Here is a 72,089-nt window from a genome sequence, read left to right as displayed (position 1 = left end):
ACAGCGTCAAAAGTATACATACAGGCTCAAATATATTAATAATAATGAATAATAAATAATATTACTCATGAATATGAATACTTATGATGTAATCAATTTTTATTATTTATATATCAGCAAGTTTCTGGCATAATTCTAGTTGGATACTTGACCACTCGACCTTACAGAATTGGTAGTTAATTTAAATTAACTGGTTTGTTGACAGTAAACCAGCTTTTAAGGATAGTCCACAAGTTTTCATTAAGGCTTTGGTCAATTTTCATCAGGGTATACCAGAAGTTTAATTTGCCATTTCTAAAAAACTGCAGGTTCCACTGATATTAGTTTAAGTTGTTTAGATGCATCACCATTTGTAAAGAGAAAGACTAAACTGTCATACTTAGATTAGAAGTAAAGGTAAGGTTTTAAAACCTTTAAAAAAGTATGGTGGTGGTAGCATCATGCACTGGGGCTGTTTTGCTGGAAGCAATACCTGGACATTATACAAAGTGGATGTAATAATGAAGAAGAGGGAAGGAATTCTACCAATTCTGCCAAGAACAAAAGCTTTTAAAATAAATTGAAACTTGTTTGGCCAATTCTTGTTCTTTTAAGTCATTAAGACTGATGAATGTATGTCAACTTTTGGCCACAGCTGTATATTTTACACCCTTATAGGTAAATTACAATGGGATGATACAGATATTTATACTGAAGATAAACAAAACCTAACACATTGTTTTTGTGGCAAACACATAACACATTTTAGTAATGATCCTTTTGATTTCATTATTACAAAAATTGTGACCAAGAACAACAAGCCAACAAGGTCGTCAGGGACAGAAATTAGAAGTAGGATTTGTAACTTCATTAAGTAAAGCAAGTAAATTATTTTATAAATGTTATTTCTATTGCACCTTTCAAGATAAACATCTACAAGTGCTTCAGAACAAAATACCAGAGTGTTAAAAAGCATTGACCAAATGCAATTCCAAAAAGATAAGTTTTTAGTTGTTTTTTCTGAAAGAGATCGTCCACAGATCTCAAGCTCAGAGGGAGAAACTTCCAGAATCTGGGGGACACTGTTGCAAAATCGCTGTCTCCTTAATTGTTCAGCCTTGTACGATGCTCGGCCAGTAGCTCACAGATCTGCTGGGGAGGCATGGATGTAAAAGTGCACTGATGTAAGCTGGGGCTTGTCCATGAAGAGCTCAAAGTCAAAACCGGAATATTCAACAGAGAGCCATTGCGGTTGGGTCAGCAATGGTGTGACATGTGAGTACTTGGAAGACTTCTGTACAACCTAAAGATGTTCTAAGAAGTTTTTGCTTTGACAAGTGAACAATGAATTACAGTAATCCAAACATGATCAAATAAATACATAAATGCAATTAATGAATCTCAATCTTCAGTTCAGAATGTGACATACTACATTTTACTATATTTCTAAAGCGATAAGAAAAAAGCAAGCCAAAGATTTGACATGAACATTCAAAGCTGAGTCAAAAGTTATCACAAGGTTCCTGATAGAAGATTTGGCAAATGGGGCAAGGGGACCATTTCCATTACCTTTGGCACAGATCTGTCAGGGTCACAAGCAACTATCTCTATTAAACAGGCCTTCAAAGTGGCAGTAATTAAACCACTACTTATCCATTACGTGATCCAGCTGTTAGGTAATTATAGGTCAATCTCTATGTTATGTCCTGGTCTAGCGGTTAGCATGAAAAAAGGCCAAAATAACAAACAAAACTAGCTATTCCAAAAAGGGAGGTGCTACCTAAACCCTGTTTGAAACAAAAACCAAACAACAGACAAGCGCTACCCTTAACTCCCTAATTGAATAAATAAGAGATTTGGTACAGAGAACAGTAAGGTAGTTCATCCCTTCTGCCTCATTGCTTATTTACAAGTGAAAGAGTATTTACGACACTGCATGCAAAACTTAACGGTTCTCTGAAATCACGTGGGAAATATGTCACTGATGGTTTGGAGCCCAAGGACAGGTCTGCTGCTGCTGTCAGTTGTTGCCAGGTGACAACTGCTGGAGAGGGTTTTTAACATGGTCACTTGATGACGGAAACCAATCTGCAGTTCCAATCAGAAAGAGGACCTGCAGAGATACTTAAAGGCACAGAACACACCCATTGCACAAAATCCAGACTCTGTGATTCAAAATATGGCCCGGGCCGTAACACCACCCCCTTCCCAACACCAAACATCTCCCTTGTAGATGTTTGATACTTAGTGAGATGGAAAACCACGAGAGAGTCGATCCGCTAGCACATTTTCTGATCCTTTCTTGTGGAATATTTCCATATTGAAAACCCGTACCAGGAGTGACCATCTCATGACCATCTCATGACCCTCTGGTTTGAGGCTCATGAGAGGTGCTAAGAAGGGGGTTGTGATCAGTGTAGACAATGATAGGTTATGAACTAGAACCAACATACAATTTAAAATGTTGTAACGCAAGCAAAAGGGAAAGAGTTTCTTTTTCGATAGTACTGTACTTTTTTGGTGACTGTTACATTTCTTTGAAAAGTAACTGATTGGGTGATCAACGCCCTGTTTGTCTTCCTGCAACAGCACTGCACCTGCACTGCTGGCACTGGCATCCACTTCTAATGTGAAAGGACATGTGAAATCAATTCAATTAAATTCAATTTTATTTATACAGTGCTAAATCAGAACAACAGTTGCCTCAAGGCGCTTTATATTATAAAGTAGACCCTACTAGTGATGTGTCAGTCGCGAGCGAAATGGCTCTTAGAGCCGGATCTTTGACGTGAACAATGCGAGCCGGCTCCTTATCGCGAGCTGTGGGTTTGTTTGTTTTTTGGGGGAGGGGCGGTAGTTACACTCACAGTAGCACAGGAACAGAGCGGGAGGAAGAGAGAGAGAAAGAAAGCCAGGGACAACAACGTCACATTAGAAAGGTATCGTAATCATCCACAACTATTTTCAGTTGCGGATGATAAAGGATTCAGAAGGTTTATTCATGCAGGCCCATATGACAGAGAATATGCATCTTCTTTTTGTTTTCATATTATAATTTATATTTAATTGTGTTGTGGTTTGCAGTGTTTTGTGTTGTTTCACTTTAAATTTGTTTAAAAGGAAAAAGCTGAAAATTTAAATAGTTAAAAGTTGAAATGTGAATAGTTGGTTATGCATCATGGGAATCCCCCGGCAGCCTACGCCTATTGCAGCATAACTAAGGGAGGATTCAGGGTCACCTGGTCCAGCCAGAACTATATGCTTTAGCAAAAAGGAAAGTTTTAAGCATAATCTTAAAATATAGATAGTGTCTGTCTCCCGAATCCAAACTGGAAGCTGGTTCCACAGAAGAGGGGCCTGAAAACTGAAGGCCCTCCCACCCATTCTACGTTTAAATAGTCTAGGAACAACAAGTAGGCCTGCAGTGTGAGAGCGAAGTGCTCTAATAGGGTGATATGGTATGATAAGGTCATTAAGATAAGATGGGCCTGATTATTTAAGACCTTGTATGTCAGGAGCAGGATTTTGAATTTAAAAGGGTATTTAACAGGGATTTAACAGGGAAGCCAATACAGGAGAAATATGCTCCCTCTTTCTAGTCCTTGCTGCAGCATTTTGAATTAATTGAAGGCTTTCCAGGGAGTTTTTAGGACATCCTGATTATAATGAATTGCAGTAGTCCAGCCTAGAAGTAATAAATGCATGAACTAGTTTTTCAGCGTTATTCTGAGACAGGATATTTCTAATTTTAGAGATGTTGCACAAATGGAAGAAAGCAGTCCTACATATTTATTTAATATGTGCATGGAAGGACATATCCTGGTCAAAAATGATCCAGGTCTTTATGTCTTAAAGACATTCCTGCAATTTTAACTAATTGCTGGCTTCATGGATAGATAAAGTTGGGTGTCATCTGCATAGCAGTGAAAACGTATGTTATGCTTATCAGGAGTGGCAAGGACTGGTGTGCTGCAGAGGAGAGTTTTAGCAGACTGAAAATGCATTCTGGCATGTAGTTGACCACACAAAGGGCTGCAACACACTAACCTTCAGCCTTCATTAGTGAAATAGCATCAGTGAAAGTTATGAATGATTTTCTTTTGGCCTCTAACAGTGGACTCATCTCTGATCTTACCTGCTAGACCTCAATACTGTTGACCATAATATTTCGTTATAAAGATTTATGTATTGAAAGTACTGCACTGCAGTGGTTTGACCTGTATCTACATGCTATATTTTAATTTGTATGTAAATGGAGAGTTGGCCTCACACGCTAAGGTAAATTATGGAGTTCCACAGGGTTCCGTGCTAGGACCAATTCTGTTTACATTATGCATACTTCCTTTAGGCAGTATCATTAGAAGCCATAGCATACATTTTCAACGCTATGCAGATGATACCCATCTTCTTCATCTATCAATGAAACCAGATAACACTTATCAGTTAGTTAAACTGCAAAATGTCTTAAAGATATGAAGATTACAATTAGCTTTCTGCTTCTAACTTCAGTTAAAAATGAGGTTATTGTTCTTGGCCCTAAAATTCTTAGAAATATGGTATCTGACCAGATACCTACTCTGGATGGCATTACCTTGGCCTCTAGTATCACTGTGAGGAACCTTGGAGTAATTTTTGACCAGAATTTGTCCTTTAATGTGCATATTTCTTCTATTTGTGCAATTTCTCTAAAATTAGGAAAATCCTGTCTCAGAGTAATGCAGAAAAACTAGTGTATGCATTTATTACTTCTAGACTTTACTACTGTAAATCGTTATTTTCAGTGGGTCCTAAAAACTCCCTGAAAATCAGTCACTATAGTCACTAGGGCTTTTAAAAGTAGAATGGGAAGCAGATCCTTCAGCTTTCAAGCCCCTCTTCTGTAGAACCAGTTGCCAGTTTGGATTCGGGAGACAGATACCCTCTCTACTTTTAAGACTAGGCTGAAAACTTTCCTTATTGACAAAGCATATAGTTAGAGCTGGATCAGATGACCCTGAATCATCCCTTAGTTATGCTGCAATACGCTGAGGCTACTGGGGGCTTCCCATGTTGCATGAGTGCTTCACTCAGCTTTTTTCACTCATCATGTGTTTATACACCACTCTGCACGTAATCAATATTATAAAGCTCTGGCTCTCTTCCACAAACTGTCTCTGTCCTGTCTTCCTCTTCTCACCCCCAACCAGTTGGCAGATGGCTGACCCTCAGTCAGCCTGGTTCTGCTGGAGGTCTGAGGAGGTTTCTTCCCGTTCAAGTGCTGGCTCATACTTGGGTCATCTGATTGTTGAGGTTTTCTCTGTATTACCGTAAGAGCTCTACCTTACAATAAAGCATCTTGAGGCAACTGTTGCTGTTATTTGGCACTAGGTAAACTGAATCAAACTAAAAGTTCAGTATTTGGTCGGTGCTTGACTTGCATTTACAGTGCTTCATATTTCCCATAATACTGTTTAGCTTGAGTTGTTTAGCTCAAGACTACCAAGGTACTACCAAGGAAGGCCCTTGGTAGTACCTTGTACTGAAATTGGATCTGTTAGCACTGCAGTCATCACCCAGTTTGTTACGTCAAACGCTGTTCTCCATCTGTTGCAGCTGGCCACCATTACTCTGATCTTGAGTTGTCCACTCTGGCCTAATACTAATTACAGAGGTCTGCAGAGCATCTTGGGGAATAAAAAAAGCAAACAACTTCTAAAATGTACAGAGAGCTGCTAATTTGAGAAATTCTGCTCTAGAAAATAAGACCACAGTTTGTCTTCTGTTGGAGTGAAAATGAATACCCTGCGGTGTTGTTTTATATGTTTGTAGGTTTGACACACAGAGCTGCCATTATATGATCCTGGCCACACAGCACAGCCTGCTTTTACAATAGCAACCCCTCGTTTAATCATCTATTACAAAAGCTTTCCCTACCACTGTTTTGAAAGTTACAAGCTGTCATGCCAGCTAGTACCCATACTGTGCTTTACGAGCTACCTACTATTAAAGCTGAGTCACTTTACTTAGGCATTATTTTAAGACTGCATCAGCAAGTTAGTATTTACCTGTAAATAATCATGTGACGTGTTTGTATGTTAAACTAAGCATCTATATTTTCTTCCAGGTATCTTTCACTTGACAAAAATACATCACCTAACCAAAGATAACAAATAGTTGAAACAGAAAGATGATTAAAAAGAGAAAGAGAAGGGATGATAGAGATTATGCACAGGTATTGAATTGAGTTTTGTAAATAACTGCTACCTACAGCCAGGTATTTAGCTCTAAGGTGTATCAACACAGGGCTGTTTTGAGCTAGATGCTAACATCAGGGTGTCTCTCTATAATAATGATAATAATAATACTTGTGATATGTTGTCAACATCTCAGTTGAGCACAGTTTAAAGCAGACCTCACCTGAAAACTTTAAGGTATGGAAGGCAAGAGGGAGATTGTAGGTCTTTGAAAGGAAAGAGTGTCTTCTGTACCCTTTTATTTAATCTAATAAATGAATGGCTCATCAGAGCATCAGAGAGGAGAAGAAAGTTTTTTTTAATTACTTTAAATGTGGCACTGTTGTGTGTTAGACGAGCTTGTCCAAGTGTTTTAGAAACTACCCATCTACCCGCATTTTCCCACATAGCCATCTCTGGTGTTTACAGTGGATGGTCTAAGGCTACGTCCACACTAATGCGTTTTCGTTTGAAAACGCATCGGTTTCTCAACGTTTTGGCCTTCCATCCACACTGAGATGCGGTTTTCCCCAAGGAAAAAGGCAGCATTTTGAAAACGCTCTCGAAAGCACATGCATTTCAAAACGGAGCTGTCCCGCCGCAGTGTGGACATTCGCAAATGCAGACTTTCGAAAACAATGACGCATGTTGGTCATATGATGCAGTCATGTGACCACTTAAACCAAGATAGCGGACCTTATCGTACCACATCACCATCACATTTGTTTGCTCACAATTTTGGTAGCCCTATCTCCCAGTCGATGCTTTGGAAACCTTGTACTCGTTGGTGGCTTGGAGCAACAAATCCACCTCATTATCAGTCCAGTTGAAAAATTTGGTGCTTTGTCTTGCCATTTAGCAACACGTTTCAAAGAGCCAGAATATAACTAAACGGCAGAGGGAAATGACGCAGGTCGAGTCGTCTTGCGTTTCACACATGCGCAGAACTGCAATGTCAGCGTTTTCGGTCGTTTTATGGGGACACACAACTCTTTGAAAACGACTGAAAACGCTAGTGTGGATGTAGCCTAAGAAAGAGAAAACGTTTAGTGAGTGTCAGTTCTCACTAGATGTCAGATGCCTAGCTTATGTCAGAGGTCAGAAGAGAATGACCAGACTGCTTCATGCTGATAGGACGGTAATAGTAGCTCAAATAACTTGTTACAGCCAAGGTAAATTACCTTACCTTCGTGGAACCTTGAATTCTACTTTGACATTTTGTTAAAGAAAAGATTCAAATAAAATTAAAGACAGCAGAATTACATTGAGCCACTGTGCAGAAGACAATACCAGGTGAAATTCATTTAAGCTAAGAACAAAAAACTGAGGATACAACATGAAACATGAATGTGTGGGTCCATCCTGCCTTGTATAAACAGAGAGTTGGGGAATGGCTGCAATCACAGCATTGTAAGATGGTGACAGATGTACCCTTAGGCCCCCTCCTTGATTCAGAGATGGTCTTTCCCTTTTCACATAAATGGCCTCCTTGACTCCGCGCTCAAACCAGCCCTCCTCCCTGCCCAGGATGTGCACATCCTCGTCACAGAAAGAGTGTCCACTGGCCTAAAGGTGTGAATAGACTGCGGAGTCCTGGCCTGACGAGTTAGCTCTTCTGTGTTGTGTCATCTGCTTAGCCAAATGTTGTTTAGTTTCCCCGATGTATAAATCATGGCAATCCTTGTGGCAATTAACAGTGTAAACTACATTACTCTGTTTGTGTCGGGGGACCTGATCCTTGGGGTGGACCAATTTTTGGCGCAATGTGTTTTGGGGTTTAAAAGCCACAGAGACGCAGTGTTGAGAAAACATGCATCTCAACTGTTCCGATACTCCTGAAACATACGGGATCACTTCGGATTTTTGATTTGGCAGCAGTTGTCCTTCTCTCCTGGATCAGCTGGAACCTTCTTTAGGTGCCTTCCCAGATTTGACAAATGTCTAGCTGGGATAACCACATTTACTCAGGGCCTTCTTAATGTGATGTTCTTCTGCTTTCCTGGTCGTTGTATCTGTGAGGATGGTGCTCGCTCTGCGTTGTAGCATCCTTATGACACTCAGTTTGTGCTCCAGTGGATGATGAGAGTCAAACCTTAAATACTGACCCATATGCGTCGGGGAAACCAAACAACCTCTGGCAAAGTGAAAGAGCTAACTCGTCAGGCCAGGACTCTGCAGTTTGATCCCACCTACAGGCCAGTGGACACTCTTTCAATGATGAGGATGTACACATCCTGGACAAGGAGGAACGCTGGTTTATCTGACAGACAAAAGCGGGATATTGGGAGAGCTTCACGGAGGCAGGTTCTTCTGAAACGGCAGAGACACTGTCACCGAAATAAGCTTAAGGCGGGGTGTGTGTGAGATGATAGCAGAGATTGTCTTACTTGGTTTGCGGATGAGAGCAGCAACGGAGGGGTGGGAAAGTGGGAGTTGGTGGGTTTGCAGGTGAGAGGTGTGGTGATTGGTGGCAGAGTTCTGGAGCGCAGGCAGGTGAGTTCCATTCTTTCTTCAGCAGGAATGGAGAGTGTGAAGTCCGAACGTGAAGGCCAATTTACCGCCGTAGATTGGTGAAGAAAGACGGTCTGCACTGTTCCTCAACGCTGCTGCCCTTGATTAACAGAGATGGGTTGCAGGTGAAGACAGGCTGGCACAGAGTCCAAGAGCACCACCTAGAAATGTCAGTGATCTGGTCGACACCCACAGGCATGACACAATTTGCATATTAATTGTCATGAAACTGACCTCACAGCCCATTGTTTACCAGTGGTGCTAGTTTCAGTCATTATGCAAATGTTCCGTTTACAAGGTTGGGGAAACCTGCAGTTATCTTAGACTGAAAAAGTCACTTGGTTGAGAGACAAAACTATTCCGAAAACGTTACGTCCAGATTAAAAGAATATGCAAATCCCTTAATGACCACAGGGTAAATCTTCTAATGACTGCTTCCAGCAGAATAATGCATTGTGTCTAAAAGCTTAAATAATCACAGACTGGTTTCTTTAACATGACAGCGAGTTTAGTGTGCTCAAACGATCACCATGGTCACCAGATCTTAATCAAATAGAGCACCTTTGGCATATGAGGGACCAGGAGATTTGCAACATGAATGTGCAGCTGACAAATCTGCAGCAACTGTGTGATTCTTTCAAGTTAATATGGAGCAAAATCTCTGAGGAATTTTTCCAGCACCTTGTTGAATCTATGCCACCATGAATTAGAGCAATTTTGAAGACATCAGGGGGTCACCCATTGCCTAATACAACGGCTGGTGAATGTACATTGCAACTGGCTAAAAACACAAGACTGCAGAGAATAAGGAGTAGGTCTTAAACAATAATTTTACCCACAGACCGCTGTGTTAATGAAGACAGTTTCCCATTTTCATGCCAGTGAAAATGCACGCAGCCCTTTGCAACCAAAAAAATAATTAACAGCTACTTACAGTGTCTACATCCCACAGAAATCTAGCTTATGTGTGATGCATTACCGCTAATTAAAATGACTACCTGTGAGAACCTCTGCCAACCATTACAGCAGCACCCCTGACTTATAAAGTGCTCCCCAGCACTTCTACCACCCGTTGCTTAACATTGTCAGGAGGGGCACGGCTGGCCCACACACCGATTCACAATGAGTCTGTTCTCCTGGCTGGATCACACTGCCTTCCCAGCACTGAGCCATTGTGTCATTCCATTCCTTTTATTTATGTTTCCTATTGCTTTTTAAACGTGGAAATAAATAATTTCTGACCAGAGATGGATAGTTCAGCTGTGTTTAGAGGCATCACTGGAGCGTTGCTGATTATGGCTTCTAAAGCTGCATTTAAACAGGTAAAAAAGATCTCATTTTGAACAGTTTATTGCACAGTTAGATAATGTTACAAAATGTATTAACAAAATAAATGGACAAAGAAGCCTATTCCTAATTTCCTCATCATTTCTTCCTGCACATTACTTCTGGAGTAATGTGCAGGAAAAAAATGTCTAAGCTATCCTTAAACTTGAAACTTATACAGTAAATCATTTGAAAATACAGAGAAATTTCATAAGCATCTCATATTACACATGTGCACAGCACTTTGTTTTTCCCCAGCGTCCGCTGTACTCTGTCTGGGGTTTAGGGAGATGACAGCGTGGATGGTAAAACAATAAGATAAGACTCATTTGCCACAACTGGAATGCACTGATAAACCACAAACTGTCTCTGACGCCATAAAATGAAATGTCTGACCCACTGTATGTTACGATGGGTTTTCCCTTGAGCACTTAGTCAGAATGGTCATGTAATGTTTAGGGAAATACCCAGAATAGTGGCCTGTAATTTGAGCCATTAATAATAATCCAAACCTGGAGAAAGAAGGGAAACAGCTGTTTGACTCTATGAAGGTCTTAAAAACATAAACAGTTGATGAGCTACGTGTTGAAGGCTTAGTAAAATTGTGTGATAGTGTACGGATCAGATCCACTCAACAGGGTTGACTTCAAAATATCCAATGTAGGATGCAATAAAAGAGCAGTGGGGCACATGGTTTTAATTCTGTTTGAGCAACAGTTTTCAACTGAAAAAAGGAGTTTATTAGCTGTGGTCACTTCTTAGACCTTTAATAATGTCAGTTTATTCTAGATTAAGTCAACAAAAGCAAAAGAGTTTTTATGTGCACGGTTTACCAAGGCAGACCGCATGCAAAATACCCGGTCTCTGATTGTGAAGTGGCTCAATTCAGCTGTCTTTCACTTCATTTGAACCTTTTCTTCTTTAAAATGTCAAAATGGAAAAGGTTTATAAATTATATGAGTTATCTTTAAAATAAAAAAATGCTATATAGCTATAGACAGTGTTCAATTTATGTATTAGATTTTTTTTTAGATTAAACTTTGAAATGCAAGACGCAGTGCTGTAAGATAACAGTACCTCCATTCAGTTCAAACATGTGTTTTTGATTATCTTTAGTATTAAGCATGTGACCAGTAATTTGAACCAGATGTCCTAAAATAAATAAATAACTATTTTTTAAGTTGCCTGTGTGCAAGTCTGGAAACAAACACGCTGGCAGTATCGTTTCGACTAAAAAAAGATACATTGCAGCTATTACAGCTGTCAAATTACACAGTGTTCATAACCCAGCTCAAAACTCAGACGATTATTCACCTTGAAGACATTTCTCAATAAAACAAAAGTATGGAGCTTGTCTTAACTGACACAGCACGATAGACTGCTTTATACCCATAATCTGCACTTACAACAAAATAATATTTTGGAACTCAAACAGAGAGAAAAAGCTCAGAGGGATGTATGTAATGAGATGCTATTAACAAAAAGATTTGAGCTCTTTTATGAACGACTGTGAATTACTTCTTTGTTCTCCCTTCACAGAAATCCATTTTAAAAGTACAAATGCAATACCACAAAAGTTGGGAGGTGGTGTAAAATGTAAAAATAGAATGCAGTCATTTTCAAAACTCATAAGCCCACATCTTATTTCCACTACAAACATATTAAATATTTAAACCTAAGAAAGTGCAACATTTAAAATTCAATTTTAAGGAAAAAAATCACAGCTGGAGGAACATCTAGCAAGTTCTTAGATTAACTGTGAACAAGTCAGTAATGTGACCGAGTGTAAAATGAGCAGCTTATAGAGGCAGACTTTCACAGAAAATGGGCAGAGGTTCGCCAGTCTGCAAAATAGTGATCCAATACATTCCAAAGGTTTATCTCATCATCAAAGATTCAGAGAATCTGGGGAAATCTGTGCACATATACGGGTGCCCATGAATTTTGGCCCTCATGCATCATTAAAAACAAACATAAATCTGTCATGGAAATCGCAACAAGGGCTCAGGAGCACTTCCAGAAATGTCTGTCTGTGAACACAGTTTACTGTGCCATCCACAAATGCAGGTTAAAGCTCTACCATACAGAGAAGAAGCCACATATGAAAATTATCCCGAAATGTTGCTGTCCTCTCTGCTCCAAAACTCATTCAAAATTGACTGAAGTCGAAAACTGGTCTGTGAACAGATGAATCAAAATTTGAAATTACTTTTTGAAAACATGGATGCTGCTGCCGCTGCATCAAAAAAGAAGCATCCTGCTTGTTATTCACACAGTGCTGAAAGGTGTACATAGATGTTAGAGCGACATGTGCTCTCGTCAATGATGACGGCCTTGGAAGGCCTTGCATATTTGCGGTAGACAACGATTGAACCAACAAACTGCATCTATTACAACAGCATGGTTTCATAGTAGAAGAGTACTGGTGCTGAACTGGCTTCCTTGCTGAGCAGACCTTTCAACAACTGAAGACATTAGGCTCATCAAGAAAAAAGAGAAGAAAGAAGACCCAGGATTAATAAAGGAGCCAGAATCCTATGTCAGACAAGAATAGCACAATATTCCCAGCAGTCCAGCAGCTGGTCTCCTCATTTCCCAGATATGTAAAGACTGTTAAGAGGGGAAGATACACTGTGGCAAATATGGCCGTCCTAACTTTTTTCAATTCAGTTTTATTGATATAGTGCCAATTCACAACAATAATTGCCTCATGACACTTTATATTGTAAAGTCTCGCCTGTCATATCGCCTTCTGCTGCAGCAGTGCCCCGCCCACTGGAGAATCAAGCGTGATGCGCCCAAGAAGACTTGGATCAATCAAACTGAAGACGATCTTAAACAACGACGTCTAACCTTCGAGCAAGCAAAGGTCAAGGCCAGAGATTGCAAGGCCTGGAAGTGCACCGTTGACCAAGACACAGTGTGGATGAGAGCCAGAGGTTAACAATAACAACATAGACAGTTTAATGATGGTGTCGCTATTTTGTTACTATTTCAATAAAAGGAAAGAGTGAAAAGACACGAGCGAAGAAGAAACTTTTTTTCCGTTTTTTTCCATTTAACTATTCGATTTGCTTTTTATGCTCTTTGGTGATTAAATACAGATTCATGACATCTGACAATCACTGCATCACAGCTTTTTTTGAATGGGTGTTGTAATTTTGATTTAAAGTTGATAGGCTCATGCAGAAATTATATTCAGAATATGGTTTGGTCTCGGGTTTTGGACATAGTTTTGAGTTTGTGGATCTTGGATTTAATTTTCCTTAATACATAAATGATATTGTTACAGTTGTTCATCACTCCCCTTCGTATCCCGAGTTCTTTATTTCGGTTAGCATGCTTGTCATTACTATTTCACTCTGTTGTCTCTGTTCAGTCTTTCGTTGCCGTCTGAGTCTTCTGTTTGTGCCTCTCTGTCAAGTTTGTAGCTGAGAGTCTGTTGTCTTTGTTTGGTTTCTTCCTGTATCAGTTTGTTAGTTATCTCTCCTTGTGTGTTCTTCATTAACTTCCCCATGTTTCATTATGAGATTCAGTTCATCTGTGTGCAGTTCCTAAGGTGCCTCCTTTCTTTTCTCTCATTCTCACTTGGATATTTATTCCCTCAGCTTGTTTCAGTTCCTTGTCGTGTCGTCCTATTCCTGTACTGTTCCCGTTACTGTTTACTGTGGTGACTGTTTTCTGTGGTTCCCACAGTCCCGTCATTTCGGAGCTCCCAGTGTTCCCCTAGCATTCGTGTTGCTGTCACACATCACACAAACTGGAAATCAAATATATGAAAACCTTGTTTTCATTTCTTTTATCATTACTTCCCATTTTCTTCTATACCTCTCATTACGCAAGAATCACACTGGTTATTTCCCACTGTAGACTTATTTTTATTGTGTTTGGTTTAAAACTCTGGTATGTATAGTATTGAAATAACTACACCATCATGAAACTGTGTATTTTTACAGTTGTGTGTATAAATTACATGTGATATTTAACTAATGTAAAAAAAAGAATTAAGCTGCTTAAGCTAAAAGTTGCTTGTACAATTGGAGCTATTCAGAGCTGCTCAGTACAAGAGAGCTGCCTATGTTGGGTTGAGTGTTTAGTGGGAAACAACAGCAATCAGAAACACAACCGACAAAAATAAAACTGTCAGAGAAAATCACATACATCTCTTTTTGTGTGTACTTCCCAATTGCCGTGTGAATGTGCTTACAGGTCCTCCTCTTCTATTAAAAGAACGGCACAGCGTTTCCTTTTTTCTCTTCATGTGGTCGTGATGAAGATTCCAAGAAAGCCGAGCAGCCTCACAGTTTGCCTGCGGGAAGACCATCAGCTCTGCTGCTGTGGTCAGAAAGGGAGACCTTCCTGAAAAGAAAACCTTCCACGGATGGATTGGATGAAGCTTAATGAAATCCTCCTTAAGTTAAACAAATATGGCCCTCTGTGTGGACGACCCAAAAGACCCCAGAACATGAATATTTACTCACTCCCCTGTCTTCACCTATCTCTTATTCCTAATTTGTCACTGCTGAGTCGAGGTCGTAACATGGGATTCATTTTTCTTATATTTGCTGCACTTTCTTTGCCTTTTTCCCTCTCTTATTTTCGTGGCACTCTTCCATCACTGCACCTCTCGATTTCCTAAACAGTTTCCTCCGTGCCATTTCCAGTCAGTCAAACCCCAGGTCAGACAAGAATAGTTTTCAGCGCCTTTTTACTGGCAGTGAACCCATCAGTGGATATAGTTCGCACTCCTTAATGGCTGGCTTTTAAACAGATATAAAAAGAATGAAAGCATGTGTCTGTCAGACTCTGTCTCTTTGCGCATTTCAGTACAATCTAGTAGTGTTTTCAGTGTACACAACCACGACTCATCACTGTCATCTAAATACGTTTAAATATATTAATAAATTAGTAATAAATAGACTTTTTTTACCATCTATGGTTGAGTTGAAACTGTAAGCCAAACGCAGAGCATTAAAAACATGTAAATCCTGACCAAAAATTAAATTAAATTTAACAAAGGCTTCATCTTTTGCGGGGGATTTTTGTGCGTATGTGAAACTATTTTACTCACCAACTGCTCAGAGTTTACAGTCATTGCTGATTGGTGTACATTTCAAGTAACTACATGATTCACACAAGTTTCAGAGGTTTATGAGTGAGTATAAAAGTTAAAGTGTCAAAAGAAAACAAAAGACAGAGAAAGATCTTGTTTTCCAGATGTTAAAATATCCCTTGTGTTTAGTGCATAACTGTAGATGAGTAGAGGTTCAAAGGATTAGTCAAGGCGTTCATGGCTTATTTCAATTTTTTTTCACAAATGTGAGATAAGCCTTTGTTACTTTTGGTCAGCAGTGGTTTTAACCTTAGAGCGCTCCCATGGATGTCATTTTTGCCCAGCTGAAAAGTGAACTCTGACCTTAACAGAGGCAAGTGAGGCCTGCAGTTCTTTACATGCTGTTCTGGGTTCTTTTGTGACCTCCTGGTTGAGTTGTTGGTGCGCTCTTTTGGTATTTGGTTGGTCTCCCACTGCTGGAAAGATTCACCACTGTTCCAAGTTTTCTTCATTTCTGAATAATGTCTCTCACAGTGGTTTGCTGGAGTCTCAAAGCCTTAGAAATGAATCTGTAACCCTTTCAACACTGAGAGATGTCATTAACTTTGTTTCTCAGATGTTCTTGAGTTTGATGGCCGGGCATTTACATCGCACCAGGATGTATTGTTTTGTCAAACTGAACTCAGGTTTCCCCCAAACATGTGATTTAACAAGGGGGAGGGAGGGCAAATACTTTTTTATTTATTACGCTAAATGTAACATTTTAAAAGCTTTTTCATGTTTTTTTTTATGTTAACAAATATGTTTTTGTTTACAAAAGATGCACACAGTCATTTATTTGGAGGCCATGTTATTGCTATGACATCATGATAATTGCAGTCATTAGATTTTCCACATAGGTTTTCATTAGGTGTGTGACTCACTCCACTGAAAGTGCGTGCATTGTTATCCTTCTGTTGCAGTGTCTGATACCTTATTTTCCTTTGAATGTGTCGTTTCAGATATGAAGCATAAGCATGCGAAGTGCAACAGCTGCATCACTCATTCTGAATCGCTTCTCCAGATTAAATAAAATCGCTCACATTTTTAAAAACACTTTTAAACCAAAACACACAGTCTTTTGGTTGCTTTACTTGTGGCTTCTGGCAGCTGAAATGAACCAAAAACTCTTATTTCACCAACATAAATTTTAAAAAGTGCTATTTAACTATCTTCACCTCAGTATCCTGCATCCTGTCATCACGGTGATTACGGGAATATCAAGCCTTGGACTGGGTTGAGTATGGAATAATGTCATATTCTTATGTTTATTCAGGAAGACATGCAAATGGATGTAGGAATAACCTTGACTTTATTTTTAAAAACAGTATTTTACAAGAGGTGAAAATTATAACAGAACAAAAATAAGGGCCAACAGCCAATATGTTTGAACTCAAGATGATGTCTGTTCCACACACTGACAAACACCAGACACTATAGCAGAACATTCTGGAAATTTTCTTTATCGCACTTTACACACACGGGACACACGCCCATCCACGCGCTGCCAACAGAATGCAGACAGACAGGCAGACAGGCCATTCCTTTGAGCCAAGCTAAGTGCCCGGTGCTGGGAAAGCCTACTGGACTGCATGCCAGTGGCGTCCTGGTGTGAGAGCAGGAAAACACACTGCTGTTTCAGACTCTGCTGGTTTGTTTGTCATCTTTTCCGAGGTAAAGACAGACTGCAGGAGATTACTGCTGTGGAAAATACTTGCAGAGATAATGATGGAAAAATTCAACAATGCAAAAATGTTCAATTTAAATGGAAACTTACATGGAAACACTGTCGTCTTCATTATGTCATATCTGAGTCAAAAATTACTGATAGCAAATCTAAGACAGTGACGAACATTTTTAACATTGCACACATGTAAAAAATGGGTTTTTGGACTCAACTATTCTTAACTTCTTAATTTGTGACAAATTGTTTATTTTTGGGATCAAGTTTTACTTTTCTGATCCTTCCCATCCGAGTACACAGATCTGACCAATCAAAATGCACGTGGTGAAGAGTGTGTTTGTAGCTCAAAAAGCACACAGGTACTCAATATACAGTAATTTTAAATAATACTATTTTACCTTAGACACTGCTCTCTGAAACATTTTCTCTACCTGCTTAGTCCCAACTAGAGCTCAAACTTCCCTACTGACATCCTGAGATATATCCGAAAGCGTACAAAAGCCATGATACATCTTCAGTTCTAGTGATGGGATTTCCGGATCTTTTTAGAGAACCGGCTGTTTCGGTTCGGCTCACTAAAAAGAGCCGGCTGTTTCGGCTCCGAACCGGCTCTTCAGGTTGTTTTGTTGCTTTAATTAATTTATTATTAACAATAATATAAAATTATGCACAAAAGGAATTACTAATATTAAAAAAAAGTGGTTTTATTTATATATGTTTATATATGAACTTCCAAAACAGAGCTACCTAGATCACTTAAATTACACAATTGAAAGCATGAAAGCATATGTGTATTGTTTGTGTATTTATACACAAGCATTCATATATAGTCAAATAATAAAATAAAAAAAAGTTCATTTACCTGTTATTACCACACTTGCTGGCTTGTGTAGCCACTAGGTAACAAAAGTTCAACCCTGTGCCCAGCATCCTGGAGCACTTCTGTTGTCTTTTGTACGTGTTTTGAGTTTTTATGTGCTTCTGAGTTTTTACGTGTTTTGGAGTTTTTACGTGTTTTGGAGTTTGTACGTGCTTCAGGGTTCGTACGTGATTTGAAGTTTGTATGCGCTTTGTCTGTAGGCCACCGTAAATATACTTTTATTTATTCACTTCACATAAAATGTAATATGTAATGTATGTAATGTAATAAATAAATCATATAATACAGAAATCAACTATTCACATTTCAACTTTTAACTATTTAAATTTTCAGCTTTTTCCTTTTACAAATTTAAAGTGAAACAACACAAAACACTGCAAACCACAACACAATTAAATATAAATTATAATATGAAAACAAAAAGAAGATGCATATTCTCTGTCATATGGACCTGCATGAATAAACTTTCTCAATCCTTTATCATCTGCAACTGAAAATAGTTGTGGATGATTACTATACCTTTCTAATGTGACGTTGTTGTCCCTGGCTCTCTTTCTCTCTCTCTCCCTCCTGCTTTGTTCCTGTGCTACTGAGTGTAACTACCGCCCCTACCCCCTCTTCCCAGCGTAAAGCACAAGGCTCGCATGCTGAGTGAAGCGGAAAAAAAGTGCGAGAGAGAGGGTGAGAGAAAGAAAAAAAAACCCCCAAGGCTCGCGATAAGGAGTCGGCTCGCGTTGGTCACGTCAAAGAACCGGCTCTAAGAGCCATTTCGTTCGCGACCGACCCATCACTATTCAGTTCATCAAATTCTCCCTGTTGCTGCTTCTTGTGAGAACTGGATGAACTTTCTTCCTTTTCTTGTTTAGAAATATTAGGACCAGCTCATCATTGCTTCGTATCAAGATAATTTTTTTCACAGTATGGCTTTTGAGGACAAATGTTTTTCACAAAAATGCAACGCTTTCAGTATACACTACATGACAATTTCGGATCTGAAAAATCCGGATAATAATCATAAGATTCAGCAGTTTGTAAAATTTTATAGAAAGGTATCACCTTGTCACTGGCTACTTTAAGGGCCTGATATCCACTTATAGGACATTATGCTACCACTGTCCTATTGAAATTTAAAGCAAATGTCCTCATATTTGGATCTCATTTTTCTCAGAAACAAAAATCAGGTAAAATAAAAAAAAAAATTACGTAATTCTTTATTTTTACATTCATCAGGTCCCAATCATACAGTGGTCCTGAGAGGCCAAATGGACTGCAACTTAAGAAAACAGCAATAAGAAAAACGCTGAAAAAGCACACAAAACACAACGGAAATTGGAAAAATGAAAACAGAAATAGGAAAAAACAGATTTCCAAAAACACAAAGGAAGTGTTTCTGGGGAGACAATAACCCGACGGACCAGTTGCAGGAACCCAAAACGTGGTAGGTGTGTTTTATCATGATTCATATAATACTGATGACGGATTTTAGGCTAATAGTTAGGCTAACACACTTACCTCTCATCTTTTCTCTCTTCACAAAACCAATAGATCCTCCACTTCTTTTAAGTGGAGGCACAATTCTCAGCATATTTTGGTTCCTGCAACTGGTCAGTTGGGTTATTGTCTCCCCAGAAACACTTCCCTTGTGCTTTTGGATTTCTTTTTTCCTATTTCCGTTATCATTTATCCTATGTCTGTTTAGTGTTTTCCTATTTCCGTTGTCGTTTTTCCTATTTCCGTTGTGTTTTGTGTGCTTTTGCAGCGTTTTTCTTATTGCTGGTGTTTTCTTAAGTTGCAGTCCATTTGGCCTCTCAGGGCCACCGTACAATCAGCTCAAATAGCAAAGAGAAATTAAAAATGCATGCCATGAAAGACTTCGGGTCTTAGGAGGTTAAGGTAATAAAAATATTTATGGTTTATAATACCACAAAAGACTACAAAAAATCCTACAGTCACATTTCCGCCCTGAGGAAACTCTGGTTTGGCCGTGGCCACTATTAATAGTTCTTAATGAAACCTCCCGTGTGTTTTATTTTTACCCTTTTATGGAGGTGTGACAGGGGTGAAGCCCAACAAGGTACAGTGTAAGTACAGTAGTTGCACAGTAAGGGCATCTTTACTCTGGGTCTGCGCCACTGTAGATTGTGGCCGATGAGTAAGACCTTCTCTGCCACGAGCTCATTTTAGATGGTAAACATTAGGTACAAGTACACACATTGAGAATTCCTTTCATGAACCAAAATTAGACAAACAAGAAAGCAGGCAGCTGCCTCTTGTCTGTTGACTTTCCCTAGCCATCACTTCTCTTTTGCTGACGGCAAAATAATTAAAAAGCCGTATAATGTGTGCTTTTAATTCAACTGTGAGTGTATTTGAGATTCGTTTTACAGGATCCGGCAGTTTCTCAACAAAGAATCACCTGTAAACTGGTTCATTCATTCTTAAAATTAATGCTGTGCTTTTCTGTATTTCTAGAGTCTACATTCCCACTGGTACATGGTCCATAGTCTAGTTCACAGAAAAGCTCTAATGACCATGAAATGCAGTATCATATTTTACACTGAAAACAATGCAAGTGTTGTTTTCAGTGACATCAACATCAGTCTTCTGTAATTACACGATCTCCTTTCTGTGTATCTGAAGCTCTTGTGTCGGATGAGATCTGGTTCTGAAACACATTGGCAATCAGATAGCCTAATAAAGTGTACTGCCAGAAAGCCCTTATTAGCTTCTCGACCAGTAGTGAGGACATGAAATACTTTTGTATTTTGCTCAGGCCCGTTTACCAGGGAACACAAAGTCAGCCTAACAAAAAAGGAACACGATACCATTTCAAGATTCTGTATAAATTCTGCATTTAGAGAGAAGCCTCTAACAGTGAGGCATATTTAGAACATGGAAATTACGATAAATTATAGTAACTAGTTATGACTCATAGACATGACTCATATGACCTACGTTTTGACCCCTATTGGGAAGTTTTCCTGGTAGCAGTTATGCATGTCAGAGTGTGCCAGCGAACATGGAAGTAACCACTAAATTTTTTTTTAAAAGGTGGTCACATTGTTCTTTGAATCTTGAATAACTATTTGGGCACTGTAACTTGTTTTTGCTTTCAAAACAAGTCTTAATTGTTACCAGCTTTGTTGAGCCATATTTCTAATAAACAGTTAAATGGGATGCGACTAAAAATATCCGCTAAGCTGGCTTTCACAGAGTAGAGTATAGCAGGTGGCTGCGATCTATGGTCTATGATTTGTATATCTTAAATCCAAAAACTGTCACACAAGAGCAGTGGCTACACCACACGAAACTGTCCTTTTTGATGGAAACCCAGGTGGTCATTGGCACATTTAAAAGGATTGCGTTAACCTAACCAAAATATTACTGCTGTATCACTCCTGCCTATAAACACTGGCTACATGCTAGCTAATTAGCGCTCACCTGCGCCCTGATAGTGATGAATTTCATGTCCTTCTCCGCCTCCCAAAAACCACTGACCCAACTAAAATGAAAATACATAGAGTGATCGTATGTTATGCTTTTATCTTGACAGCTATGCAACAAAAACAGATTGTCTAAGAAGTTGGCACAGCTTCAGGTATCTAGTTAGCATGCGCTAGTAGTAACCAGACATATCATTCCACTAACTACAAATGGCCATGAGCCATGACAGACTCGAGAAAGATCTATTAATCTGTCATGCCATCCCACGGTTTCCCTTACTGACTCAAACTAAACCGCAAGCTTCACTGTGGGTGGTGCCCCCATAAAGATTCCTTTGATTTTTTCACATTTGCAAATATTCGTTTCGGAAAGCAAAGACATTGGTTTCCCAATGCTCCAAAGCAGATCAAGAGAATAATGACACCAGATGGCATCATCATTGGTGTCATCGTTGGAATCACGCTATCTTCAGAAGTCTCAGAAGATATGAAAAAAGCAGTAAGCACTCCAGAAAGTAATTTGTAGCGAGCAAAGTGGCGAGCTTCACTATTTTTAATGCTACAATGGGTGCTGTACATGAACCCCAAGCACCCTAAATTTGCAGGTTGTGGTGCTTGTGGTTCTAGGGAGTGTCGAGTGTTGAGGCATGATGGGGTTTTTGCATGCAGAAACTTACATTGTATTGCTTCCTGCTAATATTAGTCAGCTACTGCCAGCTACGTGGAAGTGCTAATTTGGTAATGCTTAGCTAGTAATAAGCAAGGGATGATTTTAGGGTGGTAAAAATATCATCTATGTCTTTGTGAATTGTAGACATACCATATTGGACCATGTAAATGTACCAATTTATAGCATTATCGTGAAATAATAGTGAGTGCATTAATGTGTGTTATGGTATAAATATCACCCACAGTACTGTGTAAAATTAGGAAATAAATAAAAACCAAAATTAGTCCACTAATTCACCTGTTGTAATGTTTGTTTAGAAAAACCTGCATGCATTCGGCTCTTCACCATTATTGAATGAAACCGATTCCTAGTAGAGCTTTAAAAGTGACAGAAAGGCATGCAGCCACCTCCCGAAAATAAGCCTCGTTGCATGCATCACATCTTGACACTACGCAGTTCAGAAGAAGAAGAAAAGAGTTTCCCCTAAATCATTTTCAGAAACCTCACCAGAGAAAACAAGGTAACCACATCAGCTGCCGTGGAAATCCAGGGATCCCTCTAGTGTTATTTCTTCTCCCAAGGTCACATGTGACTCACTGCTTTAACTGGCAAAGCTTCCAACGCTGGGCACAAGTCTGCTGGAACCCTCATCCTTTTTTTCATGCCTGTCTCGCTGTTTTTTTCTGCTACTGCTTTCTTTCATTCGCTTTACAGACACTCAGTGTGTTGCTTGTAAGCCATCGAAAGCCCAGCTACATCAGTCTCACCCTCCCTTCCCCCCTCCCCCTCGACCTTATTTATAATGTGCCCTGACTCACAACCCTGCGCTACCCACATTTTCTGTAGGCATTTCTGCTCCACATTGATGATTTCAGTATCCTGTTGAGGCTTTTGCATCAGTTAGTAAAATAAAGTCTTGTCCACTGTGATTTCCATCTGAGGGGCCCAGGCAGTGAGAGGTATAAAATGTCCTGAAATAAGAACTTTGAGGTGGACCGCATGAAGGCAGAGGGTAGAATATGAGAAGGTCAAGATCCTTAACAGGGCAACGTGCTTCTTCTTTTGTGTCTGTACAACAACAGAGATTAAAGTGATGTGGCCAGGCTTTCCTGAAAACCTTTTGCATTAACATCACCTTAGCCCACTAACTTAGAGCAGAGCTAAGATGACCCAAGTGAAACGAATAGTTTTAGATGTCTGCAGTATGACTAAACACCACCGTTCAATAGATGCTGCAAACCTTATCTAAACCATATCACACCTTCACTAATGAAACTTATTATTATAACGCGTTCATGTTACTATTATTAACCACCAAGAAGGATGTTTTTATAAAAAATAAACATTTTCTTTTCATAATTCAATCAATATTTGCACTAAAAATATTTGAATGTTGTTCACTAACTATGTGTAATGGTCAAAAAGGACATTCAGTGACACAATTCAATAATTCGACTCTATAGACTTGGCAGCACGGTGGCATGGTTGTTGGAAACCACCATCTGTGGAGTTTGCATGTTCTCCCCGTGTCTGTGTGGGTTCTCTCTGGATATTCAAGCTTCCTTCCACAGTCCAACGACATGCACTTAGGGCAGGGGTGGGCAACTCCAGGCCTCGAGGGCTGGTGTCCTGCAGGTTTTAGATATCACCCTGGGTCAACACACCTGAATCAAATGATTAGTTCATTACCAGACCTCTGCAGAACTACGGGGGTGTCCAAATTCATGGGCTGCATCCTCCTGAGGCCCCATTTGTAGACCGATTACGTCACAGCGACGTGCCGAAGGCTGTCCAAATTCGTAGACTCCTCCGAATGCAGCTGATAAATGCGTCCTTCATTTCCCCAAATTTACAGGATGGGGCCAGTGTGTCCTTCGTGGCCCACCATATCCCAGAATTTATAGCATGGCCCAGCCAAACTCCAGTTTCTGGAGTTACTAATTTTTAAAATTACTCTTATTAATCTTTCTGGGTCACAAAATGAACTTTTAACATATTTTCATGTGAGAATGCAGTTGTGTAAACTTTAAATATCTGCTGGGTTTATCAAGATATCACATATTTGCAAAAGTGCTCCGACGTTTTCGGAGACGTCTGTTACCCACTAGCTCGATACGTAGCCGGGAGCTCGAGGGTTACTAGAGCCGCCGAGAACGGCACAACTCCCGGCACATCATTTTCAGATCACCGCAGTCTTTCGCTACTCAGGTTAAACATAATATATAAGTCACTTAGATAATAGTGATGTGCGATACCACTGATTTTCTTTCCGATCCGATACCAAGTAATATTCAGGGTGGTATCGACGATACTGAGCCGATACCGATACTTTGTACAAAAACGTATTTTATTTATTGTATCTCAAATTATAGCGTCATAACGATTACAGGACATCAGATTACTTGTTCTTATCACTTAATAATGCAGAGTTCATCATACAGAAATAAAAAAAACCTGAAGTTATGCGCTATTTGAAGACCTTGCCTGCCTGCCGCACTAAAGGACTCCGTGAGAGACGTCTGTCTCGCCCTAGCAGCACCTGTCCCTGTCCTCCTCTTCAGTTCACCTCAACATACGCTCGTCATATTCTGTGATATGATTTACTCTGAGGTGTTTGACAAGGTTAGTGATGTTGCCACAACCATACATGCCAACCCTCTCGATTTTTCCGGGAGAATACCGGAGCCACCATTCTCCCGAATTTCTCCCGATTGTCCACCCGGACAACAAAATTGAAAAACCATATCGCAGAATTCACAGCACGGCCAAAGCCAATTCCAGTTTCCAACAATGGCGACAGATACTTAGTTTTAATATTACTCTTATTTCTCTTTCTGGGTCGCAAAAAAACTTTTAACATATTTTCAGGAGAGAATGTAGCTGTGTATACTTAAATATCTCAGCCGACCGACACATCGTCTTCAAACCCCCGCGGTCTTTCGCTACTCGGGTTAAACATGATAAACAAGTCACTTTGATAATTTAAAAATGTTATTGTTTGGCTTTTTCAGTGTTTTATTTGTTCGTGAGTAAATCGGTTTGGCTGAGATTAAAGTTATTAGATTAGATTAAATTAAATGTAACTTTATTAATTAAGGGTTCCTCCGGGGTTTTCACACAGCTGAATAAACGTCAAACAGAAAACTGATTAAATAGAAGTGTGAGATGGTCGAGAATTTACGCCAGTGTCCTGTTATATTTTAGATAGCAAGGAGCAGACGGCCGAGTTTATTAAACTCCACCGAGACAGCGGTGACGCAAATCTGAAAGCTAGACTGTCCAATTTCACAGCCGTTTACTTCCGGCCAACCCGACCTTCTGAATCTGCCCACGTAGACCACAAAGGCCAGGTCCTCAGGAGGATTCAGCTCATGAATTCGGACATGACTTACAAGACATGTTGAGGAGGCAATTTAGCCATTTGAATTAGCTATGTTGGATCAAGGACACATCTAAAACCTGCAGGACACCGGCCCTCGAGGCCTGGAGTTGCCCACCCCTGACTTAGGTTGCCTGTAGGTGTGAAAGTTAGTGCAAATGATTGTCTCTTTCTTTTAGCAATCTCTCCAGAGTTTACCCCGCCTCTCACCCCACGGTAGCTAGGATGCGCTAGAGCCCCCCCGTTACCCCGATAAGGATAAGTGGAATAGAATGGATGGATGAAGCTTTGCAGACTTCGTCACAGCAGCGGAAAATTCTATTTAAGGAGGAAAGCGAAAAATGCTCAGAACAACTGAGAGTGAGTGTTGTATTGTGAGGAACATGGTGAAACTAATTTACCAGGGCCCCCATATGATGAAGTGTGGAACTAAATTTACCACGGTTGACTGAATACATAGTTTCACAGACTATTAAAATGGTTTGGACTTATATTGCCCTTGTTCAGCCGTAGCTAGGTTTTAAAAACAGCTTTGAAATGTGTTTCTTATTCAAGGACGTAGACACACAAACACATACACCAATAGCAGTGAGCTGACATGTCAAATTAGGGATCCATTTGTCTTGCATATAGACACTTTGTGGACTCTAATCACAAAGTGGTTCGGCCTCTAATGGCATGGTTGAGCATGCAATTAGTGTGCAAATCTGCACACATATAAAATCAAAATTAAAATCTAATTAAAATCAAAGCTTTTGCTACATCAGCATTTAGGTGTTTTGCAAGTTTACCCTTCAGTTGCTACCATAACAACGTGTTGTGCACTTTTTGCAGGTGGGGTTTTTGCTACAGTTAATTCCAGGGTTTTGATTGTCTTCTGTTTCTGGTTACCTGCAGTTATCCTTTATTTGCATGATTAGGTGAAAAGTTTTCATTGCACATATTAAAAGAGCTCTTTGTAACTTTCAGCCTTCAGGTGACACTGCCGACACAATAACAGTTACAAGTTCCCTTTTTTACTCATTCGTTTATGAAATCTGTTATGGAAATGAGTTGGTCTGAGATGGGTACAGCACTGGGCAGCTCACTCAGACATCCATGGAGTTAGTCAGGTCAGGCACACACAGCATCGTATGCCATGCACCCAGACAGTACTTGCTAAAGAGAAGTTGCCATGGTCCTAAACAATAGTGGTACTGCTGCTGTGAGAAGTGGATCACCTGCCAGAGATTTGATAAAAAGATGATAAAGTTAAGTAATCACCACATCTTTGTTTGTGCTTAACAAGCATCACCTTTAGAGTTACTTGAAACTTTGTGCGTGTTGTACAGATTGTCCTTTGTTATCCGCATACACACTGATTTTTTCCCCCCTTTAAAAAAGTATTTGCACTCTTTCTACATTCATATGCAATATATGCATGCAGAAACACAGACACATAGTGAGACCTAGCCTTGAGTACATTTTGACAGGCTATTAAAAATAACTGTAGTACAACCGTTGACAGGCCAAAACCAGCCAGCAATTTATGGGCATAGGACAAGTCAGCGAATTGCACTTGTGTGACTTAGATGTGTGTGTATGTGTGTCGGTGGAGCGGTCATGCTCCACTTCACCTCTTAACACCCACGTTTACACTGCGAATACACTGCACACCTCAGCGCCAACTAGCACGTCAGAAAGGCTCGCCGTTCAAGCGTTCCTGTGTGTTTGTGCTCGAGAGGTTGGACGTCCAGCTCCTGCTCCACTATTGTTGTGGTGTACCCTTACCTCAGTGCTGAAAGAGTTGCACAGCATGTGTATTTTTGTATCCTTTTCTTAAAGTATGCATTTGAATGTGCGAGTGTGCGTTTGTGTGTGTCGCGTTGGTCGTATTGTGGTGAGCCGTGACCTCACCACTAACATTTCGCTCACATGCCTTGGACGCCAGTCAGTGGGTGTGCCGTGTGTATTTTCTCTGCTTACGTTGAAACCTTGCGCTTCTACGTCACGGCAGCGGGCTGGGACATTTTGTCATCCTTCTGCATGGGGTGGATGCTAAGCGGATACAAAATGACAAATGGAAAACCAGATCTGTTTTGGGACTTTCAGTGGAAGATGGATATCGATTCAGCATCACGGAGATCACAGCGTGGGTGTGTGGCCTTTTGGGTTTACTATGTGCGTGAGTTACACGTAACTCATCATGGATTTTGTCTGAATTATGGGTGCACTTCTGTCTGGTTAAGGACTTCATTTGCTTTTCTTTTTTAAATCTTTAATTCCCTAGTTTGTCATCCAGTGACATCATCCATTCACAATCTTTTTGCAAGAGCTCCCTCTTTGCTTTCTATGTAGAATGAAGTTTAAAGCGGGTAGCTGAAGTTCTTTGTGCTTTTCTGCTCACTCTACACAAGCTGTGATGGTTAACCTTCTGAGAAAAACAATATTTTTGGTGTTTAATTGTCCTTTTCCACAGTGGGATGTTCAAATAAGCGCTACCGCTCTAGCTAAATGATTTTGGCTGGTCCAAATAAACACACGTCAATCATCATGTTTACATTATGTCAAACCAGGAGTCAAAACATTTATTCTGGAAGAGTCTTCTTTATTCACACTGATTAAAGCTATGTGGGGTTTTTTGGTGCTTTTTAGCTTGTCAAATTAGGTGCTTAACCTTTTTTTTTTTTTTTTTTTACATGTAAACACTTCTGCACAACGTGCATATGGAAACATACTTTTGCACCTTTGTTCCAGAATGTAATTATGTCCTGGGCCTAGCTAGGTGTAACCTGGCTGCAGCAGGGTGACCTTTCAATTTACAACATGTGGCATATTTTTGGGGAATATTTGTATCCCTAAGAAACCCAGCAAACTTGGCTTAATTGATGGATGAACCCACCTCATGCAAGATACGTTTGGAAGTTGTTTTCTTTGATGTCACCTACGCCATCCACTGTTTTGGTTAATCGCGACGCAGCTCCGATGGATGCTGCACTTTATTTTTAGGATCGGAGAATGAGGAGGGAAGAAGGCAGTGCCTTGGAAAACGTGGGTGGGCGCATGGTCTCTCTCTCGCTCTCCCTCTCGCTCTCTCCTGTATATAGTAAAGGCTCTTTGATGGAGACTCCATCATACCGCAGTTCGCTTTTACGCAGAGAAGATGAGCTCACGGATAGCCAAATCCAAACCGGCGATGAAACTGATGGTGGTGAGTAGCCAAAGTGTTTGCAGCTCCGCTCCTTGGATATGCTCAGCAGTAGAGCAGCACTTTATTCTGAAGGAATGACTTTTTCATCTCTTCTTTTTCCTTCGTTTTTGTGTGTGTGTGTGTGTGTTTTTTTTTATATATAAAATTACTGATCCTTAGTTGGATTTTGCGATACATAGATTTCAGAAATGCGAATAAATCTGGAGATCTTTGGCATAATTTGAATACAGTGACTTGCATGTATTGTCGTTAAGGGCTAGATAAGGAAAAGCTAAATATTTGCCAACCACATGTTCCCTCTGTGCAGCACGCCTCTGTTCAGGTACTTTGATGATCCCCCATTAATGAGAGGGGCCAGTCTTTAGGCTGTGCGCCACAATCGAAGCGTACCCCTAAATATTGTTCGGTCCTGGTATTTGATGCTGCTATATCGGGCTTTAATAGATGCATTAATATGTGAGCATATAGTTGCTTTTCAGACTCGGCTGCCATTCTCCATATCAGACACAGATGACAATCTAGTTTGTGTATCTGCTGCATGAGTTTGCATATCATTTTATGGTGTGTTGTATCTAGTTTATACTAATAGCAGAAAGTCAGATATATTAGTAGTACGTTTTAGAGCTATGTTAGGATTTTTTTTTTTTAAAGAGCTATTCAAGTAAATTGTCCGGTGTTGTTTATGCTGGGGATTTGTTTGCTTTTGGTAATGAATGGAGCTCGTTTTATTCACTGCTCTGTTCAGCCTCTACATCTTCAAACACGATCTATAGTTTTCTCAGATAAATTAAAGTTGACTCTGGGTAGTATTTCATTGCTTTTAATACTGCATGATTAAAATGAATGAAATGTTATCCTCCAAAAGCAGAGTGGCACGGTGAATTCCCAGCAGATGGTACAGTGTGTCTGACTTTACACCAATTTGCTCCTTTTTTTTTTTATGTTGTTTCCATTGGTGTGTTTTGCATGCCGTCCTGTGTCTGGGCCTTTTCTGGTTTTGCATATGTTCATGTATGCTCAAGATGGGTATCAGTCCAGAAACAGATAAAACTCTGTAGCTCCAAAACACTGATCTAGTATCCTTTTGGCCTTGTGTGAGAGTGCAGGAAAAAGAGAGATTTTTTTTTTTGCCAAGCACGGTCAGTCAGGAAGATGCGTGTTGTTTGTGCGTAATTCAGCGAACACGGCTGTGAAATAGTAGTTTATATGACCATATAATGTGATACTCAGTACAGTTTAGTTCCTCTAACTCAGTGTAGCCTGTCCTAAAATAGGCAAATATTCTGCTCTTTTGTTTATGCATCGTTCAGTTAGTCGGCCAGTACATCAGTCATTTGGTGAGTAAGACGGGCAACTTTCTGGCAACTGTTTACTCAGTCAGTCTTGACTGGCAACATCCAGCCAACATCTCCATCTCCTCTGAATCCACCACATGATATGCTTGTTTGTCTGCCTGTCAGCCAGGCTTGGTTGCAGTCTGTCTGAAAAACAATTCTGTGGTAAATGGAAACTGCAATTTTGGATCTTAAATACACCTCCAGCACCTGTGTGCTGTTCCTGTTGCTCTGCATACTCCTCACACATGTGCTTGTGTTGGCTCCAGAAAAATCTGTTTGGGTCATTGCCCAGCATGATGCCAGTGGAATAGTTCATCCTGTCAACCTGCTTTTATGAAGGCACATGTTTCAATATGTAAACAGTCATTTTCTTTGAAAGGGCAAAAATAATGCACCACTGTCAGAGCAGCAGGTAGTCAGTCAGTTGTTGTTGTCAGTGTGTCAACATGACTGTTAACCAGCATGGTTGGATAATCCTACCTCTAATCCTCATGCATGGACATGCTTTCTCCCCCTTTGTTATTATCCATGATCTACTATCTGTGTTCTCTTTATCTTTACGCCGCCTCCACGTTACGCTCTGCTTGTGGCCGTTGGCATTAGCAACAGCAACTTCCTCAAAACTAGCCGCAGGTTCACATGCAGGCTGAAGAAGCTACAGAAAGCTCACTTGGCCAAACACTGGAGAAAGGGTGAGGAATGGCGGGAAAAGACAGAGTCGGGTAGGAAGGTATCACAGCAACATGTTTTAAACAAACAAGCACAAATGTTTATTCAGAAAGCAACAATTGCCTCTAAAGGTTACTTCCATACACCTAACTTCCCGTTTCCATCAACAGTAGGTATTGATAGCAGAAGTTTGTGTGTGGGAGCCTGGGGTGGCTAGGGAGGGGCGAGTGGGATGGAGCAATTAATGGATACAAAGAGGAGAAAGAGAGCCTGCTGTTTATCTCTTACTACTGTATGACTCATTCTAAAAACAGCATGACTGATATGATGCAAATTTCTGTAGTAAAAGATTACCTGACATTAGATGTGTAACAACACGAGAACAGTTTGATTTATTTGGTTTGGTTTCAGCAAGCAGAGAAATAAAAACAACCACAAACGTTTAAATTAGTAAAACAGTCCAGATAATCACAGTGACGCGTGATCACAGAAGCAGAAGAAGTAAAGCTTCGGCCCCTCAATATGATCACAGCATAAAACTACAGGATCTCCTCTTTGTATCCAAATGTTGTGCTGGTGTAGCAATTCAGAAAAGTGATCAGATTTGGTCTTAAATAGCTCAGTTATTGCAGAGTTTTAACTAAAGAACTATAAAGCACTTTCTCAAATAACAGCTCCATCACTTGGACAGTTTGCATGTTTGTGTGTTTATCCAACGGCCCAAATATTTTCTGTTTAACATTTTTACAATAAAGAGAAAAACCCAGCAAAAATCACAAAGAAAGGCACCTTCAGACTGAGAAAGATTTTTGCACGGCAGCACGTTTTTTGGGTTAGTGCGCCTTGACACAAAATCCACAATAAACATTAGCTCTCGTGCATAAACGACTCAGTAATTTAGGTTAATCTGTAAAATGTTCTAGCAGCCAGTTAGAGATTAGAAGTTTCTCCAGCGTGAGAACATGGTGTGAGCGCACCGAGCAGAGACTGCTTGATGTGGTGTGGCATCGTGTGTCGCATAAGTGAAAAAAGACATTGACCTGCGCACGCACCCACGGAGGCACACATGCACGCGCAGGCACGCGCACACACGCACACACACGCACACACACGCGCACAGGCTGGAATCCCCCCTCAGACCACCTGCGCTCTGCAGTTAACTGAATCCATGTGCCTGGTGGATAAGCTGGTGCAACGTGGTTTGATCCCTTTGTGCCACAGCTCTTCTCCTCATGCCATGAATTTAAAGCTGACCTCAAGCACACCGAGCACGGAGTCTGTTTTTTTGCGCTGCATTTCAGCATAGTCCAAACTCTATCTTTCCACGAGCAACACAAAGTATTGTGTTTCTGTTTCATAATGCAGTTGTGAATTACTAAATTGCATTAAAATTTCCCAAGCTCTTTTTATAAAAACATTTGAATCATTTTATCCTGTAGTTTAACCTTTCGGAACACATCAACACAAATGAAATGCATTCGGTTAGCGATAGGACACTGATATTTTGCCTTTTCGTACTAGCTGACCTGTTTGACCTGACCTCTTCACAAACAAATTCAGTCAGAGGGGACGTAAAAAAGGCCCCAATAAACTGCTTTATGTCAGCGCAATAGATTTGCACATAGTTCCAGTCAAAGTATGTCATCATAGTGATAGATCAGTGACAGATAAACAAAACGAAAAGTGTGTGCCTCTGCTCGCTTAATCTCAGAGCCAGTAAATAGCTCACTGGATTGGGTATCACTTGTGTTGAATGTTGTGGGTAGCTAGCACAAGTGAGACGCTTTTGAGACGCTATTGATCCAATATAACCATGTCTGTCACCACCTTCTACAGCATGGAACCCACTCCCGCTGTTTGTTTTGTCTTTATTAAAGAGAAAACATCTCTTAAAGCAGCACATGTTCTCTGTTAAAGCATTGGTAGAAACTTCTCCTCATAAACACGAAGCTTTTTGCTCAGCTCAGTTCAAACGGGATTCGCTGGCACAGGTTATATAAGCAAACTATATCTGATGAAGCGGGTTTATCCAGTATAAATATAGACTGTTTTATTCAAACTTTTTAGTTTAATCCACAGAAATGTGGGAACTTTTTGAGCCTCCTTTTCCAGCAAGCCGTTTTCCAGCGTCGCTTGCAATTATTTACATGTAGCAGCTGCTCTGCCTTGCTCAAGGGCTTTTGCACAGGAATGCTAGAAAATTATCCCCATCTCCGTACCTTCACCCTTGATTTTCTCCTCTGAGCTGGCTGAGCTCCAAATAGGATATGTCCCTTGCTAAGCACTCCTCTGATGATGCTAACATTATAATTATGGCTGTCAGTGGCCCCTAGCTGCTGTGTAATTTAGATTTCCCGTGGTCGTCCATGATGTCGTCAGATGGCAGCTTCTAAGGAGACAGACGGGTGAAAAGTTCAGTATCTTTCGTAGCTCTTGATAGATGGAGTCACATGCTCCACAGGACGTCCATCCCAGTGAGTTAATTTTTAAAAAGTTGACATTTTCTCTTCTTCAGTAGCAGAAAGCTACCGTGCTGGGTGGTTGGGATAATTTAGTGCTGCCCATCAGAAAGTGACCAGAAAGCAGGAAGGGCCTTAAATAATGTCTAGAACCTTCTCTGAAAAACATGCAGTCAGATGATCTGAGAGATAACATCTGTATATGCAATAATCTTTCAGTATGGAGTCAAACATCTGTTGAACAACACTACTTGTTGTCAAACACTTGTTATACTTTATGAGGGCTGGCCTTGAGTTTTACTTTGTTTTTGTTTTTTTAAAGTCTGCTACATCTGTTTCTCAGGCCTCTGGTTCATTCACTTTGAAGATGACGAAAGCATATGTGCACCGAACACTGCACAACCGAGGCATTTCTCAGACCCAACCTAAAAAGCATCATTGTACTCATTCATTTTTATTACCTTTTATACATTTCCTGTCACTGCTTTGTGCTCGCATGTCACAGATTTAGGCAAATCAAACTTGTTTCACAAAAAGTACTAAAGGCAGGACAACAAGGACAGATTGGCTGACAATAAAAAAAATGAACTTTGATAGATTAAAATCAACAAAAGGTGCATGAGAGTCCAACAAAACTAGGTACAAGCACTAGACATCAAAACCTAAACTGAAACAAGATGAAAGGCATGATAGGGATACAGAGGGGAAAGACAGGATTATACAGTGTACATGCAAAGAGCACTAAATGAGAGAACGCAGGTGGAACTAGTAGGGAGGTGGAAATCGGTTACAAAGGTGGTAAAATAAAGGCAAAGACAGCAACTACAAAAAAGATACAGAATGAAGCAGATTGCTAAAATAAAGCAGGACATGACTTTAACTGTGACGCAGAAAGCACATATAGACAGACAGAGGGAGGGACAAGCATGCACATGGCAAGCTATTGTGCCATTTGACGGATTTCTAAAACAAAAGGGGCAAACGTTTATCAAGGGCTCTGACCGAGGGTTGGACTGTCCTGCCAGTAAACCACACCTGGATGATCCAGGTGATCCTCTGTTAGTCACTCAGCATACTCCACTCTCCTGTTTCTAAATCAATTGGATTTGGTCTCTGGGCTTAATGGAGTGTATATACACATTTCTTAATTTAAGGAGTAAGACTATGATTATGGGTTTGAATCTTGCTGGGGCCACCCAGACTACAAACAAAGTCATGCTACTGCTCAGCAAGTCGCTGATGAAAGCCTTCCACTGAACATTCGGTGGAAGAGGTCGATAGGTTTTGCCGGGAAAAGCACTGCGCTCTCCAGGCTGTTTGATGTTAGGTTTCTATTATGGTGTGCGAAACCCATTCATCTATTTTTTGCCGTCTTCCTCGGTGATGACCATTGGAAAGGGAAACAGAATAAGATGACGCAAATAACAAAACACGTATATGCAGGGTGCACGTAAAGTAGTAGTGTGGACGTAAACGCAGTGACGCTTAGGAAAAACACGTCATTTGTAGTCATTTGTAGAACGGGCAGTTTGTTCAGTAACATGTGGCAGGACAGGGAAGTCGCAGCTGTACTGCACACTGTTTCTCCCAAACTCACACCCACTCATAAACACGCGTAGATTTCTGGTGAAAAGACCTTTTTTCTTTTTATTCTTCAATATTGATTAAAGGATACAGAGGCAGTCATCATGTAACACACACACACACATTCTGGTTTTCCAGCCATTCTTTAGTTGCATGTTCATTTGCACAAAGTCGACTGTTTTTTGTGGCTCCGAGTTCTAAGGTGAATGGGATAAGTACAAATGCATGCACGCAGGAAGGAGATCAGTGGTGTGCTGCGGGTAATCTGTAGAACAGAGTGGGTGACTGTTTTGTATTCTGGTGGTGAATGGGGAAAGCCCAGTAACCTCCAACAGTACTCTTTATGAACAGCAGCCAGGAGACCACAGAGCGCGCAAACCAGCTCTGAGGAAGATGGTAATTGGACATGAACATCGACTAACACGCACACACCCATATACACTCACACGCGCACGCATTCCTGCATGCTCGCACCCCTGCACACACATGCATGGGAGGTTTTTTTTAGTTGTTTGTCATACAAATTCATTTATTTTTGAAGATGCACACATGATATGAAGCAAGAAACCACATGCAAACACACACTCACAGACAATACAAGACGGTCTATTGTTGGTTAGTCGTCCAAGCAGTGAGGATGTATCCGGGCCAACGGGAAAGTCCAAAGAACCAATGGCTAAGGGCCTTTGAGTGGAAGAAGCCTAATGTGTGACAGCTGGTCTGCATGTGCCCTCGACCAGCTAGATTGGCTCCATGTTAAACATGCTCACCAACTGATATCTCATATTTTAGAAATGAACCAAGCGTTTCAGTTTTTGCCTAGGCGATGATACATGGGCTTGTTTTTGTCATTAGTTACACAGGCTTGTCAGAGCCTCGCTGAAAACCACCCACTTTACAGAGTATCCATAACGATGGGCTGGTTTTGGGTGGCTGAGGAGAGTGTGGGTGTGGTGTGGATCTTAATCTGGGACAGTATTAAAGTGCGATAGATCACCTCTGAATCACATCAGATGCTTTTCAGCTGCAAAGCAGCCGAGCTTACGGGGCTGCCGGCATGGGTAGGGAACTGCTAGTGAGGGCAGAGAACACAAGGCTGCACAACTAATGCCTGTAATCCTGTGTCATGCACTTCTTTTATTTCAATGTGTAGAAAATTTTGGCATGACTGAAACATCTGAATTCATTTAAAAAGCTTTGGATTAAAGTCAAACAGATGAGAAATGATGCCAGAAGGCCAATAAAATCATTTTGATCCCTTTATTAATCCTAAAAGTTGAGATCAACAAAAAGCATTTACTGAAAATAATGACGAGTTGAGGCAAAACAAAAAGGGACGTTACTGCCCCAAAAGTTTAAAATACACTTGTGTTATTCCTGAGAATTTGTCCCTATAGAGTAATCAATTTATCAATTTCAGGGAAACTAGTCTATTCTGATTCTCTGAACTGCACTCTGAAGAGCAGCAGAAAGAACAGGACCTTATGTCCACCAGGAGCTTTACTGCTCTGACCTTACAGTCAACTCGTTCTTACTGGAATCTTTGGGTTGGCGAGTGCTCCAAAATATAAAAATATTTGATTCTTTTGCCAAAGTGAAGCTGTTCACGAGACGGGTTTCATTAGAGATTTTGTCACTGCTGTTGAGTCAGTTCCTGAAGCGACTTACTTTCTTTCTCTTGCAGCTTTTGACAGCTTCTCTCTCCTGGGCCTTTCAGCAGCAAGCTGAACAACCAACGTACCAGCACCGTGACCCCGCGACATCCGCGTTCCTCACGTGTAACCAGTGCCCACCTGGCACAGCGGTGAAACGACACTGCACTGCCGACATGCCCACAGAGTGCCAGCCCTGTCCTGACAGGCATTTCGCCGAGAACTGGCACTGGGGGGAGAAATGCCAGTACTGCACCTCGGTACGTATGAGGCCATCAACCTAACATTCAGTTCTAGTTTTTCTTCTTAATAGAAACTAGGGCTACATGTTTCATGAGGCCGATAATGGTTCCTTTGTTGTGTGTTCAGACCGTAACTGACTGGTTTTTGTGACAATTACTGGATTTTGTAGTAAAAAAAGATCAATGTATCGTCTCATACCTAAAAGAATTTCCCAGAGCTGAAATCAAAGTATGGTCAGGAATTATGCACATACCTTTAGTTTTTTGTCTTCCAGCTTTTTTCAGTGGTGCTTTTATGTGGCTTTGCTGGTGTCTTTTCCCAAGATGCATGACCTTACTGTTTATTTATGTTTTGGTGCTGCATTTGTCTTTTTTTTAAGCCAGTATTTCCACTTCAGTTTTTGTTACTAAAAATGAAAGTCCCAGTTTGCTCATTGTGGTAGAATGATCTTCCCCCAGAGTTTTGATGTTTCTCCTCCGCAACTCCAGATAAATTACGCAATCACCACTTTTTCATGATAATCCTTGTATTGTTAACATGTCTGCTTTGTGATGCTTTTAAATTTCAGTTTTCGTCTTCCCAACAGACTAATATGATATTTGAGACAAGTTGCAGAGCGGAAGCATGATGTTCTTTATGACCTGCGTTGCTGTGAACTGCTGTGTTGTTTATAGCAACACATGCAAATAAACTTTTACCTACATTTTCTGTGCGTGTGCAGCTTTACAGCTTCACATGTGTGACCTCTCTGTGTTCCCGTTTAGGTGTGTAAGGAGAGACAGCTAGTGAAGCAGCAGTGCAACAGCACTCATGATCAGCTGTGCGAATGTGCTCCAGGTTTCCACCTAGTGATAGAGTTCTGTATCGCACACAAGGCCTGTTCACCTGGATATGGAGTGGCAGCTTTAGGTAAGAGTAACATCCACATTAAGAATATTATTCAGACTGAGCAGTTTCTATAGGAATTGTTTGAAAAACGAAAACAGCTGGTTTGGGCAGCACAAAATGCTTTGATTTTTTTTTTAACTGAAAATGATGATCAGAAATTCTGCAAAAGGCAATTAAGAATGAATAAAATCATAAATAGATAATGATTTTTAATCAAATTGCTACTGAGGCCCATTTTCAGCAGCTGTTGTTCCGGTGCAACATTTTGCAAATTTATTGTTTTACAAAAAAAATCAAGAGTACCGTTCCTTTCACAAACCACCGTTTCCTGAAGCTGCCAGTCAAGGACCTGGGAGGCATTCTGCACTGACGCCTCCTGCTTTCTTTTTTTGTGGTTAACTCAGGCTACTTCTGTTAAGGCAGCGGTCTGTGAAGATATTTCTGTGGTCCTGCAAGTAGCCAAATTCACTGCTTGATTAGGGAGAGAAACTGTTTCCAGCTGTACAAAAGGCCACTCAAGTGGAAAAATGGGCCTCTGCAGATGTTATGTATATTAAAAGCAATCAATAATTTATGATTAAGGGTAATCATTTACAACATTTCTGACTATTTCCATATCATATCAAATAAAACAAATGTGTTTTTCCTCCTAAAGAAAGGAGATTCCAGGGTGACGTCAAACCTTTGTGTAAATTGGACTTAAATGAGTAGATTGCTACCAGAAGCAGGAGTGTAAATATAAGGCTCGCGGGCCAGATTTGCCCCAACAAAGACTGCAGTCCAGCCCACTGGAAATCTTTAGAAAGTGTAAAAAGGAGATACATTTTTAATTTCAATTGTATTTTTTAATACATTTTACAGCTTTTCCTGCCGATAAAGCGCTCCCCCAGAGGCACCAAAAGTAATGAAATAACAGATAAACAATTCAATGACAGAAACAATTCATTTTTTTATGATCTACTATAGAATTTTTTCACAGTAAAATAAATAAATAAATAAATAAAATAGGCATTTTTTTAATGAACAAAAACTTTCTGTGGCGACAAGCTGCCAGAACCTTTTTATTTCTTACAGTGTAGGCAGTAGGAAATACATGTAAATAAACAGTTTCTTTCATTTACTGCAGGATTCCTTTATCAGGGGGAAACACTCCGTTATACTTTTTAAAAATAAATAATCAGATTTTATATTATTATATTATTTCACATATCAAATGCATAGTTAAACTGATAGGAAAGGGTTTTCAATGGTCCAGCCCATTTAAAATCTAAGTGGGCTGCATGAAGCCCACCGTGTACAATGGAATTTGACTTTGCTGACATCAGGTGTCTGTAATAGCGCAAGAGTAAATTCAGTCTGCATGTAGACTAGACAGTTGTAGTGGTTTATCTTAGTGAGTAAACATGAGAAAAGTGCAGTATGTGTGCTCAAAGGGACACTCAGTCTGCGTGTCACTGTAACAAGTATCTTTTCTTTGATCTTCTTTTGATCTCACCAATTTCCCGGGCGGGTTACACTGGACTGGCCTGTCAGGAACTTTGATAAAGCAGAGAGATGCGTCAGTTACATTTTCACATTCAGATATGTTCTTAATTATATTACCAGACACCAGGTTTTTCTTCCTCTTCTTCCGAATATGTGAACCAAACCCATTCCTGATGAGCATCTCCCTTTTCACAGAAAAAAACCTTTTTAAAGTGTTTCTTAGAAATGTCCTACTTCTCTGTTTGTGTCTCTTCCTCACAGAGGTATTTTCACCATCTCCTGCTCTGTGTTTCCTGGCAGTGAGAGGCTATCAGGGTTTTTGATGTAGCTGTTAAAACATGCAAAGCATGCTTTGTTGTACTTGTGAACTAGAGCGCTAGATGTGTGAAACGGGCAGTTAAGTTGTAGCTAAGAACAATCTTAACAACTTTATTGCTACATATGCACGATTAAGCTGAGTAACTGGCGCATAAATGCATTTGTCCATGTTGAGAAAAAACAAAATAACTTGATAACTTGTTTCTGAGTCAACAGGAGAACTTGAAAAGTTAGTCTTGACATCATAAAGTGTCTGTGCAAATAAAACAGTCACGTATGTCCTGAAGGTGTGAAATACGTAACTATAGCCTTTCTCCACAAAATGTATCTAATACAGAACTTGGCGTTCTGTATTAGATACATGCTGTATATCAGTGTTCTAACACTGATATACAGCATGTCTGACCTGACTCAGTCTCTTCCACTTTAGTCTGTGTTGTTAGTGATATGAAGTCCTTTGAATGGTCAGCAAGACTAGTTATAGAAATGCCTGTCCATTCCAGAGTTCATCAAACCGTGAAAACAAACTGTCTACTGGCATCACTCAGAAAATTCAGGTTACTTTGTGTCATTCAGTGTGCGCCAAATGAACCACAGCAAATGTATATATCATTATAATAGCTATAACTCATTTCCTTTGATTCCAGGCCTTCAAAGCTAGCCATGTAGCTTTATCTGTGACTTTTTTTTTTATCACATCCTGTAGTGTTGAAAGGTTTTTATGTAAATCAGAGAAGCTAAATCAGAGTGTTATGAATCTTCTATGTCTACAACCCTCAGATAAATTATTATTTGCACAGTATTGTTGTCTTCGGTTTTAAAAGTAAGCAACAGATGATAATGTGACATTTTGAAAGAGTGAAAGCACTTTCTCATTTGTTCCTTTTGTACCTGATAATGCAAATTGTAAAGCATAAAGAGGAAACTTGAGCGATGAGTCATCAACTTATTTCGCCCTTCCTGTGCTTCCTCTTTGAAATAATGTGATGCAACAGTTTCTAGTTTCTCCGGCAGTTTCAACTTAGTCAGTGTGATGTCTCAGACCTTACAAAGACTTAAAATTACGCTGTAGTTTCTGTGTATATGTACTGTATATGCGATGGTCCGTGCAGGTCTTTTGGTTGGCATGAGGCTCCAAATGGACTTCTGCATAGTAGCAGTTTACTACAACTAACCCTGGACATGGTCATCAAAAATAAACTGCGGTATTTAAATGATGATCAGTTGTTACCAAGGGAGCCAGATTGTGCCAAGAAAATATCCCCACAACATAACAGCACCAACAACAATCTGAGCCACTGATACAAAGCAGGACGGATCCATGGATTCGTGATAGCCTCTGCTTCCTGCTCTTAGGTGAAAAGAGTGGCACCCGGTGTGGTCTTCTGCTGCGTAAGAGGTATGCAGAAGAGCATCAGATATGCCTCTTGCCTTCCTAAAAGCTCAAAGCCATTTGTTCAGTCTCCTCTGACCATTCTCTATAAACCCTAGAGATAGTTTTTTGTATACTTGGACCAGTCTGCCTGGCACCAACCGTTTAAAGCCATTGAAATCACCTTTCTTTCCCTTTCTGATGTTTAGTTTGAACTCTAGTTGCCATGTTATTTGCTGACCAGATATTTCTGTTAACAAGCAGTTAGACAAAGACCTGATAAAGTGGCTGGTGAGTTTTTAATGTTCTGCAGCTGCGTGAGTCCATGCAACTATCATTCATGCTTAAGAGGTATTGTGTCCATCAACACCTGATACAATAACCATGCGCCAATAACATAGTGGATATCCAATCTGATATTTTTTTCAGATTCCTTCCTTAGTGTGTCTGTAGGAACTGTTGGTGAGAAAGTCTGATTTTAAGCATACCAGTGCACTGAATCTGGTATTTGTACTGGAACCACAGCATAAACTAACACCAACCTTCTCATGACTTCATGTTAAACTTTGGACCAGAGTCCAGAAATCACAAGGATGAAACAACATTTTCCATCGATTGTGGTTATCATGTGACCCCTGCAATACTTTTTTCCATAAATTCCACTGACCTTAATCCACAATCAGCAGACATGAGACAGCAATTTAGGGGATCTCCCCCCCCCACTGAAGCTGAAAAACTTATTATGTAATGCCTCGAGCTGTGGTTAAACCACAGGATGCTGGGTCAGTCTTCTGACAACACAAGCCTTTTATGACTCCGTCCTTTCCCCCTTGATCTCCTGATTGTTTGTTTCTGGTTAGAATTCTTTGTCATTCTCCGAATGGGATTTGCTATGTGGTTCATCTGTGTTTTTGGAATCCGATCGATATGGTAGACAGTACGGGGGGAGGGGGGAACAGCGTGCAAATCAAGTTTTCGTGAGTAATTTTTTTTTTTGCCTCTTCCATGTTTGTTTGATCATTATATTGTTAGGCAAACAAGTGTTAGATCATCAAAATTTCCAAAATACCCAAGATTTATTTTTGTTCAACATTTATTTAGTCAGGTGACGACTTCCTTGATTAAATAAATCAGCAGTAATTAACTTGGAAACCAGTTTTCTAGAGCAGACTGAACAAGCAGCATCGAAAGTTGCACACAAAACTACAACTACAACTACTAACAATAGTAGTAGTTAATATTATCACTATTATAAGCTGTCATTATAATAAAACTTTGATGAACAACAAATCAATGATTCATACAATGTGTTTCATCTATACATGTCTAGAGTCTTTAGTCAATAACTAGTAAACCTTGTATTACATAAACATTAACGATAATATGTGCACCATTAATCAGATCTAAAGCAATTTCTTTTAGCTGACATGCATTCTTTAAATTTTTTTCCGCAGAGGAAATTCTGAGAAATTGACATTAAAGTCAGCAATAAAATATAACCGTCATACTAAAGTTATAGGCTGTCACGTTGTCATCTGACAGAGTACATGCTTTGTCATGACTCGCAGAGGAAACGTTTTTGATTGTTTTTTATGCATATAAGGCGATGGTTTCCTATTTGACGATATGTTTTCAAGAAAGGACGCATTGTACCATGGTAGCGGGAAACTAATCAAAGGTTAAATCTGAAATAAGCATGGCTTGTCGTCCCACGCACTTTCACTTCAAGATCAAAATAAAATGAGGATGTGATTACTAGTTCCACTTCATGGACTGTCATGCGTGCTGATGGTCATATACCAGAAGTTGTGATGGTTTCCTGTAATGGTATTGTGGCAACTGTCAAATGAGATTATAAAAAAAAAGGTCACGTATCTAAATATAGTTTTAAAGTTGCAGCATATTATAGTAAATCAACTGTAAAATAAAGTTCTCAAAACATGCCTACGTATTACTATTAGAAGTGGCTTTGGCTGCAAAAAAATCAGCTGACAAATCACATTGCAGCTAAGTCACATGACATCATAGTAAGAGCATGTAAGATACAGAATGAGGGCGGCGTAGTGACTACGACTGATATGAGTCATTCTCTGAAACACGCTCTCAGTATGATGAGCTTTCACATGTCTCTGCGGTTCTTAGAATCACATCTGCTTCTTTTTGCACTAAATGGTGAAAATGGCTGAGTTTCAGTTAAAGCTCTAGATGAGAAAAAAAATCTGTGGTTAGGTGCTTTCTCACATGCTCAGAAGCGTCACTTCTATCAGTTTTCATTTGCAAAACTTATCTCTGTAAATCTCTTCCAGGTACGCCAGTGAGTGACACAGTGTGTGAACCTTGCCCTGATGGTCATTTCTCCCCGGGTGGCTCCTCCACCAAGCCGTGCCAGCCTCACACGAACTGCTCAGAATTGGGCCTCAAGACACTGAGATGGGGCACGTCCACTGCAGACAGCCAGTGTGGCACTCCGGACAAGAAGGCAACGCTGGAGTGCTCTCATCATCACACTTTGTGCCAGACTGGTGAGAACATACGCGCTGTCATGTTGGGCATGGCGCTGCAGAAAAAGATCATATGGAACGTTTTAGGACTAATCCTGGAATTTGGGTTGATCATTAGCGCAGTGTTTATCCAACACACACACATAAACGCGCGCGCACGCACACACACATGCACCAGTGTTGTTGAGTTAACCTCAGCTGTCAACAACTTAAAAATCAACTTGAAGTGAATTATTTCAAACATGTGGTCATTTTCACTCCTAAAGGCAGGGGATTTCCTCGGTCAGGTTCGCTGTCCAGATTCCAATCTTTTGCAAATTCTTGCGTGCCTTAAAACCAACACAGCAGTGAAAACCAAAGGGTTGAACGCTGGATGTTTATGGCATTGTTGTCAAAAAGACCCATGATGGATCAATTACCCCCTTTAACTGTCACATCCCCAAACACAATAACAGAGGAAACTGAGTCAAAGGAGACGCAAGGCACGCTGGTTGCTCTTTGTTACTCAGACTTTGACTGTGACAGATGCTGAAGGATAATTTGAGATGAGAAGCCGCAAGTATGACACTAAATTCCCAGACCGTGAGAAACCACAGACACTGGAGAACACACACATGCAGATGTACAGACCCTGGCGCACTCATATGCCACACTTAGACGAAAACACACAAAGCTGTGGTCCCTCTGGGAGGGTGATGCTCTCCTCAAACATTCATTCACAAATTGCCTTCCTGGTAACTACACCACCGCAGAGTGCCTGCTTCAAATCCTGGAACAGCTTAGCAGTGTTTCTGAGCAAAAAATGTAAAATTGAAAGCAGTTGGGATTCCCAAAGTCGGTATTAAGCCACCAGGAAGTCACTGTTAGTTGTGGTGCGAGCCGCAATTACATCACTCATAAATTACTGAAATGATCAACATGAAACATGAAATTTGGTGTAATTTCACATCATCTTTAATAAAAAGGATGTGAAATTGCACATTATATGAAGTGTGTCCGGTTGGGAGTGTCCTCAGCGAAAGCAGGAAGAAGAATGTTCGCTTGGCTGCCTTAAAAAATGTAGCGCAACAGGCTCGGCTACAGTTTGGCTCGGCTAGTAGGAGTGATCCCAATGAGTAACAGAAAGAAAAGACAGCTGTGGTTCTCTCGTGGTCAAATTACAAGGCAACACTCTAAACATAGGCAAAACACATGCAAACACAAAAAATATGCAGAAGTAAACTGATGAAGTATTGAAATGTTAAAATCCGTTATATCTAATTTTAAACTGCCTTCAATTAGGAACAAAAAAAAAGAAAAAAAAGTTACTTTATGTTGTTATCCCAGATTCCCAGATTGACGTTATTAAGGTGGAGACTATGGAGTCTTTACTGTTGATTTTATGGTTGAAGAGTTGCAGTGACACAGATGAATAAGCAAAACATAGTGAAACTGTTACGTCAGTAAACATAGTGTGTAATGTCAGTTACACAGCGATGTCTATTTAAAGTGTGCAAACATGCGGTAACGTGCCACCACAAACTGTCGTGGAATCACTCCACAAATGTGCAATTGGGACTTAGGTGGGAACCTCTAAGGTTAGTTTGGCATTATCTACAGATACCGATTTAAACAAGGGGTGAAAAATAAAAGATCTAAAAGACATAAATATGTTTAACATAGCTGATCGCACTAAGATGTCAAGCATTGTACTAAAAGCTGGGCCATGTTTGGGCAGGTGTCACTCTACCAGCCCGCTTGTCATACTGGAATACATACAGCCAATGGTTTGGAATTTACTAAAGTTGTTTTATTACTTGTGAACATTTACTCATTTGTAACAGGTTGTTACAAATGTTACATATGTTACATATGTTAATTCCTTCTGGTTTAAGCAAATGGATATCAAGCATCACTATCCAGAACTTTTGTGCATGTGTGTGTTTTCAAGCCCACTTTGCTTCTCTTTCCAGATGTGACTCTTTGTGAAGAGGCGGTTTTCCAGTCGCTAGCCTCGCTGCGACTTTCCTCGGTGCCCCTGGAACGACTGTTGGACAGTCTTCCTGGGAAGAGGGTGGATCGCAAGAGCCTGGAGAGGCTGAAGAAGACCTGCTCTCCCCAGCAGCAGGTTCTCCACCTTCTGCGACTGTGGAGAGAGCAGAACAAAGACCAGGACAAGCTGTATGGCTTCATACAAGGTATAAAATAAGATTTACAAGAATGCTGCACCAGCACAAACTGGGTTTTTGTTTAGAAAAAAAAAGGAAAAAAGACTCAGAGATTTTAGAGACTGACCTAGTTGCACATATGTTGCTGTGAGTTTCTTTCTCAAGGTGCAAAATACAGGGAGGAGAATATTTAAATCAAGCGCACAAACTGACCACACATATGAGCAGCGTCTGAGTGTTGTGCTCACATGCTATTTTGCCCTGTTTAACATATCTGTTTGCTATTTTAATTTTTGCATTGGTGTACTAATGTAAACATACTTTATTTGAAGGTGTGAACCACTGTGAGAGGAAGGTCTCCCGCTGCAGCAGTCTAAAAAACCTGACGCTCGACGACCTCATGAAGGTAACGAACAGCTTGCCGGGAGTGAAAGTTAAGGAGGCGGATGTCCAGGCCGTGGTCTCTTCTTGCCTCCCCAGGCAGTACATTCTGCAGCTTCTTCACCTCTGGAAAAAAGCAAACCACAACCTGGACCTACCAAATGCTCTGTCTCACAGTCTCAGGGTCCTGCGCAACCAACAGGCACCACGTTATCTGCTCAAAGGCCTGAAGAAGATCAGCCGCATCATTGGAACCACCTCGGCACAAAAGATGTTTCAGAAGATGTTTGTCAGTATGCTTCAGGATGGATCGTGTTTTAAAGCCCATAAGCCATTAAATGAATAAGCAGTACACAGGTACAAATAGAAATAGATACAACCTAAAGCATAAATAAACACTATTTCACTGACAAAAAAGGGAACACTAAAAAGATACACAATGAGCAGGGAGGTGCATTTTTTTTGTAATAGTGAGAGGGCTTTATAATATCAAAGCTATGCATATACTGCCTAAAAATGGGTTTTCCTAACTTTAACATGGAAGGAAAGATGGAAAAATAAATTTGTCTTTCCTTCTCTGATTTTTTTCTGACCTAAACGAGGCACTAATAACTTCATCCTCAGTCCACGGTAACCGTCCGCAAGGAAGAATCTGACAAAAAAAAGAGGTGTTCACACATCTGTGTACTAAATACGGATGTAAAATAAAAGGTTTTTGAAAAAAAAAAAGATTTTTTAGAACTTCATGACTGGAGTCTGTGAAAAATTTTAAAAAAATGTTATTTAAGATGTAAATATTAATACTATTTTATAGAAAATGGTCCGGCAGATGTTGTTATTGTTGCTTTCTCGCTGTTTGAGAGGAAGGATTTGGTTTCATAATGAAATATTTTTTCTCATTTGTTGGTGTGTTTGTTCTGGACTGCTGACAAGCAAAGCTCATCGTTATTATTTTGTAGTTGTTACTTGTATGAATGTACAAAGGAGTGCAATTGTTTTCTATTTAAAAAAAGTAATTTTTACTTTCTGAACATGTAAAGGCTTATGTTTATTACTTCTTAGAAATACTGGATTCCAAATGCTGCAAGTTAATGAAGTGATATTTGTTTTATATTTTTGTTGTATCGCGTTTTTACTATAAGTGTATGATCTTTGTTGTATATGTGCCTGACTGGTCCTTTTTAAGCTTGTTTAAGTTGTGAACATTGATAACAAATGATCTGACTAAATTCAGTGTGTAAAGATGTATTGTTTCATTATAAATATGCAATGAACAGACAGACGATTTTAGTCTTGTGATTTCATAGCAGTGTTAAATTTTGGAGAAACCCCCCCCCCAAAAAACATTGTTTTCTGGTAAATCAACTATATTGTATGCTTTTAGTTTTAAAATCCTCCAAGGGTGCCTTCCCTGAGATGGAAGGGGACTGAATGGCTGACTGGATCAAACAATCTGTACTTCTGATCTCTTGACTGAGAAGAATTTGGTCTTCCCCAGCTTAGCGATCAAGGCGTACAGTGAGTTTCCTGACAGAGCCACTTTGATGTGAGTCACCTACATTAGATCAGCTTTTCCAAGATGTCAGTGTAGCTTCTATTTACACCAAAGTGCACATGAAGCCTGCCAGGATTAGAAACAGAGGCACTGCAGTTACATTTGGATATAGGCCTTGATGATTTCTCTAAGTATGAAAGTGCAGCTGACGTTTCATGGTGGGTCAAATGTCTGAAGTTAAAGGATCACGGTGCATGTAATGTGTACTATAATCATAACTTGATGCTGATTTCATGTATATCTCACAGGCAGTATCATTTTTCTGTAGCGGTGAGGACTTAAGAACTCAGTGATTGAATGGCATAGATGTGAAGAGTGCAAAAACCTTTTATGGCCAGGATACATTCTGAATTACGCACAGAGGATGTGTCACATTTCAGATCATCTGGTTTTGAAACCCATATTTCACATGAGCGAGTGCCAGTTTTCAGCATGTGACTGAAAGGTTGACCTGATTTTGAGTCGACACACCCACGCAATCTTCTAAACCTTGTGTACCTCGTGTAAATTCCGCAAAGCCAGCACGATACATAACATCTTAAAAGGACTCACAATAAGTGCTACTCAACTAAAAAAAAAGTCATATGGCCACATCGGAAGAGCTGAAAAAAGATATGAAAATCAGCACATTTAAATATGGTATCATTTGCATTTTTTAGACTACACAGCGTTTTTAAACTGTGGATTCTGGCATGTTTGCAATAATAATTTAAAGAACAAAATTAGGACCATGAATCGTGCAATACAAAGTCAGTTAGAACCTAAGAAATAAAGGGCATTTGATAAATGTAGGTCGTACTTGTGGGCACAAAGCATTTCCTGCACCGACAAAAGTAAATGTGATATTTTATTGCAGGCTGTAAAGGTTTTCAGGGGTTTTATTGGTTTTTAGCGTTATTTTGTTATCGTTTTTATCATTAACTCGGTTTTCCTGGGTCTTCTCACGTGTGTTATGAATAAATCTTATTTTTTTCTGTACCGGTACTAGCCTGTCCGTGAAAATATTGTCAGGCATAAACCGGGCCATGGCGCAAAAAAGGTTGGGGACCGCTGCTCTAAAGGATAATTTTGAACCCTTTTCCCTCAAACTCCTTATCAGCCCATCCCAAAATAAACAGCACACTTGAGGATTGAGTGAAAAACTCAAGTTTCATTTGTTTTACAGCATCACACAGGAAACAAGAAACACTGCATTAATGGATCCTTGGTCGTTAGGAGCTTAAGGGAGATGCTGTAAGTTAGTCACACCAAACCAGCTGGTTCCTAAACCGTCAGCACTTTAAATGTTGGAGATTCGGGAGGATCAAATAGGGAGGAGACACGTTGTCCTTCCTCCTGCTGCTGATTTTAATATCCTAGATCTTATTTCCAGTTATTCCCAGTGAAAATTCCTGCCCCTATTTAAAATTCAGAATTCAGGCCTTTCTGAGTCAGAGTGGATACAGACCTCAGCAGGATCGCCATCAATGCAAGACGATGATCATTATGAGACGAAGGAAAAAAACACCATCTACTGTATCGAGGTATTACTATTACAGAATCGTATAATTAGTTGCCTATAAGTATAGTTATACTAGATTACAACTGTAGTATGTGAGCTACACTTATCAGCAGGTACTGTTCGTCTCCACAGCTTTCTGTACTAGTGCCATTCCTGCTCTCTGGTGAGATCTGCTGCATCAGGGTGGAGGACTCTGATATCATCTATGAGCACCAAGACCCATTAACCACAGAAACACTCACAGGCTCCGCGTGTCCAATTACTGCATCATCACTGTGTACAGAGAGTGCGAGCCATGCAGAAGTGCCCAATACCTGTGGAACTATCTGCTCTGCGTGTGTGTCACCTGTGAGAGTCTAAAAGGTGTGTGTAGGTGTGTTTTTAGTTTGTGGATTCAAATTTTGTTGGAACTTTCCCAGGTGAGACTTCCGTGACATTCCTCTCAGGATTCTTCAGCGTGCACAGGATGCCTGCTGGGAGGACTTTTATTGCCAGGTGAGCCTGCTCCTTACTTACTTACCCATTACTACGGAGCCCCGCAAGGGACATAGGAGAAAAAAAAATGCAGGATCTCGCAAAAGTTGAATTCCAACAATGGCGGCAGCTACTTAGTTGTAATATTACTCTTTCTGGGTCACAAAATAAACTTTTAAGATATTTTGAGGCGTGAATGTAGCTGTGTAAACGTCAAATAGCTGTTCGGTTTACAAGACATCACATATTTGCAAAAGTGCTCCGACGTTTTCGGAGATGTCTGACACCCACCATTTCGAAGCTAACGGGAGGTCGAGACCTACTACAGCCAGGAGGAACACCACTCTTCCGGCACATCGTGCCTCGACCTCCCGGTCGGCTTCGAGCTGGCGGCCTCCAAAGAATGCGTCTAAAACTTTTGCGAGATCCCGAGTTTGTTTTGCGAGATCTCGCAAAAGTCCATCTTAATTTTTTTTCTCCCGTGTCCCTTGAGGGGCTCCGTACCTTACACTCCTTCACCTCTTAATTGATAAAAAAGGAATAATATTATGAAGGCTCCTGATGAGCTCATGACCATTATGGGGGGAAAAAATCCTTATTTTTTTTTATATATAACTCAAATGCACAAATTGGTCAAATTAACCTATTAAATACAATGAACAAGTACAGTGAAACACATCCTACCACAACTGAGTCATGCTCATATTCTGTGGAAACAGGAAGAGAACAGAGAAATGAAGATCCTGCTGTGACTCACTGACCAGTTCGTTTTGCTAAGTCATCAGACTGTAAACCCCAATCAGTGACTCACTGACGTATTCTGCAAATTAAAAGGGGGACTCACATAGTGACGTATGATTTTGCCTGTTTCAAGAACCAGGTCGTAGAAAAAAAATATCAAAAATTTGTATTAACCCGCACATCATATGCAAATGACAGCACAGACACATTTCCCTGAAAGTTTAGAAGTTTTTCAAGTTGTGCAAAGGCAGATATTTCTCAAAAACCTGTGACTCATGTGTGATAAGATATATTACTGTAACATTGTAGACTTCTTTATTTCGCTATAAATTATATTCATCAAATTCCCACAAATGAAAGAAACAACTGAGCTTTTAAAACTGTGCAAGCTTTGGACTTTTGAATACAATATTACACAATCCACTGTGTATTCAATGACATTACAAAGTAATCATGCATTTCACGTGGAATTCCAATAAAACTGATTGATGTTTGTGGCTGTAATGTGACAAAATGTGGAAAAGTTCAAGGGGGGTGAATACTTTTGCAAGACACTGTATATTTGACCCTACACTTTACAGAAGATTTAAGGTCTTTTAAGAGTAAACAGTAAACTATATGCTCTATTCATGTAATCTCATATCAGTGGCCTCCCAGCAACAAGTTGGTGAAATCTGAAAATGAGCTTAAATGTGAATTATTTCTATCAGACAAGGAGGAACCAAAAAACTCTGTCACAACACTTGATTAAGATGACGCATAAAAAGTTAGCAACAGGCAGCGAGTGAAACTAAATCACACATTACTCCAAATACTTCCTTCCATTTTCTGACAGTTTCTTTTTTCAATAACATTGCTTTACTACACAGAAGTACTTTGACCTTTAAGATGAAGTTTACAGCTGATTAGACAAACCACATCACCCACGCAGGAATGGTCCCTATAAAGCCGAGTGCTGTCAAATCCTCTTTGACAGACATCCCATCATGAACATGGTGAGTATTTGACACAACTATAGAGCTTAAAATGGGAATACGTGATAGGTTAACATTTCAAAAATTTTAAAACTCATTTATGTTTATTTTACAGAGTATACAAATTCTAGAAATGGGGAAATATTTTACAATAGAAAAAGAATAAACAGAGATATGCATTTATGTTTAATTACATTTGATTATGTAACGCGAAATAGTTAAATACTTAAATCACTTTTATCAATGATTTGTAGAGGACGTTTGCCACAGTGGACTCTTTTGTGCTTACAGTGTACAGATGGTTTATCCATTAGATGCTGCATTGAGGTTAAAGAGGTTTCCTCTTGTTAGTTTCATTCTGGCCCCTGAAAAGTCAGTGTAGAAGCTAAATACCAGGTCAGATCAGACAAGAGGCAACTTAAAAACAAAACACAGCTAATGTGAGAGGATTAAAAACAAACAAATGCTTCCATATTTTTGATGCATGTTCCTGTGTTACTGTTTTTGACTTGCGTTTTCAAGTTGTGCAATTTAAGCTAGTAAATATTTCCACTACTTTAGGTGAAATTTTAGAGCTACAGGATGAGGGAGCTATAACTCACAGGCATAGCAAATCACATGTTCTGAGGTATTTTCAGCACTTATAATCAGGTGTCGTCTCTCTCTACAGTTTATCGTGCCAGCGCTGTTCCTGCTCTCTGGTTCACTCTGTGGTGCCTCAGTGGTGGATCCTGTTCCCACCTTTGACCACCGAGACCCGGTAACCGGAGAGATCCTCAAATGTCCCAAGTGTCCACCGGGCACGTTCATGTCTGCTCATTGCACTGCCACCACACCCACACAGTGTCAGCCGTGCAAAAATGGCCACTTCACCGATCTGTGGAACTACCTGCCCAGGTGTCTGTACTGCAGCAACCTTTGCACAGGTAACCTGGAGGTGGAAACAGAGTGCTCCCCGACAACCAACAGGATCTGTCGGTGCAAAGAAGGTTTTTACTCGGCTGATGACTTCTGTATCAGGCACACAGAGTGTGGCCCCGGATACGGGGTTCAAACTAAAGGTACAGTATTCATTTATTAAATGTGAACTACTAAACCATCCGTCCATCTTCTTCTGTTTATCCAAAATATCAGTATGTCTAACTCACTTTACACTTCCAATGAATGTAGTGACCTGAAGTCCTCTGTTGTCCTCTCTTAGGTACACAGCAGACAAACACCGTTTGTGAAAAGTGTCCAGAGGGATATTTTTCCAGCTCATCTTCTGCAGTGGATTTGTGTGTAAAACATCAGGAGTGCTCCAGCGGGCAGAGCGTACTCCTCACTGGCTCAGCCTATTCTGACACCGTGTGTGGCACCTGTGAGAGTCTTGCAAACGGAGGTATGTTATTAATGTTATCTGCCAAAAACAAAATATTTTTTAATGCAACCAAATTTACAAAGTTATTTCAAACTTTCTCAGGTGAGACTCTCAGGACATTCCTCTCAGGATTCTTCCATGCACACAGGATGCGTGTAGGAAAAATCAAGAAGTTTGTTTCCAAGTGAGCACACTCTTTGTCTGTTTGATTATTTTCCAGCACTCCTTCACCTCTAAATTCAAAAAAGATGCCAATTAAACCATTGTCTCCTTGCAACAGATACATCCTTACCTCGTCGAAAGAGAGGTGCAGTCTCCCCAAACAGAGAGAGCCTCTCATGGATCACATCATAGACTGGCTGGCAAAGGCTCCGGAGGAAAAGCTGAGGAAGATTCCCGACATGCTAACAGCTTCAGATCTTAACTCCATGGCAGAAAAACTAAAGAAGAGACTCCATGAGATTAAGCAGCAGAACCCAAACTGCAGCTTAACAATAGATGAAGTAAACAATGCTCTCTAGTCTGCAGTCCGTTACACATTGAAAAATTTTTTATAAGTGTTATAAGAGGATATTTTTACACCATTCTCCATTTTATTGGCGTACATGCATTGTAATAAAGGTAGACAAATGTTAAAACAAATAATATTATTTTTATACATTGAGGCTTCTGATTAGAAGACACATGACTCCATTACAGAAGAGTTGTGAATTATTCCTATGAAATAAGGGCCACAATGAACAAGCTATTAAATACATATATTCACATTGCTACAGCTGTTTTTGTAAACATTGTTAAGAGCTTAAGGGTGGAAAATAAAACAACAACAACTAGGAATTCCACACAAAAAAAACTGAAATATGAAAATATTTTAAACATGACATTGTGATGTTATTTAAAGTTTTAAATAAAAGGATTTTTATAAGATTGTGTGAATGTCATTCAAACTGAAATATTTTACCTGCCAAGTGTAAAAACCAAACAAAGTATCGCGCACATTGTAACCTAAAGTCACAACCTCCTGTATCGCCTCCTCCCTTATGACCTTCCTATGAATGAACTATTTCAAACAAGTGAAAATGTAGCTCGTCTTTCTTCTTATCATGATTCTGGAGTAAAACACATACTTTGTAATTGTATTACAAAGTACTACAGTTAGAGTGAGGAACTGTTAGAGATCCAACACGTTCTCACTCCCAAAGTGTAACAGTCGTGGATATAACAATAGGACAATTTCATGAATTAATCATTGCATAAGCACATTAGTAAATTCATTGTAATTATAACTGCATTAATTATTTGATCATTTACTTGACAATAAAATGAAGAATTGGCAGCGATTTCAGCCTAATGTCAAGAGAACTTAGAATGCATTGCTCATCAAAGTTTTGTTAAAGTATAATAATGTACTGTTTTTAAGGATCCTTTTAAACTCACAAAAATACAGTATTGTTTGAGTATTTGCCCCCTTCCTGATTTCTGATGTTTTGCATTTTTGTCACAGTAATATTAGACCAAGATAACCTGAATAAATTCAAAATGAAGTATTCCAATGATCATTTCATTCATTAAGGGAGAAAAGCTATCCACTACGGAAGCGTGATATACATAATTATCACGTTCGTACAATATAATATTTATATTGTACGAACGTGATAATTATGTATATTGTAATAACGTGATATTATGTTGTTCAAACGTGAAAAGTATATTGTACAAACAGGAAAAGTATCTTGTTAGAACAATAAACTTTTCACGTTATAACGTGATACACTTGTATTTTTCTTTTGCCTGGGTGGCAGCTCTACGCTTCCGTAATCCACACCTGCCCCTCTGTGAAAAAGTATTTCCCTCTAAAACTGCTTGTGCCACCCTTTGCAGCAAGTAGTGCAATCGAGCGTTTGTGATAATTGGCAGATGTGGGAGGCAGTGTTGGTCAAGTTACTTGAAAAAGGTAATCAGTAACTAATTACTAATTACTTCCCCCAAAAAGTAATCCCGTTACTTTACTGAGTACTTATTTTCAAAAGTAATTAATTACTTAGCTACTTAGTTACTTTTTAAAAACACGATTTACAACCTGAATAGGTGATAAAGTGATAGATCTTTCAGCCCAATTCTACTTTTTCTACACAATCCATCATACAAAATGTAATCAAATGAAAAAGTCCCTTTTTAAAACTTGTTTTATTAGTTTTAATCTTTAAACTTTATGCATCAAGCAAAAATTTAATTATATGCAACATTCTCTGACTGGAAGAAATTTGTTTAATATCTAAACTTATTTTCTGCACATTCCAGCACATAAAATATATATTTTTTGTGTTTACACTCAGTCTTTCAAATAGATGCAAGTAAAACACAGCAGAAAATAAATAAAGTCAAAGACTAGCGGTCCTTTTGCTCTATTTTCACCTGTAAGGCGGGAGTAAGGTAGGCGGAGGTTTACCCTGGTGCAGGTGTGCCGCAGCAGTCAGTGGAAGAATCCGCGAGTTTCTCTGTGAATTTCTCATTACGTCGTAGCTACTCGGTGCTTGCTTGGAAGTTTAGGGGTTTTTTTTCGCTGTAAAAAGAAGTTTTCTTCCCACGCACAACGGACGCTAATGTTTTTGTCACTTTTTATGCAATCAAACTCAAAGTAAGGTCAGTACTTCCACGCTTTAAACACTGCACGCTCATACTCTCTCCCACAATCGATATGTGATCCATTGTTGAACTGCACACAGCTGTTGTCACCAACGTCGCACTTGCTTACGTAACTGTCGTGAGACATTCTCGCAAAAAAATCAGTAACGCAGTAATGCAGCGTTCCTACGGGAAAGTAACGGTAATCTAATTACCGTTTTTGCAATAGTAATCCCTTACTTTACTCGTTACTTGAAAAAAGTAATCGGATTACACGTTACTGCCCATCTCTGGTGGGAGGTGTGTAGTCATAAACCCTGCAACTGTCCATCAACACAAAGAGACAGAAAACAAAAGTTCGTTCAGTGCTTGTGTAACAGGGTCATAAATCACATTGTTATAATTACCCAAAATGTGTTCTAAACCCCCAAACCGTTCCTTTTATACCTGACTTTCAGGACCTCCAAGCCTGTAGTTATGTTCATTATCAGTTAGAGCCCCTCCTCATTCTTTTCTTCTTCTTCTTTGGTGCAATCCTATAAATACAGTGTACCCCTTTTGCCTCTCCCCTTTTCTACAATTCCCCTGTGGGAGAGGAGCTGGAGTGGGCAAATTATTTACTTGGAGGTCTTTCTTTCTTTTACCTTTTTTATCAGACACAACACAGAATCACACCGGTTACACTTGACTGCAGGATTTGTGCTGCAGCCCTGACCTGTAAGAGGGTTTACGTTCCTCCTTAGCGTTATGCGCCATCTAGTGGCAACTTTAAGTAAACACCTGATATAGTAACAAGTGGAGGTGGCAAAAGTACAGACATTGTGTCCTTATGAATCAGAATCAGAATACTTTATTAGTCCCTAAGGAAATGATGCTGTAAGTAAGTAGGTGTGCCGATACCCTGTTTGTATTTCTGCCATCCAAAACTTATTTCTTTATCAAGAGAATAGAATAATCCTTTAATTGTCCGACAAGGGGAAATTTGGTTGTAACAGCAGCCAGAAAGACACATATACAAACAAACAGTACACAGGACACAGAACAGAAACATACACAATTTTTCTTACATATTTACATTAAGGACAATGGTTACTATAAACAGAGTGCTGTACGGTTATTAAATTAAATAAAAATAACTACAGATAAGAGGCAAACCAGGTTGTAGTGCGAATCGTTTGATTAAATTATTGCAGTTACAGCGCAGATGCAAACATCTATGTTTGTTGGGAGCAGTTCTGATTGTACAGTCTGACAGCTGCAGGGAGGAAGGACCTGCGGAAACGCTCCTTCATGCATCGAGGATGCAGCAGTCTCTCACTGAAGGAGCTCTGCAGTTCAGCAACATTTACATGCATGGAGTGGGAGACTCTCCATCAGAGATGTTATTTTGGCCAGAGTCCTTCTGTCTCCCACCACCTGCACTGGGTCCAGGGTGCATCCCAGAACAGAGCTGGCCTTCCTGATGAGTTTATCCAACCTCTTCCTCTCAGCTGCCGATAAACTGCTGCTCCAACATACAACACTGTAAAAAATGACAGATGCCACCACAGAGTCATAGAAGGTCTTTAAAAGCGCTCCCTGGACTCCAAATGACCTCAGCCGCCTCAGCAGGTAGAGTCTGCTCTGGCCCTTCCTGTAAAGAGCATCAGTGTTGTGGCTCCAGTCCAGTTTATTATTCAGGTGAACACCCAGGTACCTATAAGAGTCCACTATCTCAATGTCCACTCCCTGGATGTTCACCGGTGTCAGTGTGGTGGGTCTGCGTCTCCGGAAGTCCACCACCAACTCCTTGGTTTTCCCGGCGTTGATCAGCAGGTGGTTCTGCTGACACCAGTCCACAAAGTCCAGAGTCCACTGTCTGTACTCTGAGTCGTCCTCACCTGTGATGAGGCCAACTATGGCAGAGTCGTCAGAGAACTTCTGTAGGTGGCAGCGTGGGGAGTTGATGGAGAAGTCTGCAGTGTAGAGGGTGAAGAGGAACGGTGCCAGCATAGTTCCCTGTGGGGCCCCCGTACTGCAGACCAGCATATCAGAGACACAGCCCTGTGTCCTCACATAATGTGGACGTTCTGTGAGGTAGTCCAGTATCCACTGGGACATGTGGTGGTCCACTCCTGATAGCTCCAGCTTGTCTCTCAGAAGTCGTGGCTGGATGGTGTTAAAAGCACTGGAGAAATCAAAAAACATGATCCTCACAGTGCTTCCAGGCTTCTCCAGGTGAATCAGAGCTCGGTGCAGGAGGAAACAATAGCCACTTTGGACAAAATAACTCATCTCAGCTTAGGGGCATCTGGTGTGTCAAATGTTCATTAGAAATTCATACAAGCCTTTCTTTAAAGGTATCTATTTATTAGGGGTGCAACGATACACAAAATTCACGGTTCGGTTCGTTTCGATACTTTGGTGTCACGGTTCGATATTTTTTCGATACAAAAAAAATGTTCATGCCTTTTTAATTTGTCATTTATTAAAATTATAAATATATATTTTAACTCAAAAGTACAGTTTTTAAATTTAACCCTAACCCTTGTGCGTGTTTTTTATTTTGACAGCGAATGCGCACCTGCGGACCACTTATGTGCAGCCCTGGTTATTTAGCTCATCATATGGGAGCCACAGAAATTATTTTGTCCATGAAACCATAAAGCTGCACTTTCTTTTTGCCTTATAGTCTGATTTGTCATAACTTCTCCGTTTTGTGGTAAGCTTTTCTTTGGCTGTCACTTCTTCACCCTGACCTGTCTTATTTGGCTCAGCAGAACTGAAATATATATCTGTCTGTGAAGGTTCTCAGTCATCCAGGTCATCGTAGTCAAATATAAATCCTGCTGCTTTTACACACGCACTCACATAAGCTCAGCGATTCTCTGCGCGATCAACCTCTCACATGTTTAAGCTGCGGGAGATTTCACTTGTCATGTTTGCATAGTAAGCTAACGATTAATAAGACGATGTCAGAGGAATTGGTGCACAAATTATCATCACTCACAGATCAGTGCTGTCGCTCTCTATACACAGTTCGCACGATTGCAAAGTGAAAGCAAAAAAACAAGCGCAAATTCAAACGCAATTTCAATATGTCACATATTGACAGTGGCTCACCGATGCCAATGACATAATTACCCAGCTACATTTCTGAAAGAATGCAAAAGCATTGACATATATTTTTCCTTCCTACAATAGCCCGACGGGCAGGGAAGAGATAGATTCTGGTAGCTGAAAAAAATCGCTGGCCCCGGGACGTCGGGCTAGCGATATTGCAAGCCCTGTATCTGATTGAGGAATCATCATCTTTGGAAAAGAGAGTTTATTACAGAGAAATGGCTCTTTCCAAAATAAAAGCTATACTATCCGCTTCTTCTGGGCTATATTCTCAGCAGCATAAGGAGAATCATGTGCTAACAGCTGTCTAAATGACTCGGCTAAAGTTAGTAGCATGCTTGTTGTTTTTGTCTTTGCACTAGGATGATGTCGGCGTAAATGTGCAGTCATATTCGTTGTGTTCCCACTAGTGCTTTCAGGTTAATCTCGTTGAAATGACCTTAACGCCACAACACGGCAAATCTCCGTTAACGAGTTACCGCCGATCGCTCCGTGCATGGGGCTAGACGGCCAACACGTTAACGAGCTAACTGCGCTAACACACTAGTTCCCACCCATGTAATTGAGCATTGCATGGCACATCCAACATACTGTTTTACTTTAGTCCATGACTCGCTTACCTTCAGGGTCATACGTCACATGAAAACCAAAATAATTCCAAACGCCAGATCTGAATGAGGGTGGGGGATGTCCATGTTGCAAGGAGAGCTTAACTTCTGTCTCGCTAGCTTGCCCTGCGCTCTTCCTTCTGACGATGCTGTCTGTGTTGAGCGCTCAGTGGATCTGCGCTCAACAGTGCAGCCTAGGCGGAGTAGTCGAACGCAGATTCACTGAGCACTCAACACTGACAGCATCGTCAGAAGGAAAGTTGATAAAATAAATTACAAATGTTGTATTGTTCGATACATATGCGTACCGAACCGAAAGCACTGTATCGAACGGTTCAATATCGATACGAATATCGTTGCACCCCTACTATTTATGTAACCTTTATTAAACTGTAATCAAAGTAAATAAAGACTAATTTCGACTAAACACAAACTTTCCTCAAAACATTATCACATTTTCTCACAATAGACAGTAACTTTACATGAACAAAGGGAAGCTTCCACATTCAAACTGCACCTAGTCTTCACAGAAACAGTGTTGAGCTGTACGACCAGCCCTTCCAGAGAACTGGCTCGCAGCCTGTTACTGCCAGCCCACTGACTTCTTTATAACTAGAAACCTTTTGCATGTTTCCAGGTGTCCTTCCACTTTTATTTTTTATAATTATATTCATTTGCATACATATGTCACTGCTGACACGAGATGGTAAAGAGCACCACTATGGCTGAGTGATATCAGGAAAATCTATTTTTGGGTATATCACGATACACAATATATATCACGATATGTTTAAATAACCTCCCAAACTATATAGTACTTCAAATTGCACTGGTATACTCATTCAAATTGACCATTCAATATTTTTTTCTACTTTGAATTGAAAAATCTGAACGAACTGAAATGTTTTTGTTTTTTTTTATGTAAGTTGCACACAGAGGTTTTTCCACAAATGACAATACTGTCACAGTAAGTCTCTTTCTGTGGTCAGTAGTAGACCTTTATCAACCAAAAGATCATAGCAACAAAAAAGTCCATCAAAAATTATTCATGAGACAAAACAAAGAAACAAACAAAAAACCAAGTGAAAGTAAAAATGTGCTTTTAACCCTTCAAGGTCCAAAACAGCAATGGAAAAATGATTTTCTTGCATTTCTTATTGACTTGGGTAAGTAATAACCACAACCAATCATTTTGTTTTTCAATAGACCCTATAGTTTTTAAAATATTGAGCTCTACCTCTTCCTCCCATATGCTAATTATATACAGGGATGAGTGATGGGCATGGAATGGTGATCTTTGCATTGGACTCTTTGCTCCACCATTTGACCGATGAAAGAGGCATGAACCCACAGGCATTAAGAAGGTTGACACATTTGTTGTCAAATCATTTTACTGCAATCAGACCTTCATCAGACCTGTAATCACTGCTCCATTGCCCTTCTTCATCAGGGGAGCTCCACCAGTGCAGTTTGATCACACAGTACTAATGCACCTGACACAAAGGAATTGTTCAAGTTCTGGACCAAGCTGAAACTTGTGAAGAGCTGAGGTTCTTTTATGGGTTTCAAAAGTGTTTTTTACAACTTTGGCCTAGAGGTAGCTTCTGTTCCTTTGCACGGAGGGGAGCATTGAAGAATGTAGATCCCCGTTGATACAGCAGCAAGTCGTGAATGTTGCGAGATGAACTTGGTTGGCAGAACAATTTAAAGCCCTTCTCATCTGGTTTGTTGGCAATATACTGGTGCCAGCCCTGTTGGCTTCATATGAAACCATGACCTCAAACACACTGTGGTTGAAGGTGGATGGTATCATGAGACACCAGTCACGAATCCGCCACAGGACCATGTGATTTTTAGCCATGTAATTGCCATATAGTACTTGTTGAACATGAAATTATAATTTTGACAACTTAGTAATATTAATTTTCCAGCTACTGTAAATTGGTTAAAAGGTGATTAGTTGTGATATTTGTGATTTCCACATGCTACTCTTGATTACATTTTACTCAGAAAGTTACAAAAATTATTTACTGAGGAAATTATTTCAGCATATTCTTGCTGTGCTAACACTTAATGTGATTTATCAACAGCAATTGATCACATACTAAACAGATGTGACCTGTAAGTCCTCTAACACTATATCAGAAAATGATACCTTCCTACTTTAGTTTCATCAAAAACACTCAAAATATGTTGGATGGTTTTTTGTTTCTGACTTCCTGGTTGGGAGAGGGATAAGAAGAACCAACCGTTTGCATCCACAGTGCCCTCTGGTGGAATTTATTGGCATTACAGATGTAAACCAGTCGGTAGAAAAGACTGAATAAGTTAGGTCAATTTCAGTGAAAGCCTCAGTTAGACATAGGGCCTGAAAATGTACTCTACCAATTGGTTGAGCAGAATACTAAAGGGTTAAAAATATATATAATTGTAAAATTTAACAAATGTGATGACCTTAAATTACAGAAGCAAAAGTCTAGATAGTGACTATAAAAACAACTGACCAAGAACAGTCACAGGTGTCACAGTTGGTTTATTCAACGTTTTCTGTGGGGAGACGTTTAAAACATTCCTAATTTTGCAGCGGAATAAATTTGTTTGTTGCAATTTTTGCAAATGAACACATTTTATTTGACCTCTTTGTGAAATCCAAATGACAACGTGTCTCATTCCCTCGCTCGTCTGTCGCCATATTATTCCCTATCTGGTAGTATATAAACACATGCTGAGCGCAGTGCACCGGGTAGACAATTTTTTTAGAAAACCAATGACTTACTTGTGGGGTGTAGGAGAAAAAAAAACTCAGTGAATTTCATACAGACAGTTTAGTACTTCGATGGCAAATACTCGATGTATATTTTCTATGCTGTGGTGTGCTGGGGGAGCAGCACAGCAAAGAAGGACTCATCCAGGCTGGAGAAACTGATCAGGAAGGCTAGCTCTGTGGTCGGCATGAAGCTGGACACTCTGGTGTCAGTGGCAGAGAAAAGGAGACTAAAAAAAACTGCTGGACATTATGGACAATGCTGGGCATCCTCTGCACACGGCCATTAACAACCAGAAGAGTCTGTTCAGTGACAGGTTGCTTCTCCCAAAGACAAGAACCAACAGACTTAAAAACTCCTTTGTCCCACACGCCATCAGACTGTTTAACTGATGGCGTTAAAGGGAGGGAGGGGAAACAGGAGGACAAAGGAGGGGGGAACAACTAAGCTGTAGTGCCTCTTCACTTCACTGTGCAATACTTTTGTTAATAGTCAATGGTGCAATAGACCTCAATACTTGAAATGTGCAATTCACTTGTATTTTTATTTTTATTCCTATTTATTCTATTTATCCCCTTCGTATATTTTATTTATATATGTCTCTGTATTTATATGTGTGTGTGTGTGTGTGTGTGTGTGTGTGTGTGTGTGTGTGTGTGTGTGTGTGTGTGTGTGTGTGTGTGTATAATATTCTGTAACTCTCTAACTTCTGTCGGTGCTGTGCTTTTGGAAATCGAATTTCCCAGAGGAACCCACCCAAGGGATTAATAAAGTTTTATCTTATCTTATCTCTTATCTCTTATACTCGAATGTTACAATAAAGCCTTCTTAACCATTGTATGTGGAAAAACTTGCATTACATCAAGTATACTCAACATATCGCAGACCCCTAAGCACCACTCAAGTTAAATAACCCAACAAGTGTATATTTATTTTTCCTTATTTTAGTGTGGGTTCAATTTTCTATTTTCGAATGAAAGATCTTTACTCAAATAAAAGCAAAAAAGTACAGGCTCTGAAATGTACTTTGAAAAGTAATAAAGTAAAAACTAGCTCCTTGAACAACCTTCTACCACCTATTTTTTTCCAAACCTTACTGAACCTTGTGCTACATTAATGTAATAATAAAATAATCACTGTAGGAATACAAACTTTACTTCAGTCTAAATTTGAATTCTAACAAAGATAACCAGGTAAGTAGAACATGAGCAGAGAAAAAGAAGGAAAATAAAAACTCTTCTGTTGTTTACATTATAGTGGGTTTCTTTGCGTCTAAACAGCAAAGTAAGTAGGGAAGCAGTTAAGGTGTGCACCCGTCCCTGTGCACCAGTCCAACACACTGCTCTTTAGTTTAAACTCATCACAGTAGTGCAGATTTACCTGTTTATCCTGCGCTAACCTGCAGAGGATTTCATGCAGCTTTTAAATAGCAGGTAGCCTACCGCAGCCCCTTTCATAATATGGCAAAAAATAATGTCACATGACGACCTTATTGTAAGCTAAGGGTTGGACTCATCATCAACAAGGAGAAGACCAGAATCCTTAAGATCAAGTCCAATAATAACAACCCAATCACCTTAGTGGGAGTCCTCTGGAGGAAGAACACTCTTTTACCTACCTAGGCAGCATCATCGACCAGCAAGGTTGAACCGATGCAGATGTCAAGGCAAGGATTGGCAAACAAGCGTTGCCTTCGTCCAGCTCAAAAGTTTTGCGAGATCTCGCAAAACAAACTCGGGATCTCGCAAAAGTTTTGCAAAAGTTTACAGCTGTAAAAAGTTAATACGTGACGAGGCAGGAGGAAGCAAAAGAGAACACACTGAACACGAGAGTAGAGACTGTCAAAATAAAACAGGAAACATGCAGACTAAGACACATGGACTTGACACTGGGACCAGGGAAGAAACAGACATGGGAACAGAATCGGGAGACGAAAACAATGACATGACTGGGACACGGAGAGAGGGACAAAGAGGAAACAAGGGACATAGAGGGAGATAATGGGTCGGGGAGCAAGAATTTTCCAACCAAAAATCATCACTCCAATAACCGTCAATAGGCGATGTATTCACGCATGAGACTTTTGATGGGCGGAGCAGTGTAAACATGCACAAACTGAATTGCGTTTAGAACACAGAAGACGTCCAAACATGGACGAACTAATTGCCAAATTGTACACTGGAGGAGAAGGCATAGATAGAAGTGGACTGTTACCTTAGCGAGGAGGTTGTAGACGGAGAAGACAATCCACTGGTTTGGTGGAAAATGCATGAAAAACGTTCCCCATTGATGCCACACATGACACGGAAATATCTGTGTATACAAGCCACAAGCACACCTTCAGAACACGTTTTCAGCACTGCTGGTAATATTGTTATCACTGCTAAAACCTGTTAAAGTAAACAGGCTTGTTTTCCTGTCAAAGAGTTTATAAGTTTTGTTTGTAGGGAATATTTTCATTCATTCATTTATTTATTTATTTGAGATGCGCCAAATCGCACAAATTTTTTTTTTTATATTCACTGGAAGAGACATTTTGATTTTTAACTTATTTGTTGTTTGGTCGAGTGTGTAAGACAGATAAACACTGGAACGGCCAGTAAACACCATTATAGTGGAAAAAAGAAGCCAGTTTCTCATTGTTTCCCTCCCCACCATTGTGGTTTTTTTATTTAAATAAAATGTTTTTGGGTTTTTTTCTGAACATAGGCTACTGCCGTTCTTTCTTTCTGTTATGAGTTTCAGTAAATGAATCACTGCTGTATTTGGGCACACTCTGAGGAGGGTGCATTTGCTCGCAGCTAAAGGAGGGTGCCATTAAAACAGCGCTATTATTTATTATTATTATTTATTATCTGCTTCTGTTAACTTCATTGAATTGAATAGCCTTTATTGTCATTGTACAAGGTACAACGAAATTGGAGTGCCACTCCCTTGGTGCAAAATGCAATAATAACTATAAACATAAAATATAAAAAGTACCGAAGTACTCAAACAATAGTAAGTACGATATACACAGAATAGCAGCATTCATTTAATGATAGTATGAACAGCAGCATAATATAGTGACAGTGGCAAGTATGGTATAGTTAAGCAGGTTCAATTGTTTTGTGCTTATTTACTACGGTGATAGCTCTGGGAAAGAAGCTATCCTTGAATCTGTTTGTCCTGGTTTTATGTGACCTGTACCGTCGGCCTGACGGTAATAGTTCAAACAGTTGATTACTAGGGTGAGAGTAGTCCTTAATGATATTGCCAGCTCTGCTGAGGTACTGAGAGTTTGCAATGGCCTCCAGGCTGGGCAGAGAGCAGCCAGTGATCTTCTGGGCTGTGTTGATGAGCCTCTGCAGTACTTTCCTATCTGCAACTGAGCACCCTGCATACCATGTTGTTATGCCGTACGTTAGGATGCTCTCTATGGTGGCTCTATAGAATGTCACCAGCAGCCTCTCCTCCAGGTTGTTCCTCCTGAGCACTCTCAAAAAATGGAGACGCTGCTGGGCCTTTTTTACCACTGCCGTGGTATTTGCAGTCCAGGAGAGGTCATCAGCCAACATTATTAGCAAAATTACTCATGGGCAAATAAATAAAAAAATCTCCCTTGTAAAAACGATTGACAATAACCTCAGCCTATAGACTCAGATAGTCGATATATCGCCAACCTTACCGGGGTGAAGATACATGAACTGACATGACAAACAGGGGAGCCATGGAAGGAAACACAAGGAGGGGAACACGTAAACACAAGAGGGAAAAAAAGACAAGGACACACACAAACACAAAGAGAGGGACACAGAGGACAAAGGGGAACCTAAGAAACAAATGATCACAAGCAACCTCAGAGACATAGTAAGAATGATCTCAGAACTAACTAGTTAAACTTAAATTATAATAATACCAAAACACTCACAAAAATAGAATACAAATACACCGAGTCCAAAAACCAAGAGCAAAAGTCCAAGAACATGGTAAAAAACAGTTCTGAAGGCTGGCCGTGATCTAAGGAAACTGAGTGCAAAACAAAACGGTTCAGGTGGCTGGCCAAGTGACCAATGGAAGGGATGGAGCAGGTCCGGAGGCCGACCACGGGGATCCATACAAAGTAGTGTATTTCCAATTATACCTTCCTAATGAATAGGAATAGGACTTTCCTAATGAAAAGTCATCAGACTAATTGTTGTTATTGTTTAATTATGAAGAATTATCAAACAATAAATACAAAACTTGAAAAGTCAATACCAAAATTTTAAAATATTAAATTAACAATCACTAACTAGTATGACTGAAAATATTATAGCTGAGAAACATTTTATAGACGCAAATTATTATCTAACTGCATTGTGTATGAAATGTTTTTCAGTATTTAAACAGCGGTGTTTCGCATATAACTATGACAGGCGGAAGAAGAAGTAGTTCCCAGCAATCGACACAATGGTCCTGATAATCAACTGCAAATTTCCCCTAAATTGATAAAATGAGGATATTTTAATATGAAAATCAATTCCAGAGGATAAATATCTGTTATTGGAGGAATCCATATGTCAGTATCGATCCGCACACCACTACTGTTTTTCAACCACTTGTAGTCATGTCATCAACGCTTGAAAAAACAATTGCGCATCTACAGCGTTATGTACGGTTTAATATGAGGTCGCTATTCATGGTGCCTTCAGGTGCACCTCGTAAGTTCATCAATCTGTACACCCAAAGACATAAGGTTGTTGTTTTGGATTAATTTTCCTTTGTTTGGATAAACATACCTTTAATGACTTTGTTACTCTTTTTGATGCCATGTTGTATATAATTCAAAACTTCTGAAAGTTTCATCTCAAAACAAGTCTACTTTTGTAATTCAACAAATCCTATAATATTTTTTTTATTTAACACATTACCAAGACCCTTGTGATAGCTTTCATGTTTCACTTTTAGAAGCTACCTTATTGTTATGATTTCAGCACTGAATTATATAAAACAACGCATCAAGAACAACAAAGTTATTAAAGACACGTGTTTATCCCAACAACGGGAACATATTGACCCCAAAAAGCCTTTTAAACAGCCTTATGTCCTTGGGAGTAGAGATGGCTGAATTTACGAGGTGCACCTAAAGGCGAAACGAATAGCGACCGCATATGAACCGTACCTAACGTCTGTACGTGCGCCAATGTTTTCCAAGCGTGGATAGCGTCATCGCGGTAAAGATGTGGGGAATTCCCGTGATTTAAACATCAACACATAAACCTAAGACTAGACATCAGATTGTATTACCATTGAACAGCGTCAGGCTAGTTGTGTCACCTTTCTCAAGTCTTTATGCTAAACTAAGCTCATTAGCTGTTGGCTGTTTTCATGAATGTTAAAAATATGTTTTGTTTCGTTTTGTTTTTTTGTTTTTTTTGTTGTGTTCCTATAAAACAGAAAAGCATATTTCACAAAATGTCTAAAAGATCTAAAATTGGAAGTCCTGCTTATGGCCGTTATAGTACTGTCCCGTCTTAGCTATGACCAATTTCCATTTTTCTTTAAAGGGACGGTCCCATTAAGGTACTGTTGCTGTCATGGTAATGGTAGCTATGGATGTGAGGGATTTGTATATGAAACAATAAATCTTTGCTGCCCTCACTGGTAGTCACCTACCACTATAAGGACTTGCATAGAAGGCTGCTGGTAACAGCTAGCATTGCTAATGTTGGGCATAATGAGTGTTTTTGTTAATTTTAGATTAGCTGATTAGTATAATTTGTAAGGCATGATTAAAGCTTCAAGACACGCGGGTTCATCGTCGACATGTTTGTTGGGAACTCAGTATGTCTTATCTCTGGTGTAATATTGGGAGCGTACTTTTTTGTTGTTTTTTTAATTTTTCGCATAATGTCACGTGTCATTTCTCTTCACAGTTTATCGTGCCAGCGCTGTTCCTGCTCTCTGGTTCACTCTGTGGTGCCTCAGTGGTGGATCCTGTTCCCACCTTTGACCACCGAGACCCGGTAACCGGAGAAATCCTCAAATGTCCCAAGTGTCCACCGGGCACGTTCATGTCTGCTCATTGCACTGCCACCACACCCACACAGTGTCAGCCGTGCAAAAATGGCCACTTCACCGATCTGTGGAACTACCTGCCCAGGTGTCTGTACTGCAACGACCTTTGCACAGGTAACCTGGAGGTGGAAACAGAGTGCTCCCCGACAACCAACAGGATCTGTCGGTGCAAAGAAGGTTTTTACTCGGCTGATGACTTCTGTATCCAGCACACAGAGTGTGGCCCTGGATACGGGGTTCAAACTAAAGGTACAGTATTCATTTAATAAATATGAACTACTAAACCATCCATCCATCTTCTTCTGTTTATCCAAAACATCAGTATGTCTAACTCACTTTACACTTCCAATGAATGTAGTGACCTGAAGTCCTCTGTTGTCCTCTCTTAGGTACACAGCAGACAAACACCGTTTGTGAAACGTGTCCAGAGGGATATTTTTCCAGCTCATCTTCTGCAGTGGATTTGTGTGTAAAACATCAGGAGTGCTCCAGCGGGCAGAGCATACTCCTCACTGGCTCAGCCTATTCTGACACCGTGTGTGGCACCTGTGAGAGTCTTGCAAACGGAGGTATGTTATTAATGTTATCTGCCAAAAACAAAATATTTTTTAATGCAACCAAATTTACAAAGTTATTTCAAACTTTCTCAGGTGAGACTCTCAGGACATTCCTCTCAGGATTCTTCCATGCACACAGGATGCGTGTAGGAAAAATCAAGAAGTTTGTTTCCAAGTGAGCACACTCTTTGTCTGTTTGATTATTCTCCAGCACTCCTTCACCTCTAAATTCAAAAAAGATGCCAATTAAACCATTGTCTCCTTGCAACAGATACATTCTTACCTCGTCGGAAGAGAGGTCCAGTCTCCCCAAACAGAGAGAGCCTCTCATGGATCACATCATAGACTGGCTGGCAAAGGCTCCGGAGGAAAAGCTGAGGAAGATTCCCGACATGCTAACAGCTTCAGATCTTAACTCCATGGCAGAAAAACTAAAGAAGAGACTCCATGAGATTAAGCAGCAGAACCCAAACTGCAGCTTAACAATAGATGAAGTAAACAATGCTCTCTAGTCTGCAGTCCGTTACACATTTATAAAAACTGTATACCTGTTTTACAAAGTTATGTGATAAAGCAGAATGTTCTTTGTATCGTTTGTCATTTTATAAGTATATATGTACTCATAAAATGACTCAAGTTTATAAAGTATATATGTACTCTATAAACTTGAGTTTCCATTGCTAAAGCTACTGTTTGTATATGCTGTACTTAACTTCAGATGGTATAGTTTCTGGGAATCAGAGATTTGGTGGTGGAAAGAGGAAGTTCAGGAAAGTATTTGAAGGAAGAGGTTTGCAAAGATTAAGATTATGAAAGCAGACAGGAATACTGAGAGACTACGCATGAAGGAGAAGAGGACTGGAGAGATTGGGCTGGAAATGATTTGCAGCAGGTTTTGACGGTTAAGGATAAATATATGATAAGAAGTGAAGAGTGTGTTGCAAATGAGAGAGAACAGATGAAATAAAGACAGTGATTTAGGAAGTGCAAGTAAAGAGGAAGTATGGGCAGCTATGAAGAGTCTAACTGTGACCGGTCAGCCTTCCAAAAACTGTTAACTACATGTAACTTATGATTTAGCAAGGGTGGAAGAAATCAGAAAGAGGACAAATACTTTTTTACAGCACTCTACCTGATTCTCCAAATTGTTTGACACAATCTCAAAAAGCTGAAATATTCAAATTTCAACTATAGTTCAACTATAGTTTACTAAAAAAAAGTGCTGCAAAACTCCACTTTCATATATATATATATATATATATATATATATATATATATATATATATATGAATCCAACATAGTGCAACCACTACAGCAATCTGTACTGTCAACGAGCTACCACATGGTGTCGCCCTCACTCCGTTTATATTACTGTTGGAAAAACCACTTCCTACAAATTAAATCTTTCACACAATAAAATGTAGCCTGCCACTCTTGACGTATGCTATAGCTGTTTTTCCTCAAAAGACTCTAACAACCATCAAACAAAGCTTTAATATATTTTTTATGTACTTCCAAGCGATATATATACATAATCTCTAAAGCTAACGAAGCTGTGCGCTTTAGCTACTTCTGCATCGGGAGTCTTGTGTGTCAGATGTTAAACATGGGGATTGGCACCGCTAGAGGTCCCAGTCTTCCAGGAGCTGGTGCTGTAGTCTCATTAATATCGGTCTGACACCACCAGCGCCGCCGCCCCCTCCTGCCACGCCATGCCGGTGTTCTGGGAATCGCATCGGCTCCCAGGCTGTCGCATCACCGACCGGGGAGGGGCCCCGTTTCCCACCATTGGCTGGTAGCCTACTGTAGCCCATTACCGACAGCTTTACGGTAGAGTGTGTGTGTGAGAGCGTGTAAGCGGTGGTCTTTTTATCTCGGCCAGGCGCTCAGGCTGCAGGGTTTCAGCATGATTTTAAAAGGACTCTAGCTGATTTTCCCTCCCTAGCATCAGCCTTTACCTCACCACTCTCCAAACTGAAAAGGGATGCGCCTAAACACAAGCGGATACATTGTCCGGACACTGCGAGAGAAGAGGAGCATGTAACCGGGAGAATCCCAGCAGCAGCAGCGGCGGCGGAGGAACCACCTGACTCTTTCCTCTTTTTCCGCTCACGATTTCCCCTCATAATTTAAGGCTTCTCGATGCGCTGAGCCAGTTCAAAAGGGAAGTGAACAACAGCAGAGTTCACAAGAAATGGAAGAAGCATGAAAAAAATCAATAAATGTACAATATGAAAATTACAGGCTGTGACTGCAGTGGACACTTCATTGTTTAACACTCAGTTTCACTTCAGCTCTGTGGATGTTAGAAGTTCGCTCTCCTGTGCCGCTGGCTGATGGACCAGCAGAAGTACAAGCAAGAGTAACCCACAGACCGGTTGAACCACATATTTTATGCACTGGCTCAATCAATAACAAACACTCAGTTGGTTGGCTGACCTTTGTGAATGACAGTAACACTATTAAGACTTTGTTTAATGCTTGCAGTTGCCATATTTCGCTGGTATACACTTCCTTCTGATGTTTTCGTGCAGTGCACAGCAATATGTGACCTCAATACATCACCTGTTTAATGGTTTCATAGAAAGAGCCACATCTGTTTTTCTTTCTTCCTTTTTTTTGTGTAATATATTTACTGATGCTGTCTGGATTTCTAACCTGGTATCCCCTAATACTGTGATACAGCTTAAGCCTAGTGCCCAGCGCTGAGTTTGCGTGTGTTATTACTACCAGCTGATGTTATCTTGTCGCTCCAGAGGGAAACCACGGGTAATGCCAACCCCCCTCCCTCCTCCCTTTGATTGCTCTGCCTTTGTCTGTGTCGGTCCTTACTGTATTCCTGTTAGAGGGTTTCCACTCTGATTTTTTTTTGTTACCTTGGTTGTAAAAATGGCACTCTCACCTCCTCTGCTCTCTCTTTTTTTTCATGTGATTCACTGTCTCACTCTTTAATCTCAGTGGTCTACAGTGATATCCGATTTGCCCACAAACTGGCTCACAATCAAATAGCCACACACACACACACACACACACACACACACACACACACACACACACCCAACCTCCTCATTGTGTCTGGCTGGCATGCTGATGAATGAATGAGCCCCTGTGGTTCCTCCTTATCTCTGTAACCTAAACACGGACACAGCTCATAGAGGATGGTGTGCAGGCTGTGGCACTGCTCTAAGGGGTGACCCGTGTTATTCCCATGTGTTAAGCTATAAAACCATGATACATATCCTGGACCTGGAAATTAGAGTATAATCCTAATCTGAAAGCATAGTCATTTAATCCCTGTGCCTGGCCCTTTGAGTGCTTGATCAGTCTCAGATATGTTGTGTTAGCAGGTTAGCAGCATTTTAAACTTGTTAGGGACAGAAGCTGCACACAGAAGTGATCTATGGTGCCTGATTCAATATGCAAAAATGCTTTTTTGGGTTTAGTCTGGAGACTAATATGTCAACTGCTGCATGGATTTTCTTTTTTGCTGTGATGTGTGCTGTGATACATTTCCATTGCTCAAGCTTACATGGTCTTCTATTCATTATTTAAGACCTTGTGCATATATGCTGACAGCTTCTTGTCTGACTAAAAGAAAAAAAAAATCAGCAGTAACACTGAAAATAGAATAAAGCTTGAAATGTAACATAATCAGACTCCACAGTTATTGATGCCTCGGCTCATTGCAGCTGTGGTCTGACGAGACCAGCCAATCAAATCTGTTCAGGGAAGTAGCACTGTCAGCCACCTTTGTTCCTCACTGCGCTCATCTCTCCAGCAGTAAAACGCAGAATGATGAACAGGCAGTGATAAAAGAAAATTGATGTCTCTCGTTCAGTTCTCTTCATGGCTGCTGGTGTAGTGTGGGAGGGATATGCACTGCAGGATGGTTTCATTCATAATCGGAACACGGTGCATTATTAGCCATTTGAGCTGTCTCCATTATTATTGTGCAGTGTTTGGCATGCTTCCCTAAATTATATAAGTGAGCATAAAGATACTGATGTCTTTGCTTATCTGGCTGCTGCTACCTTTTGCAAAATTACAGCAGTTCTAAGGTTTATTTAGATGTACACAGGCAGTGTTATTTTTCTCAACTGGGGTTGCAGACAGAAGACCAAACTGTACATAATCATGTCACCTATTTTATAACCAATGCTGTACTAGGAAAAGGTACTACATACTGGCGTTGTGCTGTGGTTTTGGCATAGCGTGAGTCTGCAGACGTTAGAGGAGCAGACCTCAGCTGCACCGTCAGCAGCTTATCTTAGCTGTGGAGAATCAATATAAAATAAATGATTTCTCTGCCTGAATATAGAATGGTTAGGGGAGCCTTTTCTGGAGCCAATTTAGGTTCAACTCGACCTCTACGCAAATCCCACCGGT

The 72,089-nt window shown here is 40.1% G+C and overlaps 3 protein-coding genes across 3 annotated transcripts; all 3 read left to right on the top strand.

The window, feature by feature from the left end:
• The first annotated feature begins 28,237 nt into the window (after positions 1-28,237).
• Positions 28,238-46,667, top strand: LOC113032709 (tumor necrosis factor receptor superfamily member 11B-like). The gene is made up of 6 exons (XM_026185752.1): positions 28,238-28,366; positions 36,100-36,327; positions 37,075-37,219; positions 42,680-42,895; positions 44,827-45,051; positions 45,354-46,667. Exons 1-6 carry the CDS (start codon positions 28,319-28,321, stop codon positions 45,746-45,748), a joined length of 1,257 nt encoding a protein of 418 aa, XP_026041537.1. The 5' UTR covers positions 28,238-28,318; the 3' UTR covers positions 45,749-46,667.
• A 3,992-nt stretch (positions 46,668-50,659) lies between these two features.
• LOC113032053 (tumor necrosis factor receptor superfamily member 6B-like) lies at positions 50,660-52,846 on the top strand. The gene is made up of 5 exons (XM_026184699.1): positions 50,660-50,668; positions 51,258-51,708; positions 51,849-52,028; positions 52,110-52,191; positions 52,288-52,846. The coding sequence occupies exons 1-5, from the start codon at positions 50,660-50,662 to the stop codon at positions 52,526-52,528; spliced, it is 963 nt and encodes a 320-aa protein (XP_026040484.1). The 3' UTR covers positions 52,529-52,846.
• Positions 52,847-66,865: 14,019 nt separating this feature from the next.
• LOC113032116 (tumor necrosis factor receptor superfamily member 6B-like) lies at positions 66,866-68,481 on the top strand. Its single transcript, XM_026184787.1, has 5 exons — positions 66,866-66,912; positions 67,005-67,395; positions 67,536-67,715; positions 67,797-67,878; positions 67,975-68,481. Exons 1-5 carry the CDS (start codon positions 66,895-66,897, stop codon positions 68,213-68,215), a joined length of 912 nt encoding a protein of 303 aa, XP_026040572.1. The 5' UTR covers positions 66,866-66,894; the 3' UTR covers positions 68,216-68,481.
• The last annotated feature ends 3,608 nt before the right edge of the window (positions 68,482-72,089 follow it).

This window comes from Astatotilapia calliptera, chromosome 11, assembly GCF_900246225.1.
Source record: "Astatotilapia calliptera chromosome 11, fAstCal1.2, whole genome shotgun sequence".
Lineage (NCBI taxonomy): Eukaryota > Metazoa > Chordata > Actinopteri > Cichliformes > Cichlidae > Astatotilapia > Astatotilapia calliptera.
The sequence above is the reverse complement of the archived record's forward strand: the minus strand, read 5'-3'. Positions and strand labels throughout refer to the sequence as shown.

What these genes read in the sequence shown, in the direction of transcription:
- LOC113032709 (XM_026185752.1), top strand. Translation starts at nt 28,319, where the DNA reads ATGAGCTCACGGATAGCCAAATCCAAACCGGCGATGAAACTGATGGTG. An exon ending in AATGCCAGTACTGCACCTCG is followed by an intron (nt 36,328 to 37,074) that starts GTACGTATGAGG and finishes GTTCCCGTTTAG; the next exon opens with GTGTGTAAGGAGAGACAGCT. An exon ending in TCACACTTTGTGCCAGACTG is followed by an intron (nt 42,896 to 44,826) that starts GTGAGAACATAC and finishes TTCTCTTTCCAG; the next exon opens with ATGTGACTCTTTGTGAAGAG.
- LOC113032053 (XM_026184699.1), top strand. An exon ending in TGAGAGTCTTGCAAACGGAG is followed by an intron (nt 52,029 to 52,109) that starts GTATGTTATTAA and finishes AAACTTTCTCAG; the next exon opens with GTGAGACTCTCAGGACATTC. An exon ending in ATCAAGAAGTTTGTTTCCAA is followed by an intron (nt 52,192 to 52,287) that starts GTGAGCACACTC and finishes TCCTTGCAACAG; the next exon opens with ATACATCCTTACCTCGTCGA.
- LOC113032116 (XM_026184787.1), top strand. An exon ending in TGAGAGTCTTGCAAACGGAG is followed by an intron (nt 67,716 to 67,796) that starts GTATGTTATTAA and finishes AAACTTTCTCAG; the next exon opens with GTGAGACTCTCAGGACATTC. An exon ending in ATCAAGAAGTTTGTTTCCAA is followed by an intron (nt 67,879 to 67,974) that starts GTGAGCACACTC and finishes TCCTTGCAACAG; the next exon opens with ATACATTCTTACCTCGTCGG.